Below are 69,247 nucleotides of genomic sequence, written 5' to 3' on the forward strand. Positions count from 1 at the left end.
GCACCAATAATGTCTTCCAACGTATATCGACGAAGACATTGACTCTTGTAGAGTTTGTTCAAATGAAGAACAAGTGAAGCACATGAGAGAAATTGAAGCTCAAAATGATCACAGTAGTCGAGGGAATCTCAAATTGGCAATTTTGGATAATGACATCTTGATGCATGCTGCTTCAGTGTATACCCGTACCATTTTTAAATGGTTCAATGATGAATTCTTGGAAAGTATCTCTCAATGTATTTCAAGTGAAGCATTTGATGGATCAATTTATTTTTTACTCTCAAGTTAAAGGGGAAGTTAAATGGGAGTGAATATGTTGTCAAATTTGACCCTGGAGACTCTTCAATTTCTTGGCCATAAATTATGTGACATTATCCTAACTTTTCAGCTGAAAAATGCAGAGATAACAATCCATCCACTCACCAGAAAGAGCTCATCAGGAATATGGGTCAGCCTGTTTGCAAATGATATCCTCCAGTTGTCATCAGTATAAGTATCCGTCTTAAGATTCCCGAGCACATAAACCTGAAAAAATTAGATAAAGAAAATCTCAAGACACAATCCCATTGCTTTGCTATTGTTAACCAATAGACAAAAATTAAAACAGCAGAAGATTATGAAGGTGACAAAAATGGAAGCAAATTTTTCCAGCTTTAGCAAGGGGTAATCAAGTAGCTCAATTCATAACACCAAGTCTGATCACATACCTTGAGGTTCATCCGTGGATATACCATATCTTGATTACCTGAAAAATTGAAAATGAAGAATAGAAGAAGCCCTTATACACCTTTGAGCATGAAGACTTTGGCCACAGACAGTACCTTCATAGAGAATGTCCCTAGTGGTCCAACAACAGAGTCAATGGCTCACTCCTCCATTGTGCCTCAAATCATATTACTTGACAAAGAATTCATGAAAATTGGTCACTTCGGCCAATTGGTATGTGTTCATTTAGAATCGTTCAACTCATGCACCCTTGGATGCTGAAAAGAGTTTGATGACCCCTGCACAAAGGAATAACTAATTTATTTACATTTTACTAAACAAATGCCAAGATAAATATGTTTCAAATAATCCCATGAGTAAAAACAGCAAGTTGCACCTGACTTAAAATGGTTCCGTGAGATCTATTATGATACTCTAACATCTATACAGAAGAAACCATTAACAATAAGATGAAATAATACTAGGATCTAAAATGATTTTATAATAAGCACCTGACTAGTGAATGGGGAAATTCCATTCATAATCCCTGGCGGCATGATGTATGGTGATTGCATCTACATATAATTAATTTGTCACTAATTTGCTTTCCAATATTATCACATTCATGTATATGATAAGTTCAATCAAATGTATGGTAATACACCAAGCTATTAAATACCTAACTAGGGAATGGGCAAAATCCACTCATAATCACTGGCGGCATGATGTATGGTGGCTGTTGCATCCATATTTAAAAATGACAAAAGTAGTAAAATGTAAATACAAATGGAAGACTAAGAGTACATACCTGATTATGAAAATTTAGATTTACTGTAGGATCACCAATGTCGCTAGGATAAAAGGCATTTTGAAATTGATTTGAATTATTCGAATAATCTAGGAAATGAGTTTCATCACGTGTTGCTTGAACAACCAACTGTGCATTACAAAGTAATAAGTATGTTAATTGGCATCATGTAACATAAGCAAAAAATTTAACTTATCATATTAAATAGAATAATATGTCACTCACCTCGACTTTCTATTCGCGTTGGAGGTGTCCCTTTCTTAGCTTTTTTCTTCATTTTCTCACTTGAGCTTTTAAGTCTTCCATAACTCATTCAATTTGCTTTCCTTCGAAGGGGGTCCAATACTGGAATCTCGCATAAAGAAGCCCCATTATCATCATCATCACTAGCATCATCAGTTACAACCATACTTGATTTGTATGACATAATTTTAGCCTTCGCTTTTTTCATACTCTTCGTCACTATTTTCATAGTATTTTCATCCTCGGCTCCCAAACTCATTAGTTCCGCGAATTGATGCATTAACGTGGAATATCGATTAAATTTAAGTGAACCCGATGCCGTTTCATGAGGTTCATCATTTCACAATCCCTTCTTTGGCGCCCTTACTCTATCTTTTCAAAATATAGGGAGATGGAATAACCGTAATCGATGATTTCTCACTTAACACTTTCAAGGCATGGCTACATAGCCACCCTTTTAATTCAAATAATTTGTAATCACAAGAAACTGAAGAGTCTACAGGGTCAAATTTGACAACATATTCACTCCCATTTAACTTCCCCTTTAACTTGAGAGTAAAAAATAAACCGACCAATCAAATGATTCACTTGAAATACGTTGAAAGATACTTTCCAAGAATTCATCATTGAACCATTTAAAAATGGTACGGGTATACACTAAAGTAGCATGCATCAAGATGTCATTATCCAAAATCGCCAATTTGGGATTCCCTCGACTACTGTGATCATCTTGAGTTTCAATTTCTCTCATGTGCTTCACTTGTTCTTCATAGTGGTGAACAAACTCTACAAGAGTCAATGTCTTCGTCGACATACGTTGGAAGACATTATTGGTGCTCTCACTCCTTTGGCTGGATCTTATACCACTTGTAAAAGTGTCGTGACCAAAAGCTGAATTCCATTTGTGTCTAATGTCATATAATCTACGAAGCTAAGTGTTATTTGCAGTACCCCACTCTTTTTCCATTTCCCTCCAAGTAGATTCAAATTCTTCCTCCGATGTACATCTATACATAAGCGCTAAAAAATATGTATCCTTAAAACCCGGCTTATGGTAAAGATGTGGTATGTTTTGGTTAGCATTTTTCCCGATGTGCCAAGTGCATAAACGGTGTTATGTATTCGGAAACACCGTCCTAATGGCTTTTTCCATGGCTTGGTCTTGATTAGTGAACATGGTTTTTGGAGCATTATTTCCCATAGACTTCAAAAAAGCCTCGAACAACCAAATAAATGATTATGCAGTCTCATCTATCCAACAAATATGCACAACCGAACATAACATTCTTCCAATGGTGATTAATCCCGACAAATGGTGCACATATCATATTATATTTGTTGGTACGATATGTGGTATCAAACACTAGCATATCACCAAAACAGTCGTAATCAAATTTCAATATGCTATCTCTCCAAAATAAATTTGTCATTCTACCATCTTGATCTACATGTACAGCGTATGAAAACATTGGATTTTGCATTTGCATAAAATGAAAATTATTTAGAACACTTATTCCATCGGCTCTTTTCTTCTGCAAATAATTTTGACAATCACGCAGGTTGAAACCCAAGTTTTTGCTTCCTCCTGCTTCATAACTTATATGCTGTAGTCCCCACAATGCCGGCTTTAATCATATCAACTAATATACCCTTACAAGTTTCAAAAATGATTCTTTTACATCTAATCAAATGCTTTTGATCATTCGGAATAAATGCATGATTATGCTAAAAAATATACTCAATGACTTCATAGACACTATTGTCAACCATAAATTTGATATAAGCAAGACAGCCACATCTAACTTCATACCTTTCATATTTCTTTTCTTGATCAGAAGAGCTAAGAGAATGCCCCTCATAATTGCACACAAAAGTCCATCGGGTTAATTCTCCTTTGCTATTTTTAAACATAGTACCCTTCCTCACCCCCAAACCCTTTACCAATTGCATAGGTCACATACTTGTGGTATGCTTTGAGTTCATTTGAAAAAATCATTCCTACAACAAACTCATAATCTTTTTCTATATCACGCATTACATGTGCAAGATGGGAAATTTCATGTTGCAACCAAAAGAAAAAAAAGTTATCAACGTAGTGCTTTTACATGCAAAATAACATTTCATCCGTTACTTAAGAAAGCAAAGGATATTTCACATAGTGCGCATGACAAAATTACCTCTGATTCAGCCATCCGATAAATTTGCACCCAAATTGAGACCAAATTGGGATTAAAATAACACCAAATCAGTCCCCACCAGCAAGCTTCAAAGATAATTCTAGCAGATTTAAGTTTAGTAATAACACTACTTAACGAGAAATAGATCTATATCAATTGTTACGGATGTCCATACTCATATTATCCTCACAAAACTTTAATGTGGAGTTCATTATCAGAAAAGATAGCCAAAACAGACAAAATTCGATACCTTTCGAGGCGGACTATGTCAGCTTTGATGGAGTTCAGCCAGTCTTCGTGTCAATCTCACTCTATAAACTGGAGAATAAGCATACACTAAACAATAGACATTAGCCAGGCATCGAGCATCAGCAATGTAGGCACTAAAAATTTAAATCACAATGTAGTTCACATGAAACTCGATTTCAATCTCAACTTAGTTTTAGCACCTCATGGGAGCATCACAGCACCGAAATACTGATATGATGAACTATACAGAGGAGCTTAAATGGAGATTGGAGTGCTGTTCTTCCTGATTTTTTTTCGCTTTGAAAGTTTTGTCTCAAGGTACTTTAGCTTTCATTAATGGTTGACTTTCAACATATCTGTGTCCATTGTGGGCTAATCTTGCCTTCTTTTTTTATGCTCTTCATAACTTTAGATCTAGATTAGATTACCGAAGTCATTTGTTAAGAAGAAAAAGATACGCACGAAAGTGCATGAACCATTCAAAAGTAATAGGACTTCCATCGAATTATATGAAGGTAGACATAGAGTTACATATGAGTACAGCAAGTCCGTTGCAAATGATAAGACATAGAGTTACGTTTGAGTACAACAAATTTAATGACTCATATCCGCATGATATTCTACCCATCTGAATTATTCTCCAAGGTCTTGAATGATAAGACATTTTGTAGTTTTTGAACTTCAAGGATTGAAATCCTGAAATATTAATAGGATGAACTCTCATACTGGCATAGGAATGTTGGCGCTTTATCTCAAAATGCCAGAGCAAATGAAAAGAAACGTTAGGACAGAAGTAGTTTAACCCAAAATCAGAGGAGCATGACATGATCGATCAAAATTGACGGAGTTATTTGATGCATTGAACAAATGGAAGTTGCACTCTAGGATACGAGAGGCAACTCCTATCTCAGCAGTGAGCTTGTCCTAATTGCTGAACTACTCTATGGATAAAGCAAACTCATATTGGATCTGTAATGGAGTTCATTCCAACATACATAATCAACAGCTGAGTCCATGTTGGGATAATGCTTGGATTGTTATTGTTACTGTTGTATGAGTGTTCTGTGCACCACCAGCAAAGAACGCACGCGCTGGAGAGAGAGAGAGAGAGAGAGAGAGAGAGAGAGAGAGAGAGAGAGAGAGAGAGAGAGAGAGAGAGACTCAATGGGACGTAAAGAAAGAGGATATGGCCCAAAAAATTACGTGTGTGAAACATCATCAGCTAACCTTGTATATATTGCCTTGAGATAGCATGACAACACGCCAGAAAGACATAGCAAGAGGATTGTATAGGAAAACAGTGATACGATTGGATCAGCCACTCATAGAGACACTCATGATTCATTTTTCAAGTTCCAAAAAAGCAGAGTACGATCTAAAACTGTGATCTTGCGACGACCAAACATAGGAGCCCAACACAAAATCAAAATGACGATAAACCATTGTTCTTCAACCATTTCTTTTGGTTTAAGCATTTCTTCGAATAGATAGTGAGCAAGCATACCCCCACGGAATATTTCAGATTGAACACGATTTATGTACCATAAAGAAAACAAAGCAAAGAGTTAATAACCTAACCTGTGTGGTCTTTTCGCATCCAGTCTCACCAGATATAAGAACTATCGGCTTTGTATAAAGAACAAGCAATAAGTCCAAGGATGAATTAAAGATTCTAGTCAAGCATATGTCCAGAAAAGTTCTTGAATGATAGCATTGGAAATCAGCATACTAAAAACAAATGCATATGTTCTATAAGAATAACCTATAAGATATTAAGCATATGGTAAAAAATAACCCGATGACAATCTACAGATGACGTGATGACATCCTTGAAGGATGCAATTGGAAGCTTAGACCTCTCTTCAGTAATATGCACTTGTAAAATCAGAAAAGTTTTGAGATAACCAGCAGCAAGCTAGGGAGCAAAAATTGAACTCACTCAAATCTGTTCCTCTCGAAGCTAGGGCGGAGCGGGGGCTTGGTACAGCTTCATCGGGCAGCAGTGACAACCGCAAGGTGTCGAGGCGGATGCAGAGGCGTCGACTACGGCTAGGGCAATGGCGTCGGCGTCGAGAGGTGCAGAGCTAGTCGAGGCGGAGGCAGAGGGCATCGGCATCGGCGTCGGCTAGGCCTAGGGCGGCGGCTAGGGTGTCAGGCTTCGTCGTAGACGTCAGCGTCAACTAGGGCTAAGGCCGTGGACCTTTGTCGCAGGCGTCGCGTCGAAGGGAGCGCGAGTTCTCAGAGTACAGAAGGCATCGGCATCGGAGGCGTCGCGTCTGGGAGGAGAGAGAGGTTGGGAGCGTGAACACGTAGAGTCGAGGCGTCCGCGTCGGCGTCGGCGGCATCAAAGTTGGAGGCGTCGGCGGCATCAAAGTTGGAGGCGTCGGCATCGGCGTCAGAGGCGGTGTCGGAGGAGTCGGAGGGAGCGCAAGTTCTGAGTAGATCTGGAAGGAGAGAGAGAGGTTGGGGGCGCGAGATTGCCGAGAGATGAGAGAGAGGCGCTTTATTATGAAAATTGGAGGTGTCTGACCGGGTGGGGCCCCTCGACACGTGTCGCACAGAGAGGCATTCATTTTTTGCCATTGTGGAATTCGAGGGCACCCAATATTTTCTCGATAGATAGGGCTTAGTGGGAATCAATTGAAAGCGAGAACCAAAGTAAGACGGACACTCATCACAACCTTGGGGAGGAGAAATAGAAGGGGAATGGGATCGTGGAGAGCAGATCCATATGCGCGTGGAGAAACACCCCATGAACAATACGAAATCAACTGCACAAAGAAAATCATAATGCACACAATTTCTTGGACTTCAAAGTGAATCGCTATGGTTTTTAGAAGTACTAAAGAACAAAAGACTAGCTAGTCCAAAGCCAAGCCAAGGCGCTTCAATTACACCTTGTACATTCAATATGTACGCACTATCCGGCATCTGCTAACATATCACCCTGGAAACATACATATATAAGAGACTTCATAAAGTAGCGTGCAAAGGCAACTCGAGTGTTGAATCGTCGATCACCGCAGGAGAAGTTTCAGATTCTTTCTCGCGACTTCGGCTGAACTGGCCGACCTCGGATGGCGAAAGGCGTGTGAGAGTTGAGTCTTTGATGGTATGCATCATCCCCACCTCTGCCATTTTCAGCCATCATCATCTCCGTATGTTGCTGTAAGTGAAACCCCCCAACAAAGAGGGAAAAAGAAAGGGAAGAGAATTTTATATGGTGTGATGCAGAAGGTAATGTATATGCCATACGGACATCTGCACCTTGAACAAGAAGCTAGGTTTAGCTTTATGGACGAGGGACCGATGTATCAAAGTTCTCTGTCCTCCCATAAAATCAATATAGACATGAAATGCTCAAAGAAATCATTTCGTAATATTATATGCAACTGCATGTAAATTTCAGTGATTAAGTACTTGTTACTATACTCCCCTCCGAAGGTTCCTGCAACTAGAAGATCAAGATCTTTGGTCCATGTTTAATTTGTACTCGGAGACACCTAAATTAAGATATTGAATTTCGAGTTTCTGTGACTAATATACACGTGAACCTAAAGTGTTTTCGACAAATAATACGGAAACCATATCTCTAAGTTTAACATCGATGCCCTCTATCGATCTGTCTATCTATTTTATAATTGGAAAAGATATCTAATATAGGGATAATTTTTCTGTCCTCTTCCACTCTTATTAGGAGGATTTTTTGAATCTATTACATTAATGGGGATAAATGTGTAACGTAAGGTTTGTTTTAGAAAGTCATGCATAACTTTCTCCTATTTTTAAGGAGATGTTTTACTCTATTTGCTGCCCTAAATATGTTTTCAGAATACCCTTAAAATTGTGAACAAATAAGGATAATATGCAACAAAAATGATCTACTTCTTATGATTTTCTCATAAAAAAAACTGTCAATTTCGTTTTCTCAAAGCTTTGATTTGTATACAATTTATTTTGGAAAAGTAGTTCCAAATAAAAAGCAATAACTTCATAGCCAATTCTATTATTAATATTGGACTAAAATGTAAAAAAAATAGTCATACACAATTGTGTATGTGTAGGGCTTCTAGTGATAAAGCAAGAATCAATTTTCTAATAGATATAAAAGTGAATCTTGTTTGATGGTTTTGCTCTATCCAGTTTTCTTATGCATTATCTTTCCTAGCTATGCAGCTAGCAATTTTCCACAATCTAGTTTCAAACAGAACCTAATACATAGCCTTTGTTGACTCGTAAATTTTCATTGATTTTGCAACTTGAACATTTAAAATGTCGATTTCTAGATAAATTAGTATAATTCAATAAAGTTCGCTCTGATATGTATACAAAGTGCCTCTTGAAAATATCTAAAAAATTTGTAGTTTCTGTTTCTCGAAATGGGTACGAAACTTTTTATTCCTTAGAACTCCGACTGGTATTCACGGTGTTGTCAACATTTACATAGTCTTTAGCATAAAAGAAATATCGTATAACAAATTGTTAAAGTATCCCACATCACTCGTCTACAAAATTTGATACTCTTTATATATTTGCCTTTCTTCATCTGTAGATTAGTTCCGTCTCTTTGTTATGTCTTTTAATCGATTACAAAAAAAAAGGGGATTGATTTTAGTTGGCATAAGATGAGGCAGAGGCAAAGAATTGGACCACTACATAAGAATGAGACAAAAATCATCACCAAACCCTATATACTCTTTTGGGGAACCATGAAATGAGGTTGAGACCATCTTGGCCAATTGATAACGATCTTACTTTCACCAAACTCGGCTCCATTCAAAACCCTAATCTATATCAAGCTAATTAGAGTTAGGTACTGGAATTATTAATTATTTATTGCACAATTACCCATTTTGTTTCTTTTTTTCTTTTTAAATTACCTGATGAATATGCACATGCATCATCAAGTTAAAGGTCGAAGAACTTACCCCAAAGAGATAGAGCTCCTTAATTACCTCCTCCTTCTGCTTCAGCTGAAAAGGTTAAATTCAATAAAAATAGAAAAATAAAAAAGAAGTTAGACAATATAGTTTCTTTTAGCTCCCAAATATGAGAGTAAATATAACAGGGTTTTGGTTTTGGGACAAACATTTCTCCTATGTTTCACGACAACCTCGTCCTGCAACACACACAAACGGAAAATTTAGTAAAAACTTTGGAAATAACAAATTCTTTTTATATATATCTTCTTGTGAAATATAATTAAACAATAATAGAAAAATAGTTTCTTTGAGACCTTGGAGAGACTTGCCTTTTGGTCTCGAACGCATCCGAGGCCGTTTTCGAGAACATCTTCTAAGACCATCAAGTCTTTATAATTCAGTGATGTTATGTCCTCTCCTTTTAGGTGCCTATTTGAAAATTAATTTAAGTGTATTATATGTAAATCAGTATTGTTTTACCAATTGAAATAAATAAATAGTAAGTCCAGAGAGAGATGAACCTGAGCTGCATCTGCAAGTTATCGTTTGCCTTCTTGATCCTATCAATCTCGTTACTCAGATTCTGAAAGATTTCACATTATTTCGGGAAAACCCTAACATTCTTTCATATAAGTTAAAGGAAAAAAGAAAAGTATGCAAGAGCTACATTTCCTAAAGACACTGAATAAATAATTTAGAGTGCTTCTCATTTTTGATGGCTTGTCATGAAAAGAAGATCAATCACAAGGTAGGAAAACCAACATGACTTTGCCAACAACAATAAAGATCATCTCAAAGAAATTACAGATAACGTAATAAATAAATAAATAGACTCTTGCATGCAACATAGGTATATTTGGTGCCAAATCAACAGTACTAGGTTTTATTTTTATTTTTTCCTTTTTTTCTTTGGAACTAAAATTATGAATAATCCGATTTAAAGGAAGAAAGAGAAGAAGCGGGTGAAATCCCAATCACAGATTTTTTTGCTTGGAGAATTGATGATATTAGCTAGGGTTGCAAAATATTAAAACCTAAAATCACAACAAATTGAAAAACCCACCTCATGCTTAGCGTCCCAAAGCCTCGTCCCACACTGTGTGTGATACTGGTCCAATATATCAACCAACCTTAACCCAAGGGAAAGAACAAACATTAACAAATTACAAACTGTCAAAGTATCTGTACTGCCCCAAAAGGCAGGGAAAAAGAGAGACAGAGATAGAGAAGATGCATACGAAGCTTTGGGGCTGCAGTATTCATGCATCTTCCCGGAGCAGCCAAAGATGATGACGGCGACATGAGCATCGCAGAGAACAGAGATCTCCTTGGCCTTCTTGATGATCCCACTTCTTCTCTTTGAGTATGTAACTTGCCTGTTGTTCGTGTTCTCTATCCTCTTTATCTCTATCTTCCCTCTCCCCATCTCTCTCTGAATGATTTTATTATCAGTCTTCTGCTTTCCTTGTGTGAACTTCTTTTGGGGCCTTCTCTCTCTCTCTCTCTCTCTCTGTGCTCAAATTGATTGCAAATGAAGCTGATAATGAGAGAGAGAGAGAGAGAGAGAGAGAGAGAGAGAGAGAGAGAGAGAGAGATGAAAAAGGTAGTTTGGTGTAGAAGTGAAGAGAGAACATCTTTCCATTTAAGGTTAAGGGTAAGTGCCACTTTCCTGTCACAGAAGAGGAGGTTGAAGGTTTCATGCTAACGCCTATAGTTTCATTTTGGTTCTCATCGCACTCGTGTGACCACCGGCCATTATCACACTTCCTGACATGTGGTGGTGTTTGACGCCATTCAAAACAATGTATTTTGGTGGGTGCGTTCATCACGCTCTAACTGCGGCTAGGTCATTGGTACTTTACAAGTTTTGAACTGATCAAAACCTTACCAAGACTTAGTTGTTGGTTTTAGGAAATTTCTTCTAACATTTCAAAACCTTTTACTCTTTGTTACGGCCAATCATTGTCACGCATTTGTAGAACATTGTAGGGAAAAGAATAATTTTACGACGTTTTGTTTTTTTATTACAAACAACTGTGGTAAGTTTTTAAAGTGTTGTAAGAAAAAAATTTCCGATCACGAATGGCCAAATAATCGATTAGTAGTAGTATGCCTGATATTGCCAGAAGACCTTCTGCCTCAAAGCCCAAGTTTTGATGTTTCGCTCTTGTTCACGTCTTACCATTGTATACTTTTATGAAGTGTTGTAAAAAAAATTATGAAATTTTATAACGTTCTGTTCTTTGTTCCAACACATTATTGTAAATAATTCTAAATCATCGTTAGAAAAACATTCCCTTTTACAACCTTTTGCTCTTCATCATGGCAAACCATCGTAAACCTTCGAAAAGTATCACAAAAAAATCTAAATGTATAATCTTTAACTCGTTCTTACGATGAATTATGATAAATGTTTATAATGGGTCATAAGAAAGAAATTCAATTTTACAACTTTTTGCTCCTAGTTAGGACTTAACCTTAGAAACCCTTTTTACGCCGCTTTGCCCTTCATTATAATCGGTCATAGTAAACATTTATAAGCATCGTAGGAGAAGAAAAAGCCAAGATTACAACATTTTGCTCTTGGTTAATATGTACTGAAGTAAGTAACGTAACGTAAGGAAAAAAATTGAAGTTTACGATAGATTTGCTTTTGTTATGACTTATCGTCGTGTACCTTCGTGAACTGTTGTAAATGAATAAAAGGGAAAATAGTCCAATCAATCCTAAATTTATTGTAATGATATTAATTTGGTCCCAAATTTTTCAATTGCGCCAATTAATCTTAAACTTTTGCGTGAAATTTTAATATAGTCTTTCCAACTAAATTTCACCGGATATCGCTGAAGTGGCGGTATATTACGTTGGATGGCCAGTGATGACTAAACCATCACGTTAGCAATTTTCTGACGAAAATTGATCAAAAAGACTACATTGTGATTTCGTGCAAATGTTTAAGACTAAAAAAAGTTTGACTAAATTGGCATTCATACAATAAATTTAAGAGTGATCGGATAATTTTTCTAAGAATAAAGTAAAATGTTACGACATTTTGCTGCTTGTGACAACGCATAGTTTAAAACTTGTTAATCATCGTAATAAAATTCGGGGAAAATTTCAAATAAGAGCTTGAAGTACCATCATTTTTTTCAAATAAAGGCTTGAAATGAACTTTATATCAAATAAGGATCAGTCTCAAATAAGGGACCGAAGTAGCTATGACCGTTTCAAATAAAGGCCTAACCTCGTCAGTCACCGACTGGCTAAATATTCCAGTAGGTAAAGGGCATTTTCGTCCAAATAAAATTGTAATTTTAATTTATTTTTTCATTTTTTCTTTCTTTTTTTTCTTTTTCTAGACCGGCCGCCGACAATGCCCGAAAACGGTTGGGCGAGGGCCACCCTTGTCTCCCACAAGTGAGGGACGGCCTCGCCTAGGGCGAGGCAGGTCTCGCCTCGACAAGGCAAGGCGACCCTCGCCTTGGGTGAGGCAGCCCTCAAAAGCTCATCTGAGGTCGACCTCACCCAACCCTTTTCATAGCGGCCACCATAAAAAGAACAAACTAGAATAATTAAAAAAAAAAGAAAGAAAAAGGAAAAAAGAAAAAGAAAGGAAATGGAAAAAATTTTAAAAATGTGTAAATGACGAAAATACCCTTGACCATTCAGAAAGTCATGCCATTTTTTAAAACTGATATTAACCACCTCATGCCTTTATTTGAACAATATCCACTCCTAACCATTATTTGGAAAAATGAATGCACTTCAAGCCCTTATTTGTTTGATAAAAAAAAATCCTTATTTGAAATAAAATCTAAATTTTTATTTGAGAAAATAATGATATTTTATTCCTTTAAACCAAAAAAAAATCATCATAATAAAAAATAATTCGATTTTACAACCTTTTGGCTTGTGGGTGTACGGTCCATCATCGTACCTTGGAAGTCCCCCGTGTATCTAGTAGTATCCCTCCGTCACTCTCGATCTCTCTGCATCTTCAGTCGCCGCCGCCGCTAGCTCCAACTAAGGTGGCACCACCGCCGAACCCTTCTCAGGTAATCGGATCTTTTTCAACTTCCGATCGTACGGGTTTACATTCTCGGTGAAATTGGATCTCACCCAACAAGTCGAAACCAGGCCTTCTGATCTGGGTCGCCGTTCTTGGGTATTGGGTAATCAAGAATTTGACTGTATTTCCAGGGACTCGACTTTGTGGTTTGAGTAGCGATTTGTGTCCTCTTTTGCATTCGATTCGTGGGCTAATGCTTGGATGGATGCACTGGGGACAAATCTGATCTTGGGTTGTTTTACTTCTTGCAGAATCTGATTCATTGTGGTTTTTGTTGAGATTTGAAATTGGACAGCTTCTCGAATAAATTAATGACTGTGAAAATATTTGCTGATTCTTAAAAAAAAACTTGTTTTACTTTGTTCTGGTTTCTTGGTTTAAAGATTGATTGTGTCAATTTAGCTGCAAATTTTCAGGTGATCTTGACTGTGTTTGCTGCTTCTATTCGTACCATTCAACTCTCTGCTGATGGGTTTCCGGTTTTTTTCTGTTTGTTGTTTTATTAAGTCCAATGGCCGGGTCAGGGAGTTCCATGGTATACTCCTTCCTTCTGTTTACCGTCGTTCTTTCCCTTCAAGAAATGTACAGAGGGAAGTTGGCATCATCGGAGCTGTTCACAATACTCGGAGGGTTCACTAGTTCTATCCTATTCCTTGTCCTGCTTACAGTGAGTCTAAATTTACTGTTTCAGCCATTATTGTAACATGTTATTGCTGCTGGGAATGTATGGATGGGTTAATAAATTATGTGCGGTCCCTCCATGACTGTTTTTGTGCGTAGTTTTTATCAAATCTCTCTTTTTCACACTGATGAAATGCTGCTCTTGCAGTTTATTGGCAACTTCCAGGAATCGTGTAGCGTGAGAACTGGTTGGGGTGCTGGTAAGTGGACAGTGGTTTTATTTCTCATTTGTTGTTTTCGCTTATTACTTTCATCAAGATATCTACTAGAGAATTGGCAGATTAGATATGGAGGAATGCACATGCTGTTGCATTTCATTACGTAGCATCCCTCTTGCCCTGTAAATGAACTTTGAATAGCATGAGTGTCTGAATTCACTTGGCCAATTCTGCCTATTAGCTGTTTAAGGGCACATGCTGACATTAATTTTTGGGCATCAGCATCAGGACACTTTACAATGCTGATATGTGTTGACAAACATGACATGGTTGGTGGCCATCGAAGTGATGTGGTATAGGAGTTTAAAACTTATCACACTGAACAGTTCTTCCCCATGTGTATTTCTATACTTAATAGGAGGATTTATGGGCCTCTTTTACACCCTAGTCACAATTTATTGTCCACTTGTGAACATTCGGTGATTGTTAGACTATTGAATTGTAAATTCTGTATGCAGTAAGTAATGCATCATTCTTACTAAAAGTAATGCTTGTTGACGTGCTCCATGTAATGTTGTTTTCTATGACTGAACATAAGTTCTGACTATCTCTACAGTTTGTGTGTTTTTCATGTTGTAATTTGCATGTGAGAATGATGCTTTCCTCATTGGTTGCTACTGTACTGAAGGCTCACCTGCTAGAAATTACGCCGATTTTCCACATAATGCATCATTACATAGTTCACATGGAAGTGGAACAAGTGTATTCATTCAAGTCTATTTTTCCTCTCTTCTATTTGCAGTTATATTGGCTGAAGCAGTTGCTCTCATTGCTGCCGGCACTGTTCACCGAGTTTGTATCACAACATGGTAATTTTATTATCATTGTGAAGATTGCACTCTTTTAATCAGAAGCTCTTATTCCCCAAGCTTCTCCCAAGAGGATGATTTTGGATTTCATGCTGGTTATGATGGATCATGCCTTTGATGGTCTTGTTTATTTTTAGGATAGAAACTTGTTCCTTCGTATACTTGTTAAAGTGCTTCTAGATCACTCTACCCCTTTGCAAAACATAATGTTGTTACACATGACCTAAATAATTAGTAAAGGCCAACATGAATCTAATTGTGTTAGCTCTAAAACATAAATGTTGCGCTTTTGCAATCTATGGTGAAAAAACCTTCAATGAGTAATGCTTAGTATTACAGTGTATTCTACTCTTCTATTTGTAATTTTTCAAATAAAAAACTACTGTCTCGAGTTTATCGTATTCAAATGTAGTGAATGGTTAGTAATGGTCTAGCCCTTATGAGATGCAAGTTGATTTAGGTTCAGCACTTTGATCTTTCCATACACATTTTACATAATAATTTTCCTGAAGAAGGATCAGTAAATGACCCCAAAAGAATGCTTCAAAGCATACATTGACCCGAATTTGGAACTGTAACACTCTATTGACAAGTGATCCCCATTATGGTTCAATGACCAGAGCATATGTACCTCTGTGCTTATTTGCTTTAAAACTTGGTTTATTCTCCAGAGAGTCAGTGTAGTTAAGTATTCCTCGTGCTGCCATCACCATCACTATCCATTGTACCACGTAACCTCTGTTCATTGAATTTGCAAAGTTTGCAAAGTTTATGTTCCATTCTGTCGCTTAGGTTTCCTCTAGTGTATCATGGCCAGCATGGCGTTTTATAATTAGTTAGACAAGCTATTGAGCCAAAAATGCAAGCAAGCATGCGGCCCCCCACCCACCCGGGGAGCTTTGGGTTTCTTGGCATTCTGCTGGGAAAAATGCCCTCTTGGAAACTGCAATTATAAGTAATTACAGTACCCTTTGTGCCAAGGAAAGCGGAAGCCACTGAGAAAATAGTTTGAATATGTATAGAATTATTTCTGCATTTGTGATACTAAAGTCTGAAAATTTTAACTGCATGCAGACTTTATAGCCCGGAAGAAGAGGGTGCTGACATGTTGTGCTTTCTTGCAGCTTCTTGTTCTCAGCTGCTTTGCTTTACGAAGTCAACAAGATTTCAGGATCGGCGCTTTCTAAGAGTGAATCTAAGACAAGGAGGCACTGAGCTGTTCCTCTTTTTAGGTTTTGTCAGAATACTGATGAATATTCCCTTAAAAGCATTAGATGTTGCAAACATGATAGATGAGAACTAGAATATTACCGTTTGGATTTTCTTTCTTTTACTTATCTTTTTATGGCGATAACCTGCGGTGGAGAGCACGATTCGTGTTTGTACCGAAGTCCTAGAGTCTCATTTGAGCTTCTATATGCGTATTTTTATCTTATATCTGTCTCCTCTTTGGTTATTTAATTTCAGTTACTATAATCGTTTGGTTCTTCCCTTAAATACTTACATGCTACAGCAGAACTTAATGTATCCAGAGAGAAATTATTCAAAGCTCTTAAAGCTTCCGAAGAAAATCTCTGCAATTCCACTGAGGATTACATTGATTGGGCTCCAATAAGTTGATGTGTATCAACCCTCTTTTCAGTGTGTAAACTGTAGAGAGTATGTGCTTTCAACATACTACCAACAAAAAATCGAAGGGTTAGCTCGTTAATCTGCAAATGCTAGTATTGAGTTCCCCTAAAATTGAATATACTTAAGTAGAGTGGAGCTAAAGAGACTCCTGTATTGTAATACTTTCGAAGTTGAGGATTGCCGTATTTGAATGGACTAGGCAACTGGATGCAAAGCGTTTGAACTAGGGAGATGGTAGTTAATGGATTGGAGAGTAACTGTACAAAGTGGCATTGTGCACACTGCTTGTTTTGAGAAGGTGAGTTACTCTTTCTACATCTTTAACTCGAGTGCCAAGGCTTATGTGGCGACCACCTTAGGCAACGGTCTATTCGGCAGGAAAGCTCTTTGGCATTTTCTTTTCTGCATCGACATAGAGTCCAAGAAAAATGGTCCCTATTCTGTAGGTGAATTCTTTTGGAGGATATAGTTAGTATCAATATAATTTTGCATTACCTTGGAACTGATCTTGCACTTGTAGACATGGTTTTTACATGTTTGGAACCTGAAACCTATACCGTAATCTTCTCAACCTTTTCGAAATTCGTGACTGGTCAATCTCACAGGCTCGAGCTTATATTTTCTTTCTCCTTGGTCGAAGTAACAACTTACACACACTTTGCTGAGCCAAAGCAACAAGGAGTAATTCGTTCCCTTCCAGAAATGGATACTAATAAAGATTGAATAATAATACAGTTTCCAAGCTTAGGAGCCGAGTGTGCGCTAGGGCTTTTTTTTGTATTATGAATTCGATCGCAAGAACTAGAAATTACAAATATGGTACGCGTATTAGACGAAACCTTTAATAAAATTTTTAAAAGTAGCAAAATTCAAGTCGCGTCTAATGCCGCCAAAACTAGAAATTGCATTAGTTTAACTAAACCTTGTCATTTGATTTCAATTATTATGCACAAGATCTTATAATTCAACCAGACTCCATAGTCTATACGGGAACTCATCCGCCATTTAGTTCAGATATTTGAAGTTAGCTTCTTGAACATTATTCAACATGGCAAATAATACCACATGAAGAAATGTCTAGGGTGGACGGTGGACAGGCCTTGATATGGCAATGTCACACCACAGAATCTACAAAATCTGGCTTAGAGAAGGGAAACAGCATGGAATTCACTAGCACAGCAAACAAAGCGCGCTAAAACGAAAAGCACAAACCTTTAGCGGAGAATCGAGAATATCTCTCAAATAGCATAAGTTATGCACAGAGACGCAGCATCAGCGTTCACTAGCAGGATTTGAGGCAAAAATGAAATGAACAGAAATGACCAGTCTCTGTCGAAAAAATCATGCCATAAAATGAGAACGAGCTCGAGTCCTTCAAAACAGGAACAAAAGCCACGCAGAAAAGGAACAGGTGAGAAAGAAGTGAAGTCCTAGAACATAGGGGAAATCATCAGATCTGAATAATCTTAATCAATAAAAAGAGAATGAGAGGGCTCTGTCGAGGTTTTCAGGTTGCCTTCTTTCTTCCCTCTCTGCATTCATTGGCAAGCAAGCTCCGAACCACCAATTCTCACCGGTTGGTATAGCTGCAACAGGCAGGAAGCAAAATGTAGTTCAGAACGCACTACAAGAAAGGAACCATCGCCAAATTTTGGACTATTACAACATGCTTTATTGAAGATGATAAGTTGCTGATCATAAGTGAAACAGAAAAGAATGTTCAGAAGGAGCACCAGCGCACTTGCTTATCTAATGTACAAGAAGGGACAAGTAAAACACTCTCAAAAGTAGGGGAGACTGAGAATATAGCATGATAAAAGTACACCAAACAAGAACTAAAATGTCTATCAGAAATCCGACCAGAACATTCTCAGGACTTGCATACAGTGACCACATCATACAATAAAGCAAAGGTCGACTTATAGTGAGAACGAATAAATGGCGAGAAAAAACTTTTACAGGTTCGTCCATCCTAGCTTTAGAGATAAGTGAAATTTGCTCATAACGTGTCTACCTTCTCCAAAGCATATTACTAGTGAAAAAACAGAAGGATGACACACCTCGTTAGGTCGTTCCCCTTAAGTATAGATAAAGAGCTATCCAGCCCATTTACTTCTTGATCCCATTATCATGATGATGATGATGTTTGCTTCTCTTGTTGTCTTTTCTCTTAGTCCTGTGGCTTTTGTGCTTCCTCTTGCCCTTGTATCCATACTTAGCAACTGCAGCATCGGCTCTCTCCACTCCCTGTCGATATCACAACATTGGTAACTTAATTTACATAAGAAATTCAAAAGCAACAACGTGATTCATTAGACATACCAATAAACCATGAAATGCACGCACAACATTCTCATAGCAAAGGCTTCGAAAGGGAAAAGGTATAGAGAAAACATAAAAGGCATCTTACAGGAAATAGGCATAAAGACGGTGCTTGTCTAATCTCAAAAGCTTCCCAGAGAACTTTCAAGTCAAACACATGGATTTGTGAGCCTCCTTTCTTTACATGAGGCGGGGTTAGAGATAGCTGATCCGAATTTAGCCTTTCTCCTTTCCTAATTTCTCTATCTCCCACCACACTTTTGAGATAATTTGTATCTGAAACTGACATAGGAAGTGCTTTCTTGCAAAAGAAATCATGGTAAGGTTGAAGCCTGAACCTGCTTATAAGATCAGCAGCACCACAAAGCTCCCTAGGACCTGAAATTGAAACATAATGTTTAAAAAGAAAGAAAACATCCCATTATACCCACCTTATAGCAATGCCTAAGAAATGAAAAGAATGAAACGTAAAAGAATGTTGAAAAATAATAATTGAATGATATGATACATTAAACAAAGGAGGAGAGCAACCAACATCAGGGATATGCCTAGAGATTTTTCTTAAAGGGGGCAAACTCGGTATTAACTTAGAGTAATCAAGTTGATCGATTCCAATGATTTACATTGATAGCATTCTTAGGCTACAAAAAAATTAGGTAAATAACATACTAAGTAGATTTATTGGGTGAGTAGCAACTGAATGTTCATAATTGCGTAACTATCTATTAACCTTTCCAAGTAAATCAATGATTTCATCATATATATTTCCAAAGATCAGCAACCAGTCCACTGTCCTGCCCACCCACATTCCCTAGTCCCAAACTTCCCAACATAGAGAGAAAAAACACAGAAAAAGTCCACAATCAAAGCACAATCAACCACAGTTTAGAACAAACTAGATAAATTGGTACGATCCTACTTTTGGAAATAAGATATTAATTTTATTTACATGTTGCTGATCATACACAGCATTCATGAACGTCGAGATATAACCTTCTGCATCCCTGTTTAATCCTGTGACTTTGACCTTGCCTGTTTCACATATATAAAGTGAAAACAAAAAAGCAAACGATGCTGCAGCATGACTCTTGAGGGAAAGTATCAAGTACCCATTAATGCACACAAAGAAAAACATGCAGTATCACCCAGCAGTTTCCTTCTCCAAATATAATCCAAAGTGCAATGAGGGGGAGCGACAGCATCTTTAATCAGTGAAATAACATTGTTCCCTAAGGAAAGAGCAAACTTTGAAAATGCTGACACTCATCTGCTAGTTCAAGATTTACACTATGTTTGGAAGCACCCTAGGAGAAGAAAATGGAAAGAAAACACCCACAGTTTTAGGATTTTCCCTTCTCATTCTAACAAAAAAAAATTTATTCTTCAAAGTTTTCCACTCAAATTTTCATTGCTCCCATTTTCCTGCATTCCTCAAACATAGCATTAAGGAATGCTGGAGAATGTTCAGTGAACAGCTCTTGATTGTAATCCTTTTTATCTGAACCTTCTCTCTTTTACACACAAACTTTCCTGACGACATCAGTCATCACAAACCAAATTGATGAGGCAAAAATTATAAGAATTTTCTCAAAGGTGAAATTTTCATGAAAACAAAAATCAAGACTGGAACATAAAATAGATTCAATTGTCTTCAAACTAACATACGGTAAGTACAAAAGGCCGGTTGTATCACAAGTAAAGGAGGGAGGACTCCCACAAGGGCCTTTTACTATAACTAGATAAAGGGCACTGAACACTTTGTGATGACCCCTTAAGATAAACCAAATTGACCATGCTATCAATTGGCAAATTGTTGTACAAAATATAGATCTCAAATATCTTCAGTTTTCTGAACAAAAAACCTCTTAGCAACGGATTTTCCATGTTTGAGGCATACCTTTCATAGAATTACCCCAACCGATCAATTCCTGTCCAGAAGGGGCATATATCCTCAAATTGTTATTTCACTGCGTTTAAACTTCACGCAAAAATCTTTAAAACGTGAAGCTCCAATAAACAGTGAATGTGGAAGAAAAATGAGCAAATGACGGAAGCTAGGAATACTAGCTTCTTGCTCATAAAATATGCCCTACATCAAGAGTACTGATAGGATCAGAACAGGGAAAAAGCAAACAAATAAACACACTTCAGTGCTTCTTCTTCTTTTTAACTTCCCCACGTTCATATCATTCCTCACAAATCCGGAATTTGCTTTTCTTGGCATATTGTAATAGCAATGCCTATGCTATGTAATTTGATGTAAAACCCAGAGGAAAAGAAAACACACCCCAATAGAAAGACATCAGGATGAAATGATTTCTCATAAAGAGGCACTAGTAACCAACATCATTATAAACATAAGCTGAGAAAAGTAGCAATCTCCCATTGTAGGAATTAGAAAATCAAATAAACCCTAGATAAATGTAACTCACCCCTTCCAAACCTTCTATCCAACTCGTGATCCATCATTTCATCAATGTAGGGACTACTGACCAGCAGTCTCTGCAATGAGAAAGTCCAAAAATTCCATTGGAAAGAGAGAAGACGATAAAGAGTTCTTGCCAATGATAATATAGAGATTCCAGATACTTAATCTCGACAACCAAATTTTACCATCATCATGATAAAAACTGTCAAATTACTTATCGTCAAGATAGAGCCAATAAGAATCTTAGACAGCCTGCTAACCCATCTACTAACTTTGTGCTCACTATTTGTGGATGAGAAACATACAATGGCGAACTCAGTCACAATCTCCTTAAATACAATCTGAAAGAGAGCACCAAACAACGGCGGATGGTTCTAGGAGTCACGATAATATATGCTGAGTAATGCCACTCGCTCGTTCCCACAAAATTGGACCGCTAAAACAAGCCGGCCACTCACAGGAAGATCAACCGGTAGCTTTGGCGACTTCAGTGGCAAAGCTCATATGTGGCCATGTCGGCATGCATCTCGGCTCACTAAGTCAAAACAGGAAGCATTTTCCATCCCGATAAGGAAGGAGGCATATGGTCATTGAGGATGATGGTATAATTAACCGCTAAAGTTTCCACGACACGGTCGCCCCGGATGGAAACGCCACCATCCGATGGCGATACTTAAACCAAACTCCTCACAATCAATTCTCTGGACTCCCAACAAATACCCATCATGAACAGGCAGATTCTTGGGAACCCATCTCCTCCATTCAAGATTTGGACCAAATGGTACTTGCTTGCTTCAAAGTAATTTACTCAAACACCAAACAAATGCAAATTTGATACAGAGACACCCAATTAAAAACTCCAGATACCGAGCAAAACACAACATCAAAACATCATTCCGAAATCAACTCCATACATCATCAAGAATCACCCAAGAAAAAAGAACAAGAAAGTTACGAACTTTTTTGCCCGACTTCAAGAAGAGAGAGCTGGGTCTCGCTTCCACGCCATCAGCAATGGCACATTGCACTGAGAAAGGGAGGAAGGGAGGATTGCTTTAGAGTTATGCAAGGGATTAGGGTTTCGGAGGAGGAGCTCCGAAGGGGTTTCTCTGATTCCGATACTACGCGAGCAAACAAGAAGAGGTTCGACCTTGAACCTAAATGCATTTGCTATATAGACTGGTTTTACCGAATGTAGACCTGTCTAACGGTGGGCGGGTTTGGGGGCGGGTTTGGGTCGGGTTTGGGTCAAAAAGGGTTCAACACAAATTGATTCATTTTCATGCAATACAAATTTAGTGATTCGTATCCAACTCGATTCGACTCATATTACTAAAATACTTCAATGTTATTATACTCATACCTCAAATTAAGGTGAGAGCACGGAGTAGGCGAGCATGAGGTTGACTGAAGGCGAGAAAGATTGAAGAGAGAATCATAATTATGGGTTAAATCTAAGTAAGTTGTGAACCCATTTGATACTCATATTATTTTGAGATTTACCGTTCTAAACTAATTTATAACTCATTTATAAAATATAACTAATTTATATAATAACTCAGCATAATAAATATGAATTAAGAAATGGTTAAGTTCTAACGGACAGTTTGAAAAGTGTCATTTTGACGACATAATTTCTTCGATCAATTAAGCCACATAATTTTAAAAACATTTATTTGAGAGTCGGCCATTTCTTTATGAAAAAATCTGAATTGGTATTAATTTAATATCATCCGATGTGACTTATCGAGAAAATGAAGCATCAAATATGAAACCTAATCTCATGCCAAAATCAGTTGAAATGCATGAACATCTCGATTTAACATGAGTTATTTATTGAGTGAATAAACCTAATTGTTTGCTCGACAGTCTTCCGATTCAAGGTCAAGCGACCTCCAATAAAAAGTCGCGACAACTTAAATTCGAGTCGCAACTTTTAATTTGAGATTCCGCCCAGACGAAGATGTCGATACGTGTTATGACTAACAACCTAACGAGAACCGATATCCACCTCAACCAATATCGCCCATTTTAGTTTTATGGCGCAGGGAACACATCGGTCCACATTTTGAAAGTTCAGGTGCTTAATTGAACAAGAAAGTTCCTACACGAGACTCCACATTTGGCAAAATTAAAATACTAGCGATATTAAGTATACACCCAAAAAAAAAAGAAGAAAAAAAAAATACTCCGAGGCTTTGAAAAATATATGTCATCAACTTCTAGGAGAAGAAATCGGGAAAAGCAACAATATTTGATAAGCAAATGCCGGACTCCGCAAGTCGAGTAGTACAACTACTTCTGAAAACTATTACTGCAGATCGACATCGGAGGTGGCCCAAACCTAGGCTGTTATGCTTCCTATTGAGTTGACTTGAAGTTCGTTTACCCAGTAAGAGAAAGACAATTAAAAAGAATGGGAATTAAATGAACTTTTTTAGATTCGATTATTTAAAATTGCATCAAGTCCTTCCATATTATTGAACAATGGAATGCATAGGGTCCGCTGAGAATTAGGTAACGAGATTAATGTTCAACCAATGATTTAGAAAATATTTTTCTAAAATTAATTATTTATATTACCTATAAAACTGAATGAAAGGAAAATATTTTTATCGTCTCTGAAAATGTTCAGGTGATAATTACACACAAGAACCCCAAAGCTAGAAACCATTTTCTTTCCTTTCTCTCCTCTTCTTCTTCCACTCTATGTAGATCTCTTCATGCCCCGCAGAATGGCGATTGGTACATATGATATCCCAGTTGTCATGGATTTTCTTAACCCTTCAAGCACCATCGCCTCTCTAGATCGAGACGACGAGAAGTTTGTATGAGGTCGACCGCCGCCTTCGACCTCAGGTCTACATATAGACTGAGGAGTCGAGGCCGTGAAGAAGAAGAAGAAGGTGGAGGATTTGTGGCCATGATGGTAGTGTAACGGGTAATAGGGAAGCAATGACCATGACTACGGCGACTATGGGGATGACAATGGTGGGTGCAGTGGTGGTGTCGACACCAGTTACGAAAGGGGAGAGAGGGGAGAGAGATTGGTTTGGGGTTTTTTGGTAGGTACAGTTTTTTTGTATGTGGTGTACACCTCGGTGATTGAATACCTCACCACCTTCGTGATCCTAACTTGATGATAATTTTATATTATGTCGGAACACGATCGAACATCAAGGCTACGTTTGGTGTATAGGATAAAAGTCAAGAATTTAATCATATTTGGTGTTTGGTTGCTGTGCAAGACAGGATAAAAAAAAAAATTGGCCAATTTAGTGATAAACTTTTTGACAATTTGCCAATTAATTGAGTCATTTCAGCCAATTTTGGCCGGAAATCGCTGACGTGAACGTCGGTCGTCGTACCATGCGAGGGCCCTCGCCATCCGTGAAGGGCTCGCCTAGGGCCATCGCGGTCTCACTGGCTGCAAGTGTGGGCAAGGGCCTTCGCAGCCCTACTAGCTAGGGCCTGGGTGAGGGCCACAACCCTTGCCGGCCAAAATGAAAGAGAAAAAGGAGAAAAATAATAAAAATTTTAATTTTTTAAAAAATTGCAAAAATTGTTTATGACAGCGCTGGCTGTGCCATATAAGATACTAAGCATCCACGTCAGTAATTTCTAGCCAAAATTAGTCGAAAGGACTCAATTGGCAAATGGTTTAAAGGTCTAGGACTAAATTGGTCAAATTAAAAGGTTTATGACTAAATTGGCACAAATGCAATAGGTTTATGACTTTTTTGCTAATTTTCTCGAATTTCTCATGTTTATGGTACACGTGGGCCAATGCGCAATAACCACCATCTCAACAGTCGATCCTCGTCGCCTTTTACCACGAGCAGTTGTTATTGCCTCTAACCACCACCGATCGTCATCGCTGGCCAACCAATCGTGTTCCCATCAAAGATTCCTGATCGACATCTCCACCTCCACCTTCACCCAAATCTAGTTTGATGATGGAGCTTTCATTCATCGACCATTTTCATTCAAAACTTGCATGTCCTCTCAGATACATATACACTTCACCTACGATGAAAAGTTTCTGCCTTTTCCGCAATCTCTCATCCAATCATGTGTTGTCATCATGGAAATTGAAGAAATTGAGCGACGCATTCCATCTCTTGCTTCGATTCATCAATAGAAATATGACGTGTTCGTGAGACAATGGCACGGCAAGTTGAGGTGATATCAACGGCGGCTTGGCAGGCAGGGCGGCAACCAACTTGGTTTGATGACACCGACGTAAAGGTGGAGGGGGGAGCAAAAAATGTTGTGTTATATTCGTGTTATCGTTGACCATTTACCAAATACCGTATAAAATATTATAAATTTTATAATTATTTTATATTCTATCCAATCTTATCTTATCTGTCAAAAAAATCTAGACGACCCAATACAACTTTAAGGGTTCGGAGAAATGTGGACAAGGTGGAGGGTTCAAATTTTCAAATTTGACTGTGCATTCAATTTCCACATCACCACCAACTCTTGAGTTTGTTGGCACGTTTAAGTTGGCTACAGAAGTTTCTAAATGCTTGAATTTTACTAATTTTACTGTTATAAAGCGATGGACCTAAGCAATGGATTTGATACACACCACCAACCACGTATGGCCGAAACAACCCCCTCCATTATTGTACTCTCTCAAACTATATAAACACCTGCCTAAGATTGTGAAAACTTTGATGTTCGAACCACATAATGTTGAGATAAAATATTTATAGTATTTAGACCACGTGAAAATTCACATCATAAACGAATAAATTTGAAAAAAAAAATGGACACGGCATTGTTGAAAATCCGAAAAATGGTGGGTTTCAACTTATTTCATCGAAAACCAACAGACTTGGAAAACCTACCCTCGATTATATGTCTCGGCAGCCCCATGCCTTCCATAATTCTCGAACCCAATCCACCTTAATATTTTCGGTCGGTCTCCACGCAATGAACTGTTTGTATAAATGGTTCGGTCGGTTGCTTTAGACCCAATGGGCAGGGATAATCATTCCAGTCAAAAGTAGTCGATCTTAACTCTATTGGTGTACGGGTGGCTTTTTTTTTTTTTCCTATTTCCAATTACTCCTTTTATTTTAGCACTTACGATTCGAGTTTATTAATACCAAACCATTCAAATCTCGACATTCAGGTATAAAATCATCTGCAAGTTGTTGATGATTTCCGAAAACCTTAAGAGAAAAACGAGAATAATTTCATACGAGACTCATAGTCCAATCAAGCACAATTCTCAAAATGTAGGACAATAAAATTTTGAAGTAGGAGATATTAAAGTCCTTCTGTGATCGAATATGGTCGGAAAACTGGTAGATGAAATGGTAATGTGCATGGAAGCGGATGGAAGTGGACGTCCAAGCAACACTCTCCGAATACTCACCTAAACTTACATCAAATTCTTGGGCCTCAACAACAAGACCTTGCGTATGAACATTCTTGATTTCCCGCCCTTCTCCAATGAAATCGAAATACTTAAAAGCCACCCATCCCAAACAAAAAAAAAAGTTAAGAAATACTTCAAAGGCCAGTCTCATCAAAGTAGAGGCTTTTGAAAAAATAAATAAATAAATAAGGTTAATACCACGAAAAACTCCAAATAAGTAGACCTGTGATAAATTTATCTCAAACTAATTTTTTGACTGCCAAAAACCCCAAATTGGTACACATGTGACAAATTTACCTCAAATTAATTTTTGACCACCAAAAACCCGAACTGGTACATTTGTGACAAATTTACCCTCTATTAGTTTCCGTTAAATTGGATTAATATCACGAAAAATCACAAACTGGTAAACTTGTAACAAACGAAGGGTGAAACTCCAAATTGGTACACCCGTTAACTGTCACATGTTATTTAACTCAGCAATTTGACGGTAATATTTAATGAAAACTAACATAAGGTAAAATTGTCACAGATGTACCGATTTGAGGTTTTCGATTATCAAAAAATTAGTTCTGGGTAAATTTATCATAGGGATACCAGTTTAGAATTTTTGTGGTATTAGCCCAATAAATAAATAAAAGTAAAGGCAACAAAAAAGAAAAAAGAAATAAAAAGTGCTAAAAATCTTATATTTCTTTCTAAACCAATCAAGCCATTAGTGATGGGCCCATACACCAGAAACCTAATAGGTTAACGCCCACATCCAATCAATGCTCCCTTCCAACTGATCCGACCAATCAGATTCTTCCACGCGTAAGATGCAACATGGCATAGAAGAATATGCACTATGGCATTGCTTATTATGTCGTGCAAGTGTCACGAAACGTGATTCTCTCGTACTTCTATACTCTTATGAGTGAAGCTTAGGGTTATCGAGTGAAGAATGAGTGTTGCAGAAGGAATGGATACAACTAGATCGTGAGAGTGGTGTGAGGACGGTTGGTGCTAAGAGTTCTAAGATAGAACAAATATACCCTTAGGAGCTCTGAAGGCGGGCTTGGCCTCTCGTGCACAAACTGATCGGGAGTTGATGCTACTCTTTTGATGAAATCATGGCAAGCCGAAACCAGTTGTGGTATCTAAAGTATTATGTGTGTATCGCTCGATGGACTAGACGTCCGAGCTTAGCTGGACGTGGTATGATCTGATACAAGGAAGCTATTCATCTTATTGTTCTTTGGAACAACTACAAAACTAGAGCTGGCCTGATGTGAACGATCCACTAGGCGCTGCACGGGCTATTTCGGGGTCAAGGAACTTTCAGCCCATGACAGATGGTATCAGAGTAGGATCCCTCTTGTAAGTGAGTTGAGTCGGATAAAATCTGTGGTCTATCTGGTCCTACAAGGGCGGAGAGTGAATCACCGGGGCAAAAAATTTCTCGAACAAAGTGCGGCTCTTGACTAACTTCTAGGTTGACAATGGGGGCGCATCAAAGAACCGATTCCTCATTTAATAGAGAAAACGTTCTTGGATCAATTTGACTAATCTCCAGATGGGTCTACTGCCACGTTATCAACAAGGAGAAAAATCTTCATTGGTCCGCTAAATCATGAGAATCTAGAAGTAGATGAAGAATGGTGCTTCCAAAAGGTGTAGTTAGCGAATATCACACTTGTGAGGGAAAGCACAAGTGACCGAAGGTGCCAAATGGCTCTGACTGAGAAAACCACCAGTGGAGAGAAGTTGTTTTGTTGGGCGAGTGTCCACCACTCAAGTAAGTCCCGAAAAAGCGGCGTTGATGGTCAAGAAGCGATGCAGGGAAGCGACTGAACAACCCTGAACGAGGGTGTCATGGAATTGAGTGAGAGAGAATGTCACAGACCGTGATTCGAGTGAAGAGTGAGTGTTGCAGAAAAGATAAATTCAACTGGATTGTGGAAATGGTGTCAGGACGGTTAGTGCTAGGAGTTCTAGCATTGAACGAATATACCCTTAAGAGCTCTAAAGGCGGGGTTGGCCTCTTGTGCGCAAACTGGTTGGGAGCTGATGCCGCTCTCCTGATGAGGCCATGGTAAGTCGAAACTAGTTGTGGTACCTAAAGTATTCTGCGTGTATTGTTCAATGGACTAGACGCCCGAGCTTAGCTGGACGTGGTACAATCCGATACGAGGAAACTATTGGCCGTATTGTTCTTTGGAACAACTACATAACGAGGGCTGGCCTAGTGTGAGCAATCTGCCGGGCGCTGCACAAGCTATTCCGCAATCAAGAAACTATCAGCCTGTGACACAAGCATTTTTGTGATTGCAATACTGGTACTTCTACGTGTGTCCGTAATTTTAATTAAAAAAAAATTCCCAAGCATTTGCTGAATTTCTGGAGAAGTACTTATTTTATATAAATAAAATGAGCTATACACATGTAAACTACAAGGCGTACATGCTTGGGTAAAAATACTTTAGTTTTGGACTTATCTCATTTTTTATCACTAATTACTGATTTAACTTGTTAATTTTCTTTTATGTTTAAAATAATTTTATAATGTCATCAATAAATACAACATTGTTTTGATTTCCCATCAGATAGAAATAGGGCGGTGACGGAAATTCGTACAATATCTTTATGCCATCTATTGATTTAAATGTTCCCATCGTAACATAACAAACATTTTTTTTATTTATGATAAGGAAGGAGGCAAGTGGTCATGCGAGGATGATGGTATAATTAACCCCTAAAGTTTCCACGACACGATCGACAACGGGTCGGCCCGGATGGAAACGCCACCATCCGATGGCGATACTTAAACCAAACTCCTCACAATCAATTCTTTGCACTCCCAACAAATACCCATCATGAACAGGCAGATTCTTGGGAACCCATCTCCTCCATTCAGGATTTGGACCAAATAGCACTTGCTTGCTTCAAAGTAATTTACTCAAACACCAAACAGATGCAAATTTCAGACAGACACACCCAATTAAACAACCCAGATATCGAGCAAAACACAACATCAAATCGTCATTCCGAAATCAACTCGATACATCATCAAGCATCACCCAAAGAAAAAAGAACAAGAAAGTTACGAACTGTTTTGCCTAACTTCAAGAAGAGAGAGCTGGGTCTCGCTTCCACGCCATCAGCAATGGCACATTGCACTGAGAAAGGGAGGAAGGGAGGATTACTTTAGAGTTATGCAAGGGATTAGGGTTCCGGACGAGGAGCTCCGAAGGGGTGCTGCTGATTCCGATACTACGCGAGCAAACAAGAAGAGGTTCGACGTTGAACCTAAATGCATTTGCTATATAGACTCTGGTTTACCGGCGGTAGACCTGTCCAACGGTGGGCGGGTCGGGTTTGAGTCGGGTAGAAAATGATTCGGTCTAAATTGATTCATTTTCATGCAATATGAATTTAGTGGGATTTATACCCGACTCGACCCGATTCATATTGCTAAAATATTTATATATTAATTAAGATGTCGGCCATTTCTTTACGAAAAAATCCGAATTGGTATTAATATAATGTCATCCGACGTGACTTATCGAGGAAATGAAGCCATCCAAAATGAAACCCTAATCCCATGTCGAAATCAATTGAAATGCATGAACATCTCGATTTAACATGAGTTATTTCTTGAGTGAGTAAACCTAACTATTCATTCGACGGTCTTTCAATTTTGGTTTCGAGGTCGAGCCTCCCGTTCAAGGTCAAGCAACCTCCAATAAAATGTCGTGACAGTTTAAATTTGAGTTCCAACTTTTAATTTGAGATTCCGCCCCAAGAGAGAGATGTCGACACGTGTTGTGACCGACAACTTAACGAGCACCGATATCCGTGTCAACCGATATCGCCCAATTTTGTGGCATGGGGAACACATTGTCTACAATTTGAAAGTTCGGGTGCTTAATTGAACGAGAAAGCTCCTATATGAGATTCCTCATTGTGCAAAATTAAAATACGAGCGATATTATACACCCGAAAAAAAGAAGAAGAAGAAGACAAAAAATACTTCAAGTCTTTGAAAAATAAAAGTCATCAACTTCTAGGAGAAGAAATCGGGAAAAGCAACAAAATTTGATAAGCAAATGCCGTACTCCGCAAGTCGAGTGGTACAAGTCCTTCCGTATAATTAAATAATGGAATGCATAGGGTCCGCTAGGAATTAGGTAACGAGATTAATGTTTTGTTTGTTTTTACTAAAGATGATTAATTTAGAAAATATTTTTTTTAAAATTAATCGCTCATATTACCTATAAAAATGAATGAAGAGAAAATATTTTTATCTTAAAATGTTTAGGCGACAATTACGCACAAGAACCCCAAAGCTAGAAGCCGTTTTCTTTCCTTTCTCTCTTCTTCTTCTTCCACTCTATGTAGATCTCTTCGTGCCCAGCAGAATGGTGATTGGTGCATATGATATCCCAGTTGTCATGGATTTTCTTAACCCTTCAAGCGCCATCGCCTCTCTAGATTGGGAAGACGAGAAGTTTGTATGAGGTCAACCGCCACCTTCGACCTCAGGTCTACATATAGACTGAGGAGTCGAGGTCGTGGAGAAGAAGAAGAAGAAGAAGAAGGTGGAGGATTTGTGGCCATGATGGTAGTGTAACGGGTAATAGGGAAGCAATGACCATGACTACGGCGACGATGTGGACGACAATGGTGGGTGCGACGGTGGTGTCGACACCGGTTACGAAAGGGGAGAGAGATTGGTTTGGGGTTTTTTGGTAGGTACAGTTTTTTTGTATTTGGTGTACACCTCGGTAATTGAATACCTCACCACCTTCATGATCCTAACTTGATAATTTTATATTAAGTCAGAACACGGTCAAACATTAAGTCTATGTTTGGTGCATAGGATAAAAGTCGCGAATTTAATCATATGTGGTCACAGGATAAAAAAAAAATTGGCCAATTTAGTGCTAAAACCGTTTGACAATTTGCCAAGTGAGTTATTTCGGCCAATTTTGGCCGGAAATCGCTGACGTGGACGTTGGTCGTCCTACATGGTACGACTAACGCTGACATGGACAATATTCGTAAATTTTTTGAACTTTTTTTTATATTTTTCTGAATTTTTTCTTTTCATTTTCTTTCCATTGTAGCCAGCGGGCGAGGGCCCTCACCATCCGCGAAGGCCTCGCCTAGGGCCATCGCAGTCTCGCTGGCTGCAAGCATGGGCAAGGGCCTTCGCAATCCTACTAGCTAGGGCCTGGGCGAGGGCCACAACCCTTGCCGACTAAAATGAAAGAGAAAAAAGAAAACAATAATAAAAAATTCAATTTTTAAAAAAATTGCAAAAATTGTCTATGATAGCGCTGGCTGTGCCATATAGGACACTCAGCATCTACGTCAGTGATTTCCGGCCAAAATTAGCCAAAAAGACTCAATTGGCAAATTGTTTAAAGTTTTATGACTGAATTGGCACAAATACAATAGGTTGAAGACTTTTTTGCTAATTTTCCCGAATTTCTCATGTTTATGGTACACGTGGGCCAATGCGCAATAACCACCATTTCAACAGTCGATCATCGTCGCCTTTTTGCCATGAGCGGTTGTTGTTGCCTCTAACCACCACCGATCGTCATCGCTGGCCAACCGATCGTGTTCCCATCGAAGATTCCCAATCGACATCTCCACCTCCACCTTTGCCCAAATCTAGTTTGATGACGGAGCTTTCATTCATCGACCATTTTCATTCAAAACTTGCATGTCCTCTCAGATACATATACACTTCACCTCCGATGAAAAGTTTCTGCCTTTTCCGCAATCTCTCATCCATTCATGTGTTGTCATCATGGAAAATGAAGAAATTGAGCGACGCATTCCATCTCTTGCTTCAATTCATCAATAGAAGTATGACGTGTTCGTGAGACAATGGCACGGCAAGTTGAGGTGATATCAACGGCGGCTTTACAGGCAGGGCGGCAACCAACTTGGTTTGATGACAACGGCGTAAAGGTGGAGGGGGGAGCAAAAAATGTTGTGTTATATTCGTGTTATTGTTGACCATTAACCAAACACCGTATAAATAGTATAAATTCTATAATTATTTTATATTCTATCCAATCTTATCCTATCTGTCAAAAAAGTCTAGACAACCCAATGCAACTTTAAGGGTGCGGAGAAATGCGGACAAAGTGGAGGGTTCAAATTTTCAAATTTGACTGTGCATTCAATTTCCACATCACCACCAACTCTTGAGTTTGTTGGCACGTTTAAGTTGGCTACAGAAGTTTCTAAATGCTTGAATTTTACTAATTTTACTGTTATAAAGCGATGGACCTAAGCAATGGATTTGATACACACCACCAACCACTTATGGCCGAAACAACCCCTTCCATTATTGTACTCTCTCAAACTATATAAACGCCTGCCTAAGTTACATCATTGTGAAAACTTTGATGTTCGAACCACATAATGTTGAGATAAAAATATTTATAGTATTTACACCACGTGAAAATTCACATCATAAACGAATAAATTGAAAAATAAAATGGACACGGCATTGTTGTAAATCCGAAAAATGGCGGGTTTCAACTTATTTCATGGAACACTAATAGACTGGAAAACCTACCCTCGATTATCTCTTGGCAGCCCCATGCCTACCATAATTCTCAAACCCAATCCATCTCAATCTTTTCGGTCGGTCTCCATGGAACGAACTATTTGTATGGATGGTTCGGTCGGTTGCTTTAGACCCGACGGGTAGGATAATCATTCCGGTCAAAAGTAGTCCATCTCAACTCAATTGGTGTACCGTGGCTTTTATTTTTTTTTCCTATTTCCAATTACTCCTTGTATTTTAGCACTTAAGATTCGAGTTTATTAATACTAAACCATTCAAATCTCGACATTTAGATATAAAATTATCTGCATATTGTTGATGATTTCCGAAAACCTTAAGAGAAAAACGAGAAGAATTTCATACGAGACTCATAGTCCAATCAAGCACAATTCTCAAAATGTAGGATGATAAAATTTTGAAGTAGGCGATATTAAAGTCCTTCTGTGATCGAATATGGTCGGAAAACTGGTAGATGAAATGGTAATGTACATGGAAGCGGATGGAAGCGGACGTCGAAGCAACACTCTTGCAATACTCACCTAAACTTACATCAAATTCTTGGGCCCCAACAACATGACCTTGCGTATGAACATTCTTGATTTCCCCCCTTCTCCAATGAAATCGAAATACTTAAAAGCCACCCATCCAAAAATAATAATAATAAGAAATACTTCAAAGTCCAGTTCATCATGACTTTTGGCAAAATAAATAAATAAGGTTAATACCACGAAAAACTCCAAATCAGTACATCTGTGATAAATTTACCCCAAACTATTTTTTTGACTGCTAAAAATCCTAAATCGGTACACATGTAACAAATTTACCCCAAATTAATTTTTTGACCACCAAAAACCCCAAACTGGTACATTTGTGACAAATTTACTCTCCATTGGTTTCCATTAAATTGGATTAATACCACAAAAAATCACAAACTAGTAAATCTGTAACAAACGGAGGGTGAAACCCCAAATTGGTACACCCGTCAACTACAACATATTGTCCAACTCAGCAATTTAACGGTAATATTTAACGGAAACTAACATAGGGTAAAATTGTCACAGATGTACCAGTTTAAGGTTTGAGGTGGTCAAAAAATTAATTTAGGGTAAATTTGTCATAGATGTACCAGTTTGGGGTTTTTTTTGTGTGGTATTAACACAATAAATAAATAAAAGTAAAGGCAACAAAAAGAAAAAAGAAATAAAAATTGCTAAGAATCAGTTATTTCTATCTAAACCAATCAGGGCAATTAGTGATGGGCCCTATACACTAGAAACCCAACAGGCCAACGCCCACATCCAATCGATGATGCCCTTCAGCTCATCCGACCAATCAAATTTATCCATGTGTAAGATGCAACATGGCATAGAAGAATAAGAATTATGGCATTGCTTTTTCTGTTGTGCAAGTGTCATGAATTGTGATTCTCTCGTACTCTTATACCCTTGTGAGTTAAGCTTAAGATTATTGAGTGAAGAATGAGTGTTGCAGAAGGAACGAATACAACTAGGTTGTGGGAGTGGTGTGAGGATGGTTGGTGTTAAGAGTTCTAGGATGGAACGAATATACTCTTAAGAGCTCTAAAGGCGGGGTTGGCCTCCCATGCATAAACTGGTCAGAAACTGATGCTGCTCTCTTGATGAGATCATGGCAAGCCGAAACCAATTGTGTTACCTAAAATATTATGTGTGTATCATTCGATGGACTAGACGCCCGAACTTAGCTAGACGTGGTACGATCTGATACGAGAAAACTATTAATTGTATTGTTCTTCAGAACGACTACATAACGAGAGCTAGTCTGGTGTGAATGATCCATTAGGCACCTCACGGACTATCCTGCAGTCAAGGAACTATCGGCCTGTGACAGATGGTATTAGAGCAGGATCCCTCCAGTAAGTGAGTTGAGCCGGATAAAACCTGTGGTCTACCCAGTCCTATGATGGCGGAGAGTGAATCGCCAGGGCCAAAAATTGCTCGGACAAAATGCGGCTCTTAACTAGCTTCTAGGATGATAATGGGGGCACAGCAAAGAACCGATTCCTCATTGAATAGGGAAAACATTCTTGGATCAATTTTATTAATATCAAGATGGATATGCTACCATGTTATTAACAAGGAGAAAAACCTTCATTGATCTGCTAAGATCATGAGAATCCAGAAGTAGGCGAAGAATGGTGCTGCCAAAAAGGTGTAGTTGGGAATGTCACACTTGTTAGGGAAAGCACAAGTGACCGAAGGTGCCAAACGGCTCTGATCGAGAAAACCACCAGTGAAGAGTAGTTGTTTTGTTGGGCGAACGTCCACCACTCAAGTAAGTCCCGAAAAAGCGGCTTTGATAGTCAAGAAGTGATGCAAGTAAGCGACAGAGCAATTCTTAATGAAGGCGTTATGGAATTGAGTGAGGGAGAATGTCACAGACTGTGATTCTCTCGTACCTCTGTACCCTTGTGAGTGGAGATTGGGGTTATCGAGTGAAGAGTGAGAGTGCAAATGGGATGCATACAACTAGGTCGTAAGAGTGGTGTCAAGACGGTTGGTGCTAGGAGTTTTAGCATGGAACGAATATACTCTTAAGAGCTCTGAAGGCGGGATTGGCCTCCTGTGCACAAATTGGTCGAGAGCTGATGTCGCTCTCCTGATGAGGCTATAGCAGGCCAAAACTAGTTGTGGTACCTAAAGTATTATGTGTGTATTGCTCAATGAATTAGATGCCCGAGCTTAACTAGGCGTGGTACGATTCGATACAAGAAAGCTATTGGTTGTATTGTTCTTTGGAACAACTACATAGCGAGGGCTGGCCTAGTGTGAATGATCCGTTAGGCGCCGCACGAGTTATTCCGCGATCAAGAAACTGCCGGTCCGTGACACAAGCATTTTTGTGACTAGAATACTCGTACTTCTACGTATGTCCGTAATTTTAATTTTAAAAAAAATTCCCAAGCATTTGCTGAATTTCTGGAGAATTAATTATTTTGTATAATTAAAATGAGCTATACACATGTAAACTACAAGGTGTACATGCTTGGATAAAAATACTTTAGTTTTGGACTTATCTCATTTTTATCACTAATTAATGATTTAACTTGTTAATTTTCTTTTACGTTTAAAATAATTTTATAATGCCATCAATAAATACAAGATTGTTCTGATTTCCAATCAGATAGAAATAGGGTGGTGACCGAAATTCATACAATATCTTTAGACCATCTATTGATTTAAATGTTCCCATCGTAACATAACAAACATTTTTTTATTTATGATACAATTGACTTTTTTTTTGTTGCTAAAATATGATACAATTGACTTAAACTCATGGTGCGAAGTTATCCCGTCCTACAAAATACTATACCTGTACATTACTAGCAAATGTAAATGCATATTCCTCTTATAAAGATTTGGGTTTGCATTATGAGTATTGCTAAGTTCTCCAAAACCGACATACTGAATTGGCACTAATATTTTAGCGGTGTTTTAGACCGTAAATTCACTCTAAAGAAGAGAGCCATATCCAATACTTAATAAAGCTATGCGACATCACTTAGTATATCGATTAATATTTCAATATCATTAGAATGTGCACTCTTTATGTCTACTCCAAAAACTCAAACATATATGTAGTGACAATTACCTCGAGCATGTGATGTGCATATTATCATACTTGAAATTGATGGGGTAATCATAGAACCTTGAAATTCCATTGTTAGGATAAAAGCATGGGTTGAAAAATGGTGAAGCAAGGACGGGTCGGTTCCACAAACATATGTACGAGAGTTCGACGCCTTCTTCCAGTAGCACTCAATTCGTACTTAATATGTCAAATTGAGCTAAAGAGAAATCTTTTCCAGTCACGAATATATGGATCAAATATAAGCTTTCTAGGTTCAGAAGGAAGGGCTATAATCGTTACAGCTACATATCTCCTATTTTTTGGGAACACTTATCTTGGTATCGATCTTTCTCTTTCATCTTTTATCTTTTCATTAATGAATGAAAAGTACGGCTCTTGCCCTGTCTTTATCGTGTACATACACAATTTATCGATTGAATTGATGGGCAAGAGAGCCGATCTCGCCTTTGCCGATCCGCTCGGGGAGAGTTCTCACGATCGCGACGTAGCAGGGTCGGTCTCCCCAAGGCTATGACCCACCCACCGTTCGCTTTGCTAAGCAGTATGCTCGGGATAAAAAAGACAAGGTGGCCTCCGACATAAAACACAAGGCGAATGTATACTCAATATAGGATCTCTAGGGAGCAGGATTCGAGCCCACAAACTAGTTCGGTGCGAGCGGATAAAATTTCGAAACAAAGGGGGTCGGAGCTACACCGACGAGACCCCGTGCACGCCGGACACGGCCGAGCACCGGCCCCGGGTGTCGGCCGGATGCGTGTTCGGTTCGCCCTAGATGCTTCCTTCCTTGGACCGTCGGCAATCTCTCTCCCTCCCTCCCTCCCTCCCTCCCTCCCTGTGCTTAGCTGTCAGCACAAGCTCAGCAGACAAGTCAACACACGTGGCACCCCTCCCATTGGTGCACCGACGAACAAAAAGAAAGAGAGAGCACTACTTCACTTCCATGGTTTTGGTTTGTCTACATGTACATATATCGTCACTCTCTCTCTCTCTCTCTCTCCAACACATCATCGTCACATGTCCGTGCTTCGACAGGACGCGCCCCACGAAAACACAAGAGAACCACCACCACGCAGCGCTTGTGTCGGCAGAGCAACCTCGGTCATTCCATCTCCTAGAGAGAGATAGAGAGAGAGTGTGTGTCCAGGACGTCACCAGCATTTCCTCTCGTTTTCCCGAGAAAACCTGCCACGGCCCAATCGGGAAAGCACCGAGAAGACGTCGGGTTTCGTGCGTTTTCTTTTCGGGGAGAGATGATGAAGAGAAGGTCTAACGTGCACGGAAGGGTGAGCGAGAGCTCCGCCGCCGCCGCGGCGGTCACGTCGTCGTCGTCGTCCTCCTCCTCGAGCGCCGCGAGCAGAGACGAGGAGGTCGAGTGGGAGATGCGGCCGGGAGGCATGCTGGTGCAGAAGCGGGCCGGGACCCCGGATCTCCCCGCCCCGAACGTCCGGGTCCGGGTCGCCCACGGCGCGATCCGGCACGAGATCGCCGTGAATCCCCAGGCCACGTTCGGTACGCACATTGATCCGGCGACACCGGTCCCGAAGAAGATAACGTTTTTCTTTTTATCGCCCCCCCGTTCTTCAGTTTACTGTGTCTGTGACGCTGGCTCTTGGGGGACAGGTGAGCTGAAGAAGCTGCTGGCGGCGGAGACGGGGCTGCAGCCGGCGGAGCAGCGGCTGGTGTTCCGCGGCAAGGAGCGGGACGACGGCGAGTACCTGGACACCTGCGGCGTCAAGGACCGGTCCAAGGTCAGCCTCGTCCAGGACCCCATCAGCATCGAGCGCCGGCTCGTCGAGATGCGCCGCAACGCCAAGATCCAGACCGTCCACCGCGCCGTCTCCGGCGTCGCCGCCGAGGTCGACAAGCTCGCCGACCAGGTAATTCCTTCTTCAATTCAATATCATCGTTCTCCACCACCGGTGATTCTGACTATTAGGGGTAAAAAGATCAAGGAAAATTAAATATATTTTGGAAAACAAGATACTTGCCTTTTTATGTTGATCATAACGCAATACTAATTACTAAAAGAACTTGGCCATCGAATAATCACGCATTTAAATCTTGTATACCGGTTTTACTGTTGTGCCACTGTTCGCTTCGATGATGGCCGAGAGATTGTGTTGTAAGGATGCATTTGTTTCGCGCAAAATACATGAGTTGAAAAATATTTTCATAAAAATAATTTTCGTATCGCTTGAAATAATTAGTCAACGAAAAATATTACATTATCGACAAAAATTTACGCCTAAATATTTTTATGGATGATGAAAATATTTTTTCATTCTTTCTTGTAATAAAGTTTCTGGTAATAAGCGATTATTTTTATGAAAATATTTTTAAAATTTTTTATTTTTCGTGAAACAAACGGAAGCTAAACGTCCCGCTCCCTCTTCGGCATGAAACTACACTATTGTTCTTGTTGGTCATGCATTAGAATAATAGTTGTCGTGGGTAGTTCGGTCTTTTCCCGGGTCGACGCCGGTTTTAACCCTTCGCTTTAAAGGGTATCTTGCACTTTATAGCATCTTCCTAATGGTTCTCAAGCGATCGATTGGTTTGGAAATGACAGTGAGAGGTGGAAGTTCAGTTTGAGTGGCAGTGTTATTTTCAAGAGATCTTTCCCTTAAAAAATTTCGGGTAAATTTGAAAAGTGAAAGTGAGATGCGTGGGCAAAAACGTGGATTATCTCAATGTGAACTTTCGTGAGCAACAAATTTTACTATTTTGCCGTCAAACAAAGCTACTTCACCACCTTTCCTCTACCAAAGAGGAACAAACTAGTGGGTTCGGGGGGGGGGGGGGGGGGGCAATATCGGAAGAATGGAAAAAAGTGAGTCGAATGGAGACTTTGACCTGATATTATGGAGCTGTAGGGACATCTACCCTCCCATGTTTGGCCTTTCAAATTTGGCAAAATCCATCAACCCAAGTGGTTCTAGGGTTGGCAAATAAGGTAAAAATGAAACCGCCCCGGGTCATGCTAGGAGCTCGGCGCCGCTACGGGAGAGCTCGAGGGACGAACCGGAAACCCTTCACTAGAGGAAGGGCCGGACTCGCCGCCGGCTCAGCCAGCCTTTACTCGGGCGGGGGCTCGAGTCATAAAACCTCTTGTGTTCGAAATCTATAGCGCCTACGGATCTTACCTGCTCTGATACCACGTTGAAATAAAAAGGGACGTGCTTACTGATAATTCGAGTATTTTAATTTAATATAAATATTCCGTAGCGTCTTCGAGGGATCTTATAACGATACCCCGTAGTTCTAGTGCAAATTGCTCATCTTCCCTTTTTTTTAACCTATTCATTTGTGTTTGGGTTTAATCTATCAAGGGTCTCTAAGATTGGGAGATGATTGGAGAGGGACAAGGGTGGGTGGAAAACAGTTGCATTGTCATGATCACGCATAGCTGGCAACGTTGTTTTGTTGTGGGGGGCCAATGTGGCAATGACAATGGAAGCAACCACATTGGTGGCTTTTCTGCTCCACCAACATCAATTGTGGGAACAATTTCTTGTATGCCATCGAACGCACGTGAGACCACTCCATATCGGTCGTTCGATACGGACCACAGTACGTCCGTGTGAGATTCATATGATTTGATACTTCATATGGAGCGGGGCTCACATACTTAATTAGGGGTTGTGAAGTTGAGGTTTTGTTTAAAGTGGAGTCACGTGACGAGGGATTGCAATCTCCGAAATGGTGTCTAGTTGCTTCGTCGGAACGTTGCTTACGAATCCCCTCGGCCCTTGACTAAAAAGGGAACGAGGTGGTGCGTGATGTATGCCTGATCATAGAACGTTGTCTCTGGGTCCATCGGGCGGGTCGGGACGGTCCGTTTTGGGTGTCTTTCTTTAACGTGGCGGGCGGCGCTTAAGAAAGCGACTCCCTCCTGAGGATTATTATCTTGTCGTCCCGACCCGTCCGATCCGGTTACGGATATTAGACGTGGGGCGACCTATTCGGTCCTTTTCCTCCTCTCTCTCTCTCTAATCGGGTATAAAATGTGGACCATAGGGTTCTATATGATTGCTACTATATTTCAAATGGTTTCTGCTGTGTAATATGAAGAGAATTGATGCAAACTGTCCGCAATGTGACTAGGTCTCTGCCATCGACAAATCGATCGCCAAGGGAAATAAGGTCCCGGAAGTTCAGATCACGACGCTGATAGAGATGCTGATGAGGCAAGCCATCAAGCTCGATGGCATCTCCACCGAGGGCGACACCGCCCCTCTCAAGAACTTGCAGGTACGCGCCGTGGCGACCCATTTAAATCTCCTCTCTTTCTCGCGTCCCCCCATTCAATTGATGCTTTAGAAGCAACGGACAGTTTTATCTGCTCGCGTCTCTTTCGATGAACGTCGATGTCCATTTTCCGAAATGCATGCCTTATGTACCAGTACTAGAATTGGATTGAACAGTGACATGATTCTCCATGGTTGTTCCTACAGGGAAAGAGAGTGCAGAAATGCGTCGAGACTCTCGACGTGCTGAAAGTATCGAATGCCAGGATAAAGCCCGTGATCGTCACGACAAAGTGGGAGACATTCGATCATCCCCCGACAACGGTGGCAGCGCCGGCGGCAACGACTGCTGCCACGAACCCATGGGAATTTTTCGATTGATCTCTGATATATGTAGTAGTATTCCTCTTTTCTCTACGTTTCTCTTCTTTGATTTTTGTTGTGTAAATTGGGTTGAGAGAGACATAAGCGAGCTGCATGCTTGTGGGTTCAACAAATGAAAACCTAGAGCTTTCTTTCTCTCCATGGTCTTTTGCCAAATAAGGGACTGGTTATCATACGCGCGCTAGAAATTTTGTCATGCAAGTAGTGATTTATGAATGCTAAGATGTTATGCTGCACATTCATCTTGTATCAGATGCAAATGGTCGATGCTTAGATTAGTCGTTAACTTTATATCTTGGCGAACAACTACCTCGGCAACGGCGGCTGTCGCGGTCACCGACCCCGCGTCTGCGCCGAGCTTGTCTCGCCCTATAGTGGAGCTCCGCCTGGTGCACTGAGCTCCCCCTTGTCGCCATCGAAGAGCTGCTCATCAATGGGGACGAGCCCCCGAGCCTTAAAGCGCGCGCATGTGGAGCTCCCTGGCAAACCGGCGAGCTCGGTTCCGGTGGAGCTCGTCGATCGATGAGTCGGGCAGAGAAGACCGACCACGAGCTCTCCCTTCATTATGAGCCGTGTTGCTGGAGACGAGGGTAGTAGAGAGAGACGACAACGGACAACAGAGCCACGGCCCGGAACAGGGACGGCGGTTCGCCGGCGACGACGGAAGCGGAGGACGGTGGCAGCCGGTCTGCATTTGGGGTTGAGGGGCCGAAGATTGGAATCACGGAGAAGACTTAAATTGAAATGTAAATGGAAATAAAAAGGGAAAAAGGTCCCACCGAGATTTGAACTCGGGTTACTGGATTCAGAGTCCAATGTCCTGACCACTAGACCATGGGACCATTTTTGTCTGAATACCCACTACTTTTGTATCTCATTATGAGTTTCTCTAGGTCACCTTCGTCGGTAATCTTAATTTTTTTTTTTTTTGGTCAGCAAACATTATATCTTATACTCATTCAAATAAAAGTTTGCGACAATATACAGGCTTCAGAACAAAGCAATTCCAAAAGACAAGTAGGGGATAAGCGACCCAATTAACCGGTAAATATTTATTACGGTGGGCTTTGGCGACCCAATCCGCAATTTGATTACTTTCTCTTCGCAATGGGTCATCTTTAAATTGCTGAATAACTTTGCACGGCCTGGGCTTCGGTGATCAATGCATAAGCTTCCCAACTCACTTGATCTCGCTCCTCGCTCATCACCTCCACTGATCGGTCGATCCGTCTCTAACACGATCTTCAGCTCACTTTTTGCTTCAAAATGTTTTAGGGCTTCAACAAAGCAGCGCCTCCACTTGAATCGCCGACGAGACCGTTACCGATCGAGCAAACCCATCTATCAAGATACCCCGGCTGTCTCTAAGATACACACGCAATGGCCCCTTCCCATGTTTCGACAACAAAAGACCCATCTACGTTAATTTTAATCACCCCGGAGGAGGAGGGGTCCAAATCGGAGGTAATTCTTTTCTCGTGTTTGCGGTTTTCCATTCGTTTTCTCGACCATTTGCTGAGGTTTTTCTCCGTGGCGATGGCCGAGATGACGATGTGTTGGGGTTTAACTTATGAGCTCGAATACCAAGTCGTTCGAAATTTCCAAATCGCACAATAATAGAGCAAGGAGCTCAAAGGATATAGAGGTATGTTTAAAATTCAGCAACCATTCCTCTATCCGAGTCACCGCGTACCTATCAACTTCAATATTTACCGAAGGGTTGTTCCATATTTGTCGAGTCCGGGGCATAGCGTAAACAGATGCTTTATGGATTCGGATTCTGTTGACATATCAAGCAAGTGGCTTCGGGTATGATCCGTCTTCGAACCGATTCTCCTTAGTTGCGAGGGCGTTTTGGCAAACTTGCCAAAGAAAAATTTGATTTTGGGTTGTAATTTTGCCTTCCAAATTCTATTCCATAATTCTCTGGGGGTTTGGTACGACGTTGAAGCTTGATTCCGATTTGGTGTTTCTTTTTGTGCTTTGATGTTGTTATAGGCACTGGTGTCCACACCAATTTGTCCTCTGGAAGTTGGGGGTTAATGGGAATGGCTAAAATTTCCTGGGTTGTTTCAAAGTCAAACACCTCTCTCACCCTTTTTTCATTCCATTTGGCTTCCTCCCTGACCATTAGTTTGGATACCCGAGTTGGATCCTCTTTGTTCGTAGGCCCTCCAATCAAGCCTCTCGACAGCCACTTATCTTCCCTTATGTTGATTTTCTCACCATTTCCAACCACCCATCGAATTGACTGACTGATTACATTACGGCCTAAAATCAAGCTTCGCCATCCCCATGAGGGACTTGAACCTTTTTTGCATGTAATAAATCTGTATGAGGATAATACAATCCTTTAAAAAGCCGACTCCGAGAGAGTATGGATTCGGATTAGTCTCCATGCCTGTCGCCCCAATATTGCCTCATTAAATGTAATTAAGTCTCAAAACCTAGGCCACCTTCATCCTTTCTTGCTTTAAGAGTGTCCCAGCTTTTTCCAGTGTAACCCCTCCTGTTTTCGAATTTTTCCGCCAGTAAAGCTGCAATTTTCCTTTCAATAGTTCGACAAATGGATAGGGGGATTTTGAAGATGGACATTGCATACTGCGGTAGAGCTTGCACCACTGTTTTAAGGAGGATTTCTTTCCGCCTTAGAAAAAAAATTTCTTTCCAACCTTCCAATTTCTTATTGACTCTATCGAGGATCCAAGCAAACATTTGTTTTTTTGAGCAACCCCAATCGGATGGTATTCCCAAATACTTCCCTATCTTCTCTATCTTAGGAACTCTCATTCGTATGTCATATTTCTTCTTAATTCCCTTGGGCAGTCTTTTGCTGAAAAACATACCCGACTTGTTCGATTTAGTGCTTGTCCAGACACAAAATAGTATTGATTCGAACCGCTGCCACATTTTGACACTCAACAATCTTTCCTGCAAGGAAGAGTATTAAATCATCCGCAAAAGTAGGTGAGATAAAGTTGGGCAGAAGTGGTTTAATTTGATCCCTTTGATACTTCCATTTCCCACCGCTGTCTGCAGCAAAACAGATAGCACATTAGCCATAATGATGAAAAGGTAGGGAGAAAGGGGGTCACATTGTCTTATTCCTCTAGTAGGATGAAAGGTAGGTAAAGGTTCCCCATTCATTTTAACAATGTATGAGACTGTGGAGACACATTTCATAATCCTTCCAGTGATATTGAAATTGCACAAGCTTATAGGGCGAAACTGATCTAGCTTATAGGGCGAAATTGATCTAGCTTCTCTGGATTAGGAACTTTAGGAACGAGGGTAATAAAGGTTTTATTTAATTCAGGGTTAAGATTTCCTGAACTAAAGAAAAGTCTTACCTCCCTGAATACTTCATTTTGGATGTCCTTCCAGTGATATTGAAAAAAATTTCCACTCAAGCCATCTGGTCTGGGGGCCTTTAAAGCGCCTAGCTGGAAGGTTGCCTTAGTAACCTCCTCAAGAGTTACTTCCCTGCTTAAATCCTGGTTGACCTCTTCACTTATTAAGCAAGGGATACCTAAATCTTTCGTAGCTACAGCTCCTTTTATCGACTTTTGCTTTCGAGCATTTGTTGTTTTCTTTTTTTGGACCGAAGTTTCTAGTTAGTAATTGGGATATGTGCTCTAGAAGTCATAAAATTTATCATGAAAGTGCAATTGAGTCCTAAAACTTGCAAAAAAGTACACTCATGTTCTTAAACTTGTCAAATTTGTGCAATTAAATCTTTCCGTTAACTCCTTAGCTAACGAAAAATACTGACGTGACTTTCAATCGATGAAAGAACTCTATGTCGATGATCGCGATTTCTCACCCATCATCGACAATTGTAAACATTGAGTTCAAAGCACTTATTCGATCTAGGATAGATTTCTTTATAAGAAACATTGATTAACTGTTAATTCGAGAAGCACGTGGCGGAGGAAATCTCCAACAACCTGGGAAGTTTAATGTGGGAGTATCAGGCTCTATCATCAACCCTCAAGCTCCACTCATGTCGTGTTGATCAAACCAACCCATTAGTTATTTATGTAGGCAAAGACCAATTTCGGCTACACTTAATAAGTTGGGTTCAAGGTTGAAGTTGTCAATTATGCAGAGAAGTTGTTAATTTGATGGATAAGTTATCAATTTCGTCGGCATCAATCAATTACCTCGCTGTCGATTTACAAGCTTGTTGTCGATTCTGAAACAACCAATTGACCACCTCACATCCAAAGGCCGTTCTGATAGACTTTCATAGCTATTTGTTCAACTTCTAGGTGTCTGTTTGACTTCCAAGACTGGGACACGAATTTAGAGAGTCATATCAAGTTTCAATGCATCTAATGATTAATTAAATGCATTTAGCCTTAGCTATCTAGTCTCTTAATTCATAACTTTTATTAGTCTTTATTGTAATGCTGCTTTTAAGAGTCATTATTAGGTGAATTCCTAAGACTCTGTTCGTTTATCGGGAATTCGAAGAGTCTTCTCTTTTGTTTAGTAATGTCTCTATAAATTGAGGTGTAATCTCATTGTAAAGAGACAAGACTTGAATATTGAGAATATATAAGATTTTCCTCTGTGTGAGTGACTATCTTTCACGATTCTTTATCCCTGGAAGGTGGATTCTTCTTTGGTGGTGAGCCAAGAAGTTCTTTATCCTTAATGGGTGGATATCACCTTAGGACTTGGTGGTGAGCTTCCTATCTCGGTTTTTTATCCTTAAAAAATGGATTATTCCTTAGTGATGAGATTCGTCCTTTAGATCTTAGTGGTGAGCTTCTCCTATTCTAAAGTCCTTTCTCCTTGGCGAGTGGCTTGTCCTTTATCCTTGGCGAGTGGCTCGTCCTTTAAGCCTCGGTGGTGAAGTTCGTCAATCCCAATCTTTATCTTTAGCTGGTGATGCATCTTTTAGGTCTTGGTGGTGATCATAATCCATCCTACACTTACATTTATCCATCAACGTCCATTTCATACACTCTAATCTATCCGTACTTCTTTCAAAATCACTAACATCAATCACCTGCACCCACATCTGCACCCACAAGTGCATCAAAAGTTGAGCTAACTGACTATAGGAATGATATATCGATCAGACTCAGGGAAGATGAAAATGACCTCGAGATTCTGCAGCAGAAATGACAAAAAGTGGTCGTGTTGGGTTTACATTGAAGTCTACCATCTTCAATTTTTTACAAAACAGGAGGAAAAAGTCGGAGAATCGGTCAGTCAAGGTATAACTTTGATTGTGATCTGTCCAAGAGTGTGTTGTCTTTTTATTATCAATTTGTGTTGCTAATGTTGGTTTTCTTCGGATGCGGTACGTTGGGGGTTTGCTGATCTCTTCATGAAGTTTGCAATCCTTAAGACTGGAAATTGGGGTTTCTCAAGTAAACTTAGGATTCGATCTTGATTTGGGGTTTTGGAGATTTTGGCTGAGTTGTATGTATCATTTCAGACGAAGAAACGACGCCATTTATCTAAGCAACAACGGCATCGTCTCGTTGAAAACCACATTACGTCACCGCCATGATATACAAGACAGTCAGCGATGATCGGACTTCCGTGTCGGAAAAATCAAGCAAACTTTTTCGAGAGAACTCGATTACACTTTACTAAGATTTCGGATTACATTGGTTCCACTAAAAGGTTTAGGACTACATCAATTCTATTAAAAGATTCAAGACTCGATATGTTTTGATACAATAGGTTTAGGGCTGATTCTGTAATTATTCCACAAACAATAAAAGTTTTAAGGGATTAATATATGCGCACTTTTTTCTCGAGAAAATTGCCCATATAAGGCTGCAAGATTCATCGTAAAACCAATTTCCTAATACGACTTTTGTACTCCAAACATGTGTCCTTTTGCCCTTTTAACTTTACATCACCCTTGCTATCCATAAAAGGGTCGATTTTAATACATTTTCCAATTAGATCGATCATTTCTATGAGCAAAATCAGCTTTGAAATTACGAATCTCGCAGGCGACCGGCGAACCCCGCGAAAGTCGATCACTATACACAATTATCGGATAAGTGAGATCGTAACAAGAAGCTCAAAAAACATAAATAAAAAAATAAAAAAAAGGGGACACTCTTCAGAGTGTTCATGTCAATGAAAATTTGGCAAACAAAAAACGCACAAAATCTTTGCACTTACCCGAGTGGCCAGCAGCTTCACATGAATTCTATAAAGATGCAAGCAAAACCGCAAAGGATTTGAAACACAGAGTTTTATCAGCAACCACTGAAATTGAAGCATGGTGCTTCTGCAGCAAATTCAGTTTCACAAAACATATGGTCTTTTCTGAACTCTGCCAGAATTTATGCTTAATCGTTGCTCAAAAAGGTAAAAACAGGTGCAGAAGTTCCCCATAATTTAGCTAATTCCCAGGCGACATATCGGGTTCTTCTTAATAAGACCGAGATCAACCTGCAAGACACAAACGTACATGGATTATAGTAGGGTGGACAGTTCACTAGGTAGATCTCGAGAAAGGGAAGAAGAACATGGAGAGATCGTACCTTGTGTCCAAACAGATCCCGGATGTTATCGATCCCATAAAGTATCATCGTGGGTCTGGTTCGAAAACCACAAAACATGAAAGGAGTTAGGCGACGAATATGCAAAGCGGCCTCAACCATCAGTAACAACCGAAAGTCGAAAAAAATTGCAGCAACTGCAGAAAACATGCTCAATGCGATGATATATTCCTGCAACTTCAACATCCAATTGAGCCACGAGCAAGAAGATCAAGAGACGCTCTCTACCTCTCAAGGGAGAGCCCCCAGGCAATAACGCGAACGTCCTTGGGGAGCCCCATTGGAAGCAGCATTTCGGGCCTGAAAATGCCAGAGTTCCCTACCTCCACCCATTTCCCAAGGCCCTCATGGTAACTGGCCAGAATGCAAAACATTCTCCTTAGCCGTGTAGGGATGGTGGGAAGGTAAAGCAATAGGGAGAAAAACGTAAAAAATTGAACGGAATACCTCTCAGGTCTTGCTAATGGAGGACCGCCGCTACTAGATCGATCCCTATTTCGCACTAAAACAAGCTACATAAACTACTTACTTTACCTGTAAACCTCCATGCTAGGTTCGGTGTATGGATTGTAAGCAGGCTTGAAACGGAGCTTCAACATGCCTGGATAAAGAATTGAGGTACGTCATATATAACATATTTACCAAGACTGCCTTAAACCTGCACATCATAGTCTGAGGGCTCCCCAAGGTTTTTTTGTTGGCTGCTGGTATTATAGAAACACTCTTTTACCTATACGAGAGAAAAAATCATGCAGGACTCCAATCAGATCTCCAAGAGTAAGCCCTCGATCACACACGAGACCTGAAACCAGAGTCAAGATTCAGAAATGTGATTGATACATCCCGCAAAATCCAGAAATATTCTGATAATTCTCGATATGCTAGGATAATCAGATGATTACCTTCAATCTGGTGGAACTCCGCAAGATGGGTCCGATCTACCGCTTCATTTCTGAAAACACGATCAATGGAGAAGTACTTCTTTGGTTCAAAGGCTTTCTCCTGCAAGTAATTTTGAGAAATTAAACAATAAATGGTCCATTTGAATTGACTTCCACTTTTATTTGCGACCCGCATTTTAGCTTTATCTGGTTCGGAACTGCCCAAAATCTTTCAAAATATCTAAACATTGACATGTAGTAGTTTCTCATAATTACAAACGATTAATTTCTTTCATTTCAAATCTTTCGAGGCCGAATCATACATAGAAATAATAATTTGTTCTTTTGCTTCCAAAGAGGCCCCAATAATGCTTCTAGTTGAAAGCAGAACACACTAGGACAAATTGCACAATGACATAAAAATGTCATATCTTGTACTTTTATCTAATGTTGAACACCCTGATTCTTAAAAACTGTGGACCGTTGAATTCATTTGCAAAATTGCAATCATGTAATTATTGTCATAATCTGTTTTTTTTTTTTTTTTTTGGTTTTGGAGAGAAAGAGAAAGCTGAGACAGGTGGGTATGAAACAGCTCTATAGGAACATGAAGAACTGCAGAAAATATGTTGACGGTGTTTATCAAGTGTCTAAGCCAACATTTATTATGTGCTCCAAACTATGATTGGCTATGAGGTAGTATGGAATTGGAGCAAAAATGAAAGGCTCATAAATGGTTCTTGTTCTTGTTGGCAATGTTGCAAGTTATTCTAGATGAAGTGATCCATTACAATACTATGCAACAAGACAATAAACAGAAAGAAATGCATAGTCTAGGATTAGCCAAACAATTGCAGAGGAAGCCTTTTGACAGGAAAACATCAAGCACAACCACACCTGTGCCAACAAGTAAAGCATCCGCGTGGAAACTGCGGTCGTGTGAGTTCGTAAAATGTTCTTGTTTGCTTCATCTCTTTGCCACTCATATCCATATCTGTTCACCCCAAAAAAAGAAAAAAATCATCAGCAGAAGAACAATGTGAGCCAAATCTCACGCCAATTGGAGAGACAAATACAGGAATGCAGTTAACAATGAACATGAATTGATAATAACATGAAACAGATAAACATAATACCCTCGAGACTGGTAGCCGCCCGATTCGTGAACACTCTTCACACGATCAACATAATCTTCAGGAAGTTCTCTCGTGGTGGAAGGAGCTATATGCGTCACAAGCCAAATAATTATGAGAACAATGCCGCATAAGTGGAACTACCGATTATGATATCGAATAGAACAGACCTTTCAGAAAGAAAGTATCATGTGAATCACGAGCAGGGTGTTGCTGAGGCTGGAACAGAGCATCAAAGTTCCAGAAACTTGCACATTAACCAGAAATAGGTAAAAAACCCCATAGACTGGTAATCGACAATAAAGCTGGACAACAGTAAATAACAAGGCAAAAGCACCTCATGCATGGTAGATCTCATTATTCTCATTACTTATTTCATGAAGTAGACAATAGACAACTAAACTCCTATTTATTAACTTAGCCGTACGCTCACTTCCATCTGCTTAGCCCTCAACACATCAGATGCATCATCAGTTACAAAAAGTTGAAGAATGTAGGCTTAAGAACCCCCATATTCAGCACAAACAGGTAGAACTCGCAGACAATTGAGATGAACTTTTATTCGGGGAAAAATTGTGTTCTGCATGCATAAATATATTCATTCTCCTTTCAATCTCCGGGACTGGAGAGCACGCAAAAACTGGGAATTGAAGCATGTTGTCATTCAGCAGATAAAATTACCAGCTAATTTTACCGTGATAATCGTTTTCTACCAAATATCTGGAAATATAGTATTACCTTCATATTGATGCATCATACATAAGACCACTGGTGTAAGTTTTGTGATCATAGTAACCAGTGCTTAACATATCACTGAGCACCAACTATGACATGAAGCATGCATGTAACTGCAAAACAGAAAGATAAGACCCTATACCTGCTTTCCACAAAGTTGTTTGTGGGCATTTCCTCAAAACTGCAACCAATTAAAGAGCCACCGTAAGCAGCTATGGAACAAAGGGGTAAAGAAACTGTCATACTTTCAGTAGCACGAGAAATTGCCATGTCTTACCCCATATAAAGAAAAATATTCTTCAACTGCTGCCTCACCTGAAAATGAGGGAAAAGAAATATTTGTAAGCAAAGTTAAGAAAAGTGATGGGGAAGTCAGACTATTCGAAGTTGATGAGGATCAATAACTAGTCCAAGTTTCAAATTTAAGAAATTAAGCTTAAATTGCATATGTTGAATTTGCAAAAACTTTCAATGGTGGACATATGAGAAAATATCAGTGGCAACAGCATGAACTTGAGGATGGTAATGCAAAAGAGCTCACTGTCATATGGAAGTTCCACTATGCTTATGAAAGATTTCAAATGAACGTTGCAAATGGAGCAGCTTTTAGTTGCCATAAAAATCAGAAAAAGCAAGATGATAGGAAACATAAATTACATGGACTTTGTTTTTGGGCAGCTATACTTGCTTTTTATCTACCAAAAATCAATTAATACTTCTGACAGCCAATGTGAAAACTTTGAGGAGTTATCAAAGATGTTCAAGAATATCCTTTGCAAGTCATGTTACTTGACTCCAGATACTGTCCTCGCTTCTTTGATGGGATGCACAGTTTGTTAAGTGTGTTCAATTAAAAGTTGAGACTTTTCGGACCTTATGGAGTGTTGTCAACATGTGACCCAAACCCTTGAGCTATATTCATGGTATGACAACGTAAAAAATATTCAAGATCTAGCTGAAACACTCAGCATGTGACAGAATAGACTTTCCATTTCATTTTTCAGGTTAAAGCATATCATAGATTTTTATGTGGATTTCATCTCCTCTCTCATATCCATTTAATTTTCTTCAAAAGATGCCAATTTATTGGCCCAGACGGCCAATTCCTATGAAAGTGACAAACAGTCCGACTAAACATGCTCTTTATGATTTGTACAGGACACATAAGAGTACCCAGCTCTGTATTTCCTTTACGCTATTGACACAGATTTAATCCTTACGATTGATTAAGGTTTCCCACATCAATGTCATGTGAAGGAGATACTTCCAAAGCTCGAAACATAGAAGCAATATCATGATTAATAAAATGATACATGCAACAACCAGTTGAGTTGAACGTAACATCAAAATCTCAGTTCACGCCCTGGGGAACACACAGATTCCTTGGCACTAAGCACATTAACTGTCTAAGAGATTAAATGTAGCCATGATCACTCATGGTCCTACTTCTGTCACTGAAAGTAGGGACCCTTCAGCAGAGGTCAAAGCTAAGGAAATGATTAATTCATATTCTCCTTAGACCCTACGTCCAATTATCTTGGGTCAAACAGATTGGAACAGGCTAAGCACAATATTAATTACCTAAATAAAAACATTTAAAGAAAAAAATCCTTGCCTTGAGAAGTGGATGAACATGGCCACCTTCAGCAGGTGGACCCTTGGCGCTGAAGTTATACTCTTTGAACTCTAAATCCCCCAAGTCACCCCTGCAATAAAAGTGCATGCTTTATCAGTTAATAAAAGTGAACCAGACACAAGCACATCATATCTCATCTAAAACAATATGAGGTACCAATTTTCAGGGCCGACCTCCGTCAACCAATCAGCCTTGTGTGATTTCCTCAATTTAAAATAGCAAAGTTACATGTACACAACCAAAGACAACCCCATAATAGCAGAAATAATCCAACTATCATGAAATGGAGAGTCGTAAGTTACTAGGCAATATCGTTTATAGATTCTAACAATGTGAAAATTGCTCGGCTGCCAAAGCAAGAAATTCAAATAAGTGAATAAATTAGCAAAAGAAAACGCATAAACTAAACACAAGAACTTAATGGTTATGTCTGGAAGGCCAAAATCAGCCTTCAACTGAATCGCCATTAAGGGTCAAATTCCCTTTCCTCTGTCAATAAGGACAGTGAGAAGCATTTGAAATCCACTTAAAAGGTAAATATATGTTCCCTTTTTTTCTCTAATGATAAATCTGAAGGTTTTCATACAACAGCAGTCTCCCTCTGCTTTTCCTGAAATAATGGAACTTCACATCTCTAGGGGTATGTAGCAGTAAGGTAGGGGACATTGGGTAAACAGAAACTTTCACATGTCAAACAATTATCCTCATAGGCCAATTAATTTAGCAACATTAATCCACAACTTTCTCAATGAATTAACTAAAACGTAAAAATAATACCTCTGGAGATTTTCCCGAGTCAAATCTGTAGCAACCTTCTTCCTTTTAGGGGCATAATTAGGACCTTTCTTGACTGAGTAACCCGTCCATGTCCTTGAAGAAAACAGGTTTTATATGGACGTGAGCATTAAGAACAAAAATCCCGCGAAAGTTTACAACTTCAGGACTAACCAAGTATTTTGTAAACCAAAATTCAGGAGATAGTATTTACTGTGGAGTAATAAGCTTTCTTGCTTTGAGAGCTTTAATGTTGTCTGCATCAATACCCTGAGGAAAAAAGAGATATTAGGTAAAGAGACCTTTCAAATATTACATAAGTGGGAAGGAAAAAAAGGACAAAATAGTCTGTATAAATTACTCAAAGATACATCTGGATCAAACAGAGAAGAACAAGAGGGGGACGAGTCCTTAAATTATTGATGGATTGATTTTATTGTAGTAAACCTCATGCTACACATCTTTAAGCTCGCATTTATCCACAAGCACCAGATACTCACAAAAGCCTACCAGATATCCATACCCTATTATGCATTACTTAACCTGACTTTGGTGGATGAGAAGGTATTCCTTGGGAGAAGTGCACCACTTCCCAATAACACGTGGTGTGATAGGCCAATTAAAATTGAGTGATTTCAAAATGTAAGCGCCAAATAGGATGAAATGCATAGCAAGCAATGCAATTGGTCAATCACACCAGATCAGCTGTGTGACCAGCACATATAATACTTCTTCCTGATGGATAGGCCCACATTGTGAACCTCGATAACCTACAGCACCCATTGCAACTCAAACAATCGCATGTCTACTAACCACAGGAATTTCAGCAGTATCTCTAGCAAAAGAACTCAGACCATTTGCCACAAATGGCTCAATGAGGTTCATAACTTCATACCATACGATATATTACATGGAACTGTTAAACAATAACTATCTCGACCGTCTGGTATTATTCGTATGCATCACTTGAAGAAACCCACTTCATTGAAGATTTTACCATTATATGCTCAAACATCAGAGAAAGATCTCTCGTTACATACTATATGGTACTCATTACATGGAAAGAAAGTCTTATAATGATAAAATTAATAATAATAATGTATGACAGATTACAAAGGAAAAGGGGAAAACACAAAGTGGTACGAAAGAATTTACAAACAGTTCACTCACCTGCCCATCTTTTATCCGTGTAAGCATATCTTTGACTGTGTCATTCACTTGTTGAACCTACAAAAGTTATCCATTTGATTTGTTAGAAATAAGAAACAAGGAATACTATAGGGTACATTCAAAACTTAGAGCCAAGAACAAGTAGGTTTCCTTTTTGTCCCCTTAAAAAAAATTCAACCAATAATAAATTTATTGGAAACTAATCTACCAACTAAAATTCAATAAACATACGACTTCAACCATAAACTTATGAAGACAACTGATGCTAATAGTAATGGCAGAAGTCATGAGAGTATTCGACGCGGCAAACCAAATAAGGCAAGCCACCGAACTGTCTAATGTTAGACCATATAACATCCAAGACACACTGATTCTTCCTTTAGCACTTTATAATACATCTCCAACAAAGAAAAGTCACATAGGACTTAAAAACCCACCAACAAATGCTTACAAATTTACAATCTGGGAAAGTAGAAGGTTAAACATGAAGAAACATCCTTACCAAAAAAAAAAACCATGAAGAAACAGGGTGCAGCTCAAACAGTATATTCCATGTTAGAACCTAAAAGAAAATACTTTATAGCTCTCAAGTAAATCTCAAGCCCATTTAATTTGTTCGTATGCTTCACACATTATTTTAGTCTATAAATATTAAATAGGCCATGCATTAAAAAAAATTAAAAAGAAACCAACATCGCCAAGAGCAAGGATGGCAGCTGATTGGCGAACGAAAACAAAATGCTAATGAATTATTTGTTGGAAGAACATACATCTCAAAAGGCTAAATTGGTAGAAAAGATCATGCTAAAATGAATACCCTAAGTTGTAAGATATTTAAAGATTCAATACAAGTGTTACTGTGTTTCTCCACTAAAAATTTGGCAATGTAAATTTTAGCGCTCCATATTTCTAGTGTACCATGATATATTAACTGTGTTGCGAATTACAAATGTGCAAAGGATGAGTAGTACATCATAGATTCTCCAGGTAAAACTATGGACACAGAAAAGCAATAGCTAACAAGAAAGGAAAGGCTACACTGAGTTACTTGAAAGTCCAACATGGACGGAAGGCAGAGCAATGTGCAGAGAAATCCTAATGACTCGAAAATGGGGGAAATTTTTTCTATCTCAGATGCTTTCAGTAAAAGTCAATGCCAAAGGTAATGTGTAAGTAGCAGCAAATACGAAACAACATATTTTCTCTAGTGCTTCCTTCTTCGTTTCGGGATACTCCAGATAAATTTCTTCTTCATTCTGCAATAAACCTTTACAGCAATTAGCAGAATGTTTAGTTCGATTCTTCCAACTTTACAGTCAGTAAGTTTCAGTAGCATCCAAACAACTATGATGCGGCACATCTGCATCTACATATCTGCAGTCAGAACATTTTATAGATAAAAAACGAATATCTATAAAATCCGATGCATACTTCACGTGTTCCACGAAACTCAAGAAAAAAGGATTAAATAAGAAAGAATTATTTACGCTCTTACAAATTGGAGGAATATAGATCAGAGGATCTAATCAATTCCATAAGTATCACACCATAAGTTAACCTAAAGGAAGAAAGCTTTTGAACAGAAGATACAAAACCAGAAAATTCATCAACAAAATAGCATAGTTGCTTACCTTTCTAGATATTTGTTTGCCCATCTCGACCCATTTATTCTTCCCTGCTTGTGCACAACCTATTTTGAAAACTGAGGGGTCAAGCCTTTTCTGCATCCACAAATTACCTCGGCGTTAATCCATCCATTCTTAGATATTCTTACATAGAACTTGAAAAGGGAAATCTTTTAGAAAACAGCTTGAGATGCTATACACACAACCCCAGGATGAAATCCACTTTTAACCCCCCAGAAAGCAAACTTGCTAAGAAAGACTCGCTCACCGGGCACAACATTCAACAGCCTCGCCAAAACCAATCGGATCGAAAGTCGCGGTACTAACCTGAAGTTCCTCTCGAGGGATACCCACTGGCGGTACAGCCAAAAACAGCTGCACTTCAGGTGATCCGGCATCCGCATACGTCTTTCCTTCCTCTGTAAGCACCCACGTTTCCCTCTTGATGTCCTGCACGTCCAGTCCTCACCATCAACAGCCTTATCTCGGTATCAATAGGATCGCATGCTAAAAAGGCGTAACAGATGGAAAAGAAGCGAAAACACGAACACGGAACTAAGACAAATTGTAGGTTCACTAAGATTATCGGCATCCACACTCCAATATACCCATATCAACACCAATCCCGCCACGTCCAACCCCACGATCAAGACTCTCGTGGTGTAGCACGAGCAACGGAACTGACATGCATTGCCCGCACACATGCCCTTTAACACTCACTCCAAACAAAAAACCGCAGGGAAAGAACACCCGGTCGACGCGCATGCGCGCACGGCAACCGGCAGAAAAGCAGAGGCGGGCACTGGGACGGCGAAAAATGAACCGAGGGGCGAGGGTGGCGGACGACCTGAGCGTCGACGTATCCGAAGCCGCGGAGGCTCTTGATGACGTTCACTACCTCCTTATGGTCGAGCCCGCGCCCCGCCGCGAACTCGCCGGAGTGGGCGATCTCGTCGTGGTGCTCCAAGAACTCGAGGATCGCTTCTTCCGCCATTTCTCTCTTCCGGTGGAGTCCCTGACTGTTGGCGTTTGATTCCTTACCATTATCATAACGTTCGAATCTTGACTATTAGCGTAGAGATAAAGAAAGTAGGGGAAAAGTGTCAAAGTCATAAAGTTACTGAATTTGTGCTAATTTAGTCATAAATCATTTTTTTGATGTCAATTTAACCCCAACCTTTTAATATAGTGTCAATGGGTTAATTCCAAAAAAAATTATAAACTTTAGGTCGAGTCACAATTCTGACCCTAATTTTTTTTATCATAAAAAATCATCAACTTTCACCCTTATCCCAAATCTAATCATCCGTTTACTCTTTGTCTGAAATCACCTTTATTTTAGAAAAAAGGTTATGGTCATGAGCTTGGTGGATCTTGTGACGAGCAATGATCTACAGTTTTAGATTACGACAAAACGATAAAGTATGGTTTGAGAGATTCAATCAAGAGATCTTTCTGACTTGTCGGTGAAGTGAAGGAGATGAACAGTTTCATCGTTATTCTTCAGATTGTGGCTCGGAGAAGAAGACAATAAATAGTATTTTAAATCCAGTAAGCAAGGCGCATGGATTTATTACTGAGGTGGAATAATCAAGTTGGATAATTAATGATTTTAAGTCAAGGAGGGCCAGATTTGGGATTTAATTGAAAATTAGTGATTTTTTATGAGATAAAAAAAAAGTTAGGGCCAGAATTATTAGTCGACCTAAAGTTTGTGCTTTTTACAAGACAAAAAAAAGTTGAGGCCAAAATTATCACTCTATCTAAAGTTGGTGATTTTTTTTGGAATTAGGCCAGTGTCAATTCAGTTTTTCCGGCTAATTTTGCTGAATTTTAATGACATGAACTCTGGCCAACTTACGTGGCACCGCCAACGCATGACATTGACAATTTTTTATTTTGTTTTATTATTTTTTTCTTTCTTCCTCCCTTAGCTGGTGACCGGCCATTAGCCACAGGTAGAGGTGTCAAAATGGGCCTTAAACCCACATGCTCGTGGCCCACCCCCGGCCATTTGAGATTTAATTGAAAATTGGCGATTTTTATGAGAAAAAAAAGTTGGGGCCATAATTATTATTCGACCTAAAATTTATGCTTTTTACGAGACAAAAAAGTTAAGACCAAAATTGCCACTCAATTTAAAGTTTATGCTTTTTTTGGAATTAGGCCAGTGTCAATTCAATTCTTTCAGCTAATTTTGGCTGAATTTTAATGCGTGAACTCCGCTAACTTAGCGTGATCGCCGACGCATGCAGCATTGACTTTTTAATAATATTTTTTATTTATTTTTTATTTTTTATTTTGTTCTATTATTTTCTTTCTTTCTTCCTCCCTTAGCTAGTGACTGGCCATTGGCCACAGGCGACGGACGGATAGGCTAGCCTCACCTGAGCGAGGGTTGCCGTCAATCAGCCAGGCGAGGGGACCCCCGGCGAGGGCTCCCCTGGCGAGGGCTCCCCCGGCAAGCCCTCGCCCAGGCCAGAGCAGTCTCACTGGGCGTCGCCTCGACTGCCGGGCTTGAGCTTGGAGCCTGGGCCTGGGCTCGGGCTCCGTCCAAATCCACAAGATAGTCAACGAGAGGAACCCGTTGACTTGTCCTCCTCCTCCGAGCAATGGCATTCTCGTTATTTTCCCAACTCGCGAGGTCTCTTTTGCTCTTCGTGGCGCTGAGAAACTTCAAGCCGCGACAGAAAACCATTCGGTAGGGGAAGGAGATCCGACCGCGCAAGGCCGCCGGAAGGGACGATGGCGCCACCACCCCCGTCGGCGACGGCGACGGCGACCCGGTGGCGCGCGGCCACGGCGCTCCTCGTGCTCTCCCTCCTCGCCGCCCCATCGTCGGCCATCTACTGCGACGAGGACGACTGTTACGATCTCCTGGGGTCAGCTCACCTCCGCTCCTCTCTCTGCTCAGCGCTCGCCCGTTTCGCCATGAACTCGTGTGGATTTCATCGTTGTTTTGTTGTGATTTCGCAGGGTCTCGCAGAGTGCGAACGCTTCCGAGATCAAGAGGGCTTACTACAAACTCTCCTTGAAACAGTACGTTCCGCCGCCCGTGCGTTCCTGGGTTCGGTTCCCTTTTTCCTTTCGCGTGCGATGATGGGTTTTCGCGTGATTCGTTTCTGATTCCGATGCCGTGAATGTTGCAGCCATCCTGATAAGAACCCCGATCCGGAGTCGAGGAAGGTGTTCGTGAAGATAGCCAATGCTTACGAGGTTTGTACTAGCATTGTGGGGGGCTCTTTGCTTTTTTAGCTCGATCGCAATAATTGTTGGTCGGTGGAGTTTTCGCTTCCCATGGTCAATGCCAGCTTGTTTTGAATCGAGTCGTTTGAATTTTGCGACTTGCGAAAGTGTGATGCGATTTTGATGCGGCGAAGTTTGTGCGGATCGTGCACGAGTGATCTGGGTTTCGAGATTTTGACGGCTCTGTGAATTGTATGCTGTGAGGCATCAGCCAACTAATGTGGTTTCTGCTCTTACTTAGCTGGGTTTCGTGTGCGTGGCTTAAATGTGATTGTGAAATTGCAGATTTTGAAAGATGAGGCGACTCGCGGGCAATATGATTATGCTATTGCGCATCCAGAGGAGGTACTCTTAACCTCTTTTGTGCAACTCGAAATGTATCAAATGGGTTTTCTTTACTTCGATCCTGTCAATTGTTTTCAAATTGAATGAGCATTTGACTTGTTATCCAGCTGAAGACAAATCATTTATGATTTTGATGCACATCCTAGAGCTGAATACATTGCTTACTGAGTGTCTGTGTTAGTTTAAGGACAAAGCGACATCATGATCCTGCAAGACTAACTTCACTTCGAAAGACAATTGACATAGGCAGCACCCTAGATTCTTGTTTGGAAAATAATGTGGCTCAGCAAATCGTTGCGTTGATTCATAGGAAGTGTGATGGTTGAAGCATGGAGCCCTAGGATCATCATGGAGCAAAATGCTTTGGTTACTGTGTCATCAATGTGTATTTTGATTCCCAACACCATTTATGATTTGTTGCATATCCAGTTGGTCTAATCCATGTATGTTTAAAACTTATGCGTCATACTCCTATGCGAATTAAGTCTTCTCTCTTCTCCATTCTCTTAGAGTAGGAATATGGCCTGCAAGGATGCAATGTCTATCACATTTACTAAAAAATTAAGGGTGCCAACTAAAGTCCTCTGGCAATAAGAAGCATATGTGCAATCATTTGTCATTGCGATGAGTACTTACTATTGTTACACCATTCAGGTATTCTACAATACAGCAAGATACTATCAGGCATATTATGGTCATAAAACAGTAAGACCTTGTCATCTTTCAATGGCACATTGCTCCTATTGTTGGACTTTCTTTCTCTAGCATTTTTTTCATTTTAACAACTGACGGTTCACTTGTCAGGATCCTCGTGCTGTCCTTGTCGGCCTCCTTTTTATTCTTTCAGGATTTCAATATTTGAACCAGTGTACAACGTACAACCAGGTACTCTCATATGTTAAGTCCCTGTCGTTCTCAGTGTCACATTAAATAATGATCCTTGCTGTGAATATTAATGCTGTTTTGCTGCTCCCCACTTTCCATATGCACTATAGTTGAGAGTTTGCTAAATAGTATATTTTCTTTGTCGTGCTCTCAAATCGAAATGAGCATGCTTTATATGAACACTAATTTAGATAACTTTCAAGTTTGTATTTTCTGGTATAATTGATAATTTTTATGCCTCAAATGATACTTATCAAAAAATCACATCTTTTTTATGTCGCAGGCTGTAGCCATGGTAAAAAAGACTCCAGCATACAAAAACAGACTTCGAGCTTTGGAACTGGAACGTAGTGGAGGAGTGACAAATAAGAAAAAGAATCAGAAACAAATGGACAAGTATGCAGTCTTGTGTTTGGACTGGAGAATAGCTTCCTAATTGGTTACCTGTTAGTTAACTTTGCTTGTGGACCAGAATTCAGTGACTTGGTGACAAATGTTGACTGAAACAGAGTAAATTGAACACGAGAGTCGCTCCTAATTTAAATGAATGGCAGACCTTAGGGCGAAGTAGTGACTCCTTGCTTCTTTTTTACCTTTTTTTCTTTGGTTTATAATTTACCCCCAGTTTAATTTTTTTTTAAATAAAAATCAGCATTATTTTCTTGTCAAATATTGAGTTTTTGATGCATCAGTTGGAGACTTAGTTGTTTTGCAACAACAGTATAGCGCTTCGATTAATGATGTATAACTCCTAATTTTCTGCAATACTGCCATAAGCATTTGATGCAGCATTTATCAAGAAAATGTTAAATTGCTTTTTAGTATCTTTCTCTTGGAGTTAACTGCAGGTTCTTATTATCAAGTCATGGTTCTTCTTTCGTGATTGAGGTAAAAGAGTGTCATGTGTTATTGCAGAAAAGTGGAGGAAGAACTCAGCAAAGAACTTGAATTAGAAATAAAGGGGACTGAGAAACCCTCTTTGTGGAACCTTCTCGGAGTGCGTTTCATACTCCTACCTTACACAATTGTCAAGGTAAAGACTTCTATTTTATCAACTAACGGATACATCTAATATGCCGTTCTAATGGTTCACAACTTATCCTTCTCATCTTGTGACTCTCGGTTTTTAGCGTGTGCACAATTGAATAGACTAATTTGGTTCTTTTCCTCAGCTATTAGTGTGGTATGGATGTTGGTTTTGGAGGTACAAGGTGAAACGGGCTCCATATTCTTGGGAAGATGCTGCTTACCTCACACAGAGAGCACTTAGCGTTCCCGTTGATGCCTGGAGCAATATAGGTAAATATTTCATGGCCCGTTTTTCTCTTTTTTTGCCAAAAGAAGCCCTTAGAAGGTGCAATGATGCTTGCTTAAAAACTAAAGGTTGGCAGATCATCAGTTGAATTCTTTACCATAGTTGGATTAGATGATAGATTGCCGATGTTAAATGTATGGTCTAAAATGTTTGGTAAGAATTACTTTATGAATGTTCAGATCAGATATTGGGTAGTAGGCTTACTCGACAAGTTTTTTTCCTTCGCTTTATTGGTGGATGGGTTGGTATAATGGAACATAATCATAAAGTAAACGCTGAACAGAGTCAATACTGATATTTTGCCGAAAATATAAGAATCTCATACTAAAAATTTTCGTACTGACTTGATTACGGTGCATGTTATCCAGATGAATTGACCAAAGAAGATCTGATCAAAAGACGTCTATGGAACAAGTCGAACTTGGATAGCTACTTCACAGAGATGAGAAAAGGATACAAGCGCAGAAGATAGCGGAATTTTTTTGGTTCCCATATGAGCGATGACTCGGTTTAGAAAAGATTGACAAATAGAAACCCAGTTAAACCGCAGTTGTTACCTTGAAATTGCAGGATCTGCCAAGGCAGAATTCCTCTTTTCTTATGACAAACTGCGCGAGTTATTACAATCTTTGATGGATATTAGGAACAAAGATAATTTATATGTATCGAGGGTTATTTTGCTTGTATTTGGTGTACATCCATAGCTTGAGTTTGCAGTTTCTATGAGAAAGTTCAAGCTGCCTCGGTGGTTCTTGTGTTCGGGGAAGAAGGGGTTTGAGAATGGTGAATGACGTGTAGTTCGTTTATAATATTGCTATATGAGAATTTACTTGTCGAGTTTTTTATAATCACTAAATACAGTGGCAAGAATGACAAATATTGAGAAATAATATTAAAATTAACAATTTTTGAAAGGTTCTAATTAAATTTGTATAGGTTGCACGCATGCCTTCAATTTTTATTTTATTTTTTTGTGTTGGTCAGAACACATGCCTTCAATTGGGCAAAAAATAAAGAAGGCTAAAACAGACGCGTCCCATTCGAGATGTCCACTTGATTCAAGCTTGTATAATAATGAGATAATAACAAAAATGGTCTCCGAACTTTGATTCAACGTGCAATGTGATCTCTGAACTTTTAATTTATTCACTGCAGTCTTTGAATTATTGTCACATATTCAATTTAGTTTCTAAGCTATATGAAAATTTTCAATGTTATCCTTCAATTAATTCAAATTCAGAGACAACATTGAACATTTATATATAGTTCAAGAATTAAATTGAATATATACCCAAAAGTCTATGGATCACATAGAACAAACTAAATGTTCGGGGATCACATTGCATGTTAACTAAAGTTCAGGAGCCACAAAATAAATTAAAAGTTCAGGAAAAAAATTGCATATTAGGCAAAGTTCATGGACCATTTGTGTCATTTTCCCTATAATAATCAAATAATCTTAATAAAAGGTTCAACATTTTCTGCTTTTGTGCATGAATTAAATAAAAAAAATTTAAAAACTGTTATCTCTTTACTTTTCCTTCTCAATTGAACTAAAATTAATGATTTATTCAAATTTTTGGGGGAAAATCTTATTGAATTATTTTTATCAAAATAATAATTACTTTTTTCTACGTTAGCTTTATTCATACTAATTAAGGTTCATATGTTTAGTTTTTCAGAATAGGAACAATTCCTGTTTCCCTTACATAACATTAAAGAAAAAAATTAAGTCGTGACCTGTGTCCGGGAATTAGCAAACTACGTTTCTATTATCTGCTTTAGATTTTTTTTCCCTTATTTTCGCATTTTTTTATTAAAATTCAAATTTGATAAACAATGGCATTTAAAACCTTTGAAAACAAAAATAAAGTAACGGCCTGTAAACTCATCTTTAAGTTTTTAAAGCTTAATTTTTTTAGTTTGGAAATTTTGGAAAAGGATAATAAATAGTTTGCGCCATTGTACTCCATACTATTTCATGTCATGTAGGATATTGAACATATTGGAAAAGTAACATACTAGATACCCGATTTACATAAGTTTGTACACATTTCTTTGAAGAAAGCAAGAGGGTGGATTACCAAAGAAAATAATATTGAGTTATCAGATAGGCTTGATTTTTTTTTTTTTCAAACATTACCATATGTGCAAGATAGCAAAAAGCAGCGTCAAACAAAGAAATTTCCTGCGCAAAAAATTGAAAAAATCCATAAATTATTCTCGTTGCTCCAAAATATATATAGCATTGTAATATAGGCTTAAAGATTGGGATTACCATTTGTCCAAAATCACGAAACTAAGAGAGTTTGAGGTGCTCTCATCTCTCTTTACAATTCCTAATTTGTACTCACCTAGGTATAGATGCAATAATCAAGAGACGCGACGCTTGAAATCAATTCATGTCTGGTCAATATGTTGGTATTTTGTCTTGTCATAGCAACATTTAAGCTTCGTTTGTTTCACAGAAAATGTGAAATTTCTGAAAAATGTTTTCCAGAAAGTCACTTTCTAGGAAAATGACAATATTTTCCAGTGTTCGGCTAAAATGTAAAAAAAACCCGTAAAATATTTTCCAAAAAAGCACATATAAGAGTTGTGTCCTTTCAAATCACAATATGACCATTCCATTCAAATAGTGTGTTTTTATTGTTTGAGTGGATAGGCACGTGAGATACAAAACACTTTCATTCACACTATTAGTATATATACTTTTGCAAAATAAGAACATTTACGGTTTTCCATTTGAATTTTTTTAGCAAAACAATATTATTTTTTTATTTATAAATTTGTTGATACATATCTTTTACATTGTTGTCAACATATAAATCATAAAAATTACATACAATATTTTTTCCAATTTTAAACCAATTAAAATTAAAAAACTTAAATTGATCATCTCAATGGACTTCTCAAATGTGTTTCCACCAAATGACATTTTTCTCAAAGTTGTTTTTTAAAGCTCGGTTTACTAAACAGTATTTGCTTTTCATGAAAACCCTTTAGGCTAAAGTCATTTGCATTTCTCTAAAGTCTCTTAGAAAAGTTGAACCAAACATAGCCTAAGTCATGCCTGTGTGAATGAATTAGCAAACTATGTTTTCATATAATTTGCTAAGATTTTTTCCCTTCCTTTTGCATTTTTTATTAAATCCAAATTCAATAAACAATCTCATTTGAAATCTTTCAAAGCATAAAAATAATGCCAATGTAAATTCATCCTTAAGTTTTCAAAGCTCAACTTTCTTTAGTTTGAAAATGTTGGAAAAAAAGTGATAAATTGTTTACGCCATTATTCTCCATATTATTTCCAACCATATAGGATATGAACTTATAAAAAATGAAAATTTTGGGAAAAAAGCAATAAATTGTTTACGCCATTATTCACCGTATTATTTCAAATCATATAGGATGTGAACATATATAGAAAAAGCAACATATAAAATATACAATTTACATATGATTGTATATCTTTTATAAGTTTGTATGCTTTACTCCGAAGAAAGCACGAGAATTGACTATAAAAGAAAATAATGTTGAGTTATTAGTTGTGCTTAATTTTATTAATATGAATTATATGCATATGTGTATAGTACATTTTTTTGGAAAAATTATTTTGATAGGTAGTTCTCCTCTCATCGCATAAAAAATTTTTTAATTTCTAATTACTAGATAGAGCTTATATGTGCAGGATAGAAAAAAGGAGCATCAAACAAAGAAATTTCCTATGCATCAAATAAATACAATAGGTAAATTATTCTCGTTTTTCCATAATACAAAAAAAATTATAACGTTAGTAGACACATACATTTCCGTGAAGACTTGTTTTTAACTAACGAATATTGAGAGAGGCATGTAATAGGAGTATATTATAAATATAAATATGTGCATGGAAAAATATATGACTTAGAAATTTGGCATAGTTTAGACAAAAAAAATCAATATAGGCTTGAAAATTATGATTACTTTTTTTAAAAAAAAACTTGAAATTAAAAGAGTTTAAAGGTGTTTCCGTCTCTTTTTACATGTCCTAATTTGTCCTCACCTATATGTAGATGCAATAACCAAAAGATGCTGCGTTCGAAATTAACTCGTGTCTGGTCTATATATTGGTATTTAGAGTAACATTTATTAGTGAAGTATATGTCTATTTCATATAAAAGTTGTGTCGTTTCAAATTTGGATAATGACATAAATAATCTTTAAACTTTGGCCCATTGTGCAATGTAGTCCCTAAACTTTAAATTTGTTCCATGTGGTTCCTAAATTTTAGCCCAATGTGCAATATCGTTTTCGAACTTTTAATTTGTTCAATGTGGTTTCTACACTTTTGGTACATGTTAGTTGTTCTTCCATTAATTCAAGTTCAGGGACAACATTGAACATTTTCATGTAGTCCAGGGACTCGATTGAACATATACCGAACGTTCAGGAATTACATTGAACAAATTAAAAGTTCAGGGATGGCATTGCACATTAGGCTGAAGTTCAAGAGCCACATTGAGCAAATTAAAAGTTCAGGGATCATAATACATAATTGGCCAAAGTTCATATATCATTTATGTTCCTTTTTCCTTTCAAATTATAACACGACTATTCGATTAAAATAATGCGTTTTTACTCTTGGGGGGATGAGCCATGTGAGATGCCTAAAGAAGTGATTCTCACGTGCAGCGCACGTGACAGACTCCCTCATGTTCCCGTGGGGACTCGTGCTTTTCGAGCCCGCCATTTTGCAGAGAGAGAGGCGGGTAACGATTTCCTTTTGGCGGCTTTCGAAAATTCAAAAGAATCGGTGAATCTTGGCTTCCCAAGCACACTGAAATCCCAGGTTGCAGATGTTCATTCTCATCATCTTTCGCGGCTTCATCTGCTGAGCCCATCTTCCCTCTCTGTCTCTGTCTCTCGCTCTCGCGCTCGCTCGCTCGCTCGCGGGTCGCAGTTTTCTGAGTTGGGTTATGGCGGACCCGATCCCGAGTCAGCTGGAAATGATGGGCAGGGAGCTCAAGTGTCCCATCTGGTGAATCTTCCATACCCATTTGAAAAAGAAGAGAGCTTGTCCCCGTTTTTGCCTAGTAGCGATGCTTCTGATGGTCCTGTTCTGTTCGTTTTGGTTTCGAAACCGATAGGATTGATCGGACTCGGGACGGATTGATTCGTTATATTTTTGTCGGGCTTCGTTCGTATGTGCTTGGCGAGTTTGTCGCATTTGAATTTGAATCAGTGGTGGATAAACTCTTTACTTCTTGCTGTTCGGTGATTGGGTTTGTCTATTGGAGCGGACCCGATCCCGAGTCAGCTGGAAATGATGGGCAGGGAGCTCAAGTTTCCTATCTGGTGAATCTTCCATACCCATTTGAAAAAGAAGAGAGCTTGTCCCCGTTTTTGCCTAGTAGCGATGCTTCTGATAGTCCTGTTCTGTTCGTTTTGGTTTCGAAACCGATAGGATTGATCGGACTCGGGACGGATTGATTCCTTATATTTTTTGTCGGGCTTCGTTCGTATGTGCTTGGCGAGTTTGTCGCATTTGAATTTGAATCAATGGTGGATAAACTCTTTACTTCTTGCTGTTCGGTGATTGGGTTTGTCTATTGGAGCGGACCCGATCCCGAGTCAGCTGGAAATGATGGGCAGGGAGCTCAAGTTTCCTATCTGGTGAATCTTCCATACCCATTTGAAAAAGCAGAGAGCTTGTCCCCGTTTTTGCTCAGTAGCATGCTTCTGATGGTCCTGTTCTGTTCGTTTTGGTTCGATATCGATAGGATTGATCGGACTCGAGGCGGATTGATTTCTTGTTTGTTTTCTTTTTATTGGGCTTGTTTGTATTCATTTAGCGAGTTTCGTCGCATTTGTATTTGAATCGGTGCTGGATAAACTCTCTGCTTCTTGCTGTTCGGTGATTGGGGTTTCTCTATTGGAGTGTTGATTGCGGTGTTTGTTGATCTTTTTCGCAGCTTGAGCCTGTTGAATTCTGCAGCTACGCTCCTCTGTAATCACGTGTTCTGCAAGTAAGCTGGCTGTGCCTTGTTTCTCATCGTTGGTTCCTTAGATGAAATGTAGTCAAACCCATGTGTTTGGATACTTGACAACCATCTCTCGTTGCTCTTGTCCAGCTCATGCATCATGAAATCGATGAAATCCGGCTCTAATTGTCCGGTTTGCAAGGTGCCCTATCGTCGTAGAGGTATGTTTTAACCTTGTCCCCTAATCATATGACATCAGAATTTTTCCAGTCAGGGTGCTTTTTTCCTCCCCCAGTCTCTAGATACACAAAAACTCTAGCGAGAAATTGCAGAAACAAAATGCATATGATGTTGAAGCAATCTTAGATTGCGGTGTGGAGTCGGGGATTATGTCATTTAGATGATAAAATTGGAGCATTTGAGAGGGATTTCTCTTACCCAATATGACTTCGGCTTTTCCTTACATTGATGAATGGTTAGAGGTTGGACCCATAATAAGATCTATTCTATATTTCGCATACTAGTATATTGCTAGTTCATGGGGCTTGTAGAGTGTTCCATGGGCCTCTAGGGAGCTGGGTTCCAACATAATTGCCCCTGGATCATCAAAAAACAAATCTTAGAGACTCCTATAAATTTGATGAGAGAAGTGACTGCTCTCAACTTACAAATTGTTCAACATATTACAAATATTTGTGAGAACTAACCCTTCCAATTTCCCAAATCAAAAGAGCTGCACCTTTGGCTTCCCTGAGAAGGTTATAATGGTTATGGAAAAATGGAGTTTTCGAACTCTTAAAGTATCTGCAGTAAGAGGAACGAGGTACCTAGCCATGCCAAGATTCTTGGATCCCAAATTTTGGTCAATATGTTGCAGTTCATAGTTAAACAAGCGCATTCTGAATTGTAAAACTATGACTTTTTCATGTCCCAAAATCTGAAAATACATGATGCATAGGCTGTCTACCTTCTAGTTGCATTTGCCATTCTCTTATGCTAAATTTGTCTGGTTAAACAGAGGTTCGCCCAGCTCCGCACATGGACAACTTGGTAAGCATATACAAGAACATTGAAGTGGCTTCAGGACTAAACATGTTTGTCACCCAAAATATGGAACCCGATCAATTATCAGGTGATGCTTCTTTTTGGTGATTCATTCTTTTTGGTCGAATGTGATTCATTCTTGACACAAATAATTCAACAGTATAATCTTGAGCAAGAGTTTAATGCATGTCTGACATAAATAACATTTCTTATCAGCTTCTTTTGGAGGCTGCTGTAGCGTAAATTTATGGCAGCTTATAGAGAAAGGTCACGTTCTTTTACTGATACTTTTTGTATCATGCTAGTTCTCATTTATTATTTTTTATTCATGTCAAGCTACAGATGGGGAAAACCAACTACAGCATTGTGATATTAGGGGTAGTGGAAAGGTTGAAGTGTCTGGTCATGAAGTATCGGAGAGCAAAAGGACATCCAAAAAGAAAGAGCCAAGAAAAACAAAAGA

The 69,247-nt window shown here is 39.1% G+C and overlaps 7 protein-coding genes, 1 non-coding gene and 1 pseudogene across 12 annotated transcripts in view; 4 read left to right on the forward strand and 5 right to left on the reverse strand.

Moving 5' to 3' along the window:
* Positions 1-719: 719 nt before the first annotated feature.
* LOC115662508 (uncharacterized) lies at positions 720-6,298 on the reverse strand (annotated as a pseudogene).
* Positions 6,299-6,935: 637 nt separating this feature from the next.
* On the reverse strand, positions 6,936-10,625 carry LOC115687226 (agamous-like MADS-box protein MADS9). 3 transcript variants are annotated; one of them, XM_056319532.1, is made up of 7 exons: positions 10,343-10,625; positions 10,168-10,234; positions 9,626-9,687; positions 9,434-9,533; positions 9,272-9,301; positions 9,111-9,146; positions 6,936-7,348 (listed from the first exon to the last, which is right to left on the reverse strand). In XM_056319532.1, the coding sequence occupies exons 1-7, from the start codon at positions 10,528-10,530 to the stop codon at positions 7,217-7,219; spliced, it is 615 nt and encodes a 204-aa protein (XP_056175507.1). In that variant the 5' UTR covers positions 10,531-10,625; the 3' UTR covers positions 6,936-7,216. The 3 variants fall into 3 exon arrangements, with proteins under 3 accessions (XP_056175507.1, XP_056175508.1, XP_056175506.1); XM_056319533.1 differs by having other exon boundaries at positions 6,936-7,313; positions 9,111-9,155; XM_056319531.1 differs by having other exon boundaries at positions 9,111-9,155.
* Positions 10,626-13,025: 2,400 nt separating this feature from the next.
* Positions 13,026-16,357, forward strand: LOC115687233 (uncharacterized). The gene is made up of 5 exons (XM_030612722.2): positions 13,026-13,159; positions 13,681-13,840; positions 14,003-14,054; positions 14,815-14,881; positions 16,006-16,357. Exons 2-5 carry the CDS (start codon positions 13,685-13,687, stop codon positions 16,094-16,096), a joined length of 366 nt encoding a protein of 121 aa, XP_030468582.1. The 5' UTR covers positions 13,026-13,159; positions 13,681-13,684; the 3' UTR covers positions 16,097-16,357.
* Positions 16,358-17,843: 1,486 nt separating this feature from the next.
* On the reverse strand, positions 17,844-29,939 carry LOC115687232 (mediator of RNA polymerase II transcription subunit 19a-like). 3 transcript variants are annotated; one of them, XM_056319709.1, is made up of 5 exons: positions 29,749-29,939; positions 21,268-21,337; positions 18,924-19,213; positions 18,574-18,760; positions 17,844-18,099 (listed from the first exon to the last, which is right to left on the reverse strand). In XM_056319709.1, the coding sequence occupies exons 2-4, from the start codon at positions 21,302-21,304 to the stop codon at positions 18,623-18,625; spliced, it is 465 nt and encodes a 154-aa protein (XP_056175684.1). In that variant the 5' UTR covers positions 21,305-21,337; positions 29,749-29,939; the 3' UTR covers positions 17,844-18,099; positions 18,574-18,622. The 3 variants fall into 3 exon arrangements, with proteins under 3 accessions (XP_056175684.1, XP_030468580.1, XP_056175685.1); XM_030612720.2 differs by lacking the exon at positions 29,749-29,939 and adding an exon at positions 22,223-22,412; XM_056319710.1 differs by lacking the exon at positions 29,749-29,939 and adding an exon at positions 21,722-21,740.
* Positions 29,940-37,867: 7,928 nt separating this feature from the next.
* On the forward strand, positions 37,868-41,731 carry LOC115687231 (BAG family molecular chaperone regulator 2-like). The gene is made up of 4 exons (XM_030612719.2): positions 37,868-38,371; positions 38,483-38,739; positions 40,967-41,113; positions 41,317-41,731. Exons 1-4 carry the CDS (start codon positions 38,113-38,115, stop codon positions 41,488-41,490), a joined length of 837 nt encoding a protein of 278 aa, XP_030468579.2. The 5' UTR covers positions 37,868-38,112; the 3' UTR covers positions 41,491-41,731.
* Positions 41,732-42,263: 532 nt separating this feature from the next.
* Positions 42,264-42,335, reverse strand: TRNAQ-CUG (transfer RNA glutamine (anticodon CUG)). The gene has a single exon. It is a non-coding gene; the product is annotated as a tRNA-Gln (tRNA).
* A 5,372-nt stretch (positions 42,336-47,707) lies between these two features.
* On the reverse strand, positions 47,708-57,017 carry LOC115687255 (phenylalanine--tRNA ligase alpha subunit, cytoplasmic-like). Its single transcript, XM_030612743.2, has 18 exons — positions 56,834-57,017; positions 56,314-56,436; positions 55,993-56,082; positions 54,362-54,418; positions 53,406-53,461; positions 53,195-53,287; positions 52,397-52,487; positions 51,059-51,096; positions 50,924-50,962; positions 50,217-50,293; positions 50,050-50,134; positions 49,811-49,907; positions 48,935-49,034; positions 48,763-48,834; positions 48,567-48,633; positions 48,261-48,386; positions 48,015-48,069; positions 47,708-47,922 (listed from the first exon to the last, which is right to left on the reverse strand). The coding sequence occupies exons 1-18, from the start codon at positions 56,978-56,980 to the stop codon at positions 47,869-47,871; spliced, it is 1,467 nt and encodes a 488-aa protein (XP_030468603.2). The 5' UTR covers positions 56,981-57,017; the 3' UTR covers positions 47,708-47,868.
* A 1,639-nt stretch (positions 57,018-58,656) lies between these two features.
* Positions 58,657-62,625, forward strand: LOC115687256 (chaperone protein dnaJ 50). Its single transcript, XM_030612744.2, has 10 exons — positions 58,657-58,868; positions 58,963-59,025; positions 59,136-59,202; positions 59,518-59,577; positions 60,232-60,282; positions 60,382-60,462; positions 60,746-60,858; positions 61,378-61,495; positions 61,635-61,761; positions 62,146-62,625. Exons 1-10 carry the CDS (start codon positions 58,732-58,734, stop codon positions 62,247-62,249), a joined length of 921 nt encoding a protein of 306 aa, XP_030468604.2. The 5' UTR covers positions 58,657-58,731; the 3' UTR covers positions 62,250-62,625.
* Positions 62,626-66,523: 3,898 nt separating this feature from the next.
* Positions 66,524-69,247, forward strand: part of LOC115687283 (protein BREAST CANCER SUSCEPTIBILITY 1 homolog) — a 7,194-nt gene continuing 4,470 nt past the window's right edge. The window contains exons 1-5 of the mRNA XM_056319539.1: positions 66,524-66,797; positions 67,732-67,785; positions 67,891-67,961; positions 68,759-68,872; positions 69,127-69,247. The exon at positions 69,127-69,247 is cut by the window's right edge and continues 370 nt beyond it. Of these exons, the coding sequence (XP_056175514.1) occupies positions 66,736-66,797; positions 67,732-67,785; positions 67,891-67,961; positions 68,759-68,872; positions 69,127-69,247 (422 nt within the window). The 5' untranslated portion in view covers positions 66,524-66,735. The remainder of the gene's footprint in view (positions 66,798-67,731; positions 67,786-67,890; positions 67,962-68,758; positions 68,873-69,126) is intronic.

Source organism: Syzygium oleosum, unplaced genomic scaffold (assembly GCF_021117445.2).
Source record: "Syzygium oleosum isolate NSW1041296 unplaced genomic scaffold, Sole_v2.1 Sole_v2.18, whole genome shotgun sequence".
Taxonomy (NCBI): Eukaryota; Viridiplantae; Streptophyta; class Magnoliopsida; order Myrtales; family Myrtaceae; genus Syzygium; species Syzygium oleosum.

Excerpts from the sequence above, each read along its gene's own strand:
- LOC115687256 (XM_030612744.2), top strand. The coding sequence starts at position 58,732 with ATGGCGCCACCACCCCCGTCGGCGACGGCGACGGCGACCCGGTGGCGC. Across the intron at positions 60,859-61,377 it reads AATCAGAAACAAATGGACAA|AAAAGTGGAGGAAGAACTCA; the intron begins GTATGCAGTCTT and ends GTGTTATTGCAG. Across the intron at positions 61,496-61,634 it reads TACCTTACACAATTGTCAAG|CTATTAGTGTGGTATGGATG; the intron begins GTAAAGACTTCT and ends TCTTTTCCTCAG.
- LOC115687226 (XM_056319531.1), bottom strand. The coding sequence starts at position 10,530 with ATGGGGAGAGGGAAGATAGAGATAAAGAGGATAGAGAACACGAACAAC. Across the intron at positions 9,302-9,433 it reads GATGCGTTCGAGACCAAAAG|GACGAGGTTGTCGTGAAACA; the intron begins GCAAGTCTCTCC and ends TGTGTGTTGCAG. Across the intron at positions 9,156-9,271 it reads TCGTGAAACATAGGAGAAAT|CTGAAGCAGAAGGAGGAGGT; the intron begins GTTTGTCCCAAA and ends TAACCTTTTCAG.
- LOC115687233 (XM_030612722.2), top strand. The coding sequence starts at position 13,685 with ATGGCCGGGTCAGGGAGTTCCATGGTATACTCCTTCCTTCTGTTTACC. Across the intron at positions 13,841-14,002 it reads TATTCCTTGTCCTGCTTACA|TTTATTGGCAACTTCCAGGA; the intron begins GTGAGTCTAAAT and ends CTGCTCTTGCAG. Across the intron at positions 14,882-16,005 it reads CGAGTTTGTATCACAACATG|CTTCTTGTTCTCAGCTGCTT; the intron begins GTAATTTTATTA and ends GCTTTCTTGCAG.
- LOC115687231 (XM_030612719.2), top strand. The coding sequence starts at position 38,113 with ATGATGAAGAGAAGGTCTAACGTGCACGGAAGGGTGAGCGAGAGCTCC. Across the intron at positions 38,372-38,482 it reads GAATCCCCAGGCCACGTTCG|GTGAGCTGAAGAAGCTGCTG; the intron begins GTACGCACATTG and ends CTTGGGGGACAG. Across the intron at positions 41,114-41,316 it reads CCCCTCTCAAGAACTTGCAG|GGAAAGAGAGTGCAGAAATG; the intron begins GTACGCGCCGTG and ends TTGTTCCTACAG.
- LOC115687255 (XM_030612743.2), bottom strand. The coding sequence starts at position 56,980 with ATGGCGGAAGAAGCGATCCTCGAGTTCTTGGAGCACCACGACGAGATC. Across the intron at positions 50,294-50,923 it reads AACAACTTTGTGGAAAGCAG|TTTCTGGAACTTTGATGCTC; the intron begins GTATAGGGTCTT and ends TTAATGTGCAAG. Across the intron at positions 48,835-48,934 it reads GGAGTTCCACCAGATTGAAG|GTCTCGTGTGTGATCGAGGG; the intron begins GTAATCATCTGA and ends CTCTGGTTTCAG.
- LOC115687232 (XM_056319709.1), bottom strand. The coding sequence starts at position 21,304 with ATGATGGATCACGAGTTGGATAGAAGGTTTGGAAGGG. Across the intron at positions 19,214-21,267 it reads GGATAGAAGGTTTGGAAGGG|GTCCTAGGGAGCTTTGTGGT; the intron begins GTGAGTTACATT and ends TTTCAATTTCAG. Across the intron at positions 18,761-18,923 it reads CGTCTTTATGCCTATTTCCT|GGAGTGGAGAGAGCCGATGC; the intron begins GTAAGATGCCTT and ends TGATATCGACAG.